At 51.2% G+C, this 69,240-nt stretch overlaps 4 protein-coding genes across 6 annotated transcripts in view; 1 reads left to right on the top strand and 3 right to left on the bottom strand.

Annotated features, from left to right (window-relative positions):
* Positions 1-5,494, bottom strand: part of RNPS1 (RNA binding protein with serine rich domain 1) — a 7,548-nt gene extending 2,054 nt beyond the window's left edge. Inside the window, 7 exon segments of the mRNA XM_042037333.1 lie at positions 252-393; positions 860-1,013; positions 1,534-1,636; positions 2,797-2,988; positions 3,263-3,418; positions 3,759-3,789; positions 3,792-5,494. Of these exon segments, the coding sequence (XP_041893267.1) occupies positions 252-393; positions 860-1,013; positions 1,534-1,636; positions 2,797-2,988; positions 3,263-3,418; positions 3,759-3,789; positions 3,792-3,870 (857 nt within the window). The 5' untranslated portion in view covers positions 3,871-5,494.
* A 4,305-nt stretch (positions 5,495-9,799) lies between these two features.
* Positions 9,800-21,557, top strand: LOC121668945. Of its 2 annotated transcripts, none has more exons than XM_042037311.1 (4): positions 9,800-9,995; positions 18,735-19,758; positions 19,891-20,063; positions 20,758-21,557. In XM_042037311.1, the coding sequence occupies exons 2-4, from the start codon at positions 19,350-19,352 to the stop codon at positions 21,133-21,135; spliced, it is 960 nt and encodes a 319-aa protein (XP_041893245.1). In that variant the 5' UTR covers positions 9,800-9,995; positions 18,735-19,349; the 3' UTR covers positions 21,136-21,557. The 2 variants fall into 2 exon arrangements, with proteins under 2 accessions (XP_041893245.1, XP_041893247.1); XM_042037313.1 differs by lacking the exon at positions 9,800-9,995 and adding an exon at positions 10,013-10,327.
* A 780-nt stretch (positions 21,558-22,337) lies between these two features.
* On the bottom strand, positions 22,338-39,453 carry LOC121668944. 2 transcript variants are annotated; one of them, XM_042037309.1, is made up of 14 exons: positions 39,359-39,453; positions 36,710-37,847; positions 33,911-34,127; positions 32,191-32,348; positions 31,758-31,859; positions 30,883-31,071; positions 29,932-30,491; positions 28,246-28,519; positions 27,346-27,556; positions 26,824-26,960; positions 25,703-25,816; positions 24,717-24,920; positions 24,089-24,182; positions 22,338-23,115 (listed from the first exon to the last, which is right to left on the bottom strand). In XM_042037309.1, the coding sequence occupies exons 2-14, from the start codon at positions 37,578-37,580 to the stop codon at positions 23,052-23,054; spliced, it is 3,195 nt and encodes a 1,064-aa protein (XP_041893243.1). In that variant the 5' UTR covers positions 37,581-37,847; positions 39,359-39,453; the 3' UTR covers positions 22,338-23,051. The 2 variants fall into 2 exon arrangements, with proteins under 2 accessions (XP_041893243.1, XP_041893244.1); XM_042037310.1 differs by lacking the exon at positions 30,883-31,071.
* Positions 39,454-64,925: 25,472 nt separating this feature from the next.
* LOC121668876 overlaps positions 64,926-69,240 on the bottom strand; it is an 8,155-nt gene continuing 3,840 nt past the window's right edge. Inside the window, exons 4-7 of the mRNA XM_042037143.1 lie at positions 68,505-69,187; positions 66,952-67,039; positions 66,700-66,846; positions 64,926-66,575 (exon numbers count right to left, since the gene is read on the bottom strand). Coding sequence (XP_041893077.1) covers positions 66,379-66,575; positions 66,700-66,846; positions 66,952-67,039; positions 68,505-69,187 — 1,115 coding nt within the window. The 3' untranslated portion in view covers positions 64,926-66,378. The remainder of the gene's footprint in view (positions 66,576-66,699; positions 66,847-66,951; positions 67,040-68,504; positions 69,188-69,240) is intronic.

Genomic DNA, 69,240 nt, shown 5'->3' with positions numbered 1-69,240 from the left:
ATGCAGAAGGGGCTCCAGGGAACAGGCTGGGAAGGACGTGACCTTTCCTGGAGGCTGTGCTCAGGATGCAGACCAGAGCAGGCACCCTGGACCTAAGGAGTTAGGAACGGCAAGCCAGGTTCAACCGATGCCCAAAATGCGCCACTGTCACTTGGCAGGGGAAAGTCAAGTCCAACAGGATTGTCCCCTGCCAGGTCTTTCAGCGATCATCAGTTGCTACCGAGAAAGAAAAGCATTGTCCCAGCTCTCACCTCCTCCTCATGCGAGGGGGGGACCTGCGCCACATGGGCGGCGGTGGCAGCATCCTCCTGGGGGGGCTGAAGCGTCGGGGAGGCGGCCGAGGCCGTGGGGCCAGCACAGCTGTGGCCGTGATTTCCTGACCGTCAATCTGGCCTTTTTAGGGAAACACAAAAACAGGGAGAAGTAAGTCTTCTTCCACAATAACATAAACACATCGTATTACTGCAACTCACAGCTTTGTCGCAGGCAGCACCGTGGACTGATCCCACTTCAGTTATCTCCACACCCTGCTCAGGGGCTATTCTGACAAAGTCCACACAACTACCAGACTTCTTAATCTAACCCCACCAAACTGCAGCTCAGATGTTAAGCTGGAAAAGTTTTCATATAAGCGTAAAATAATTTTATCACTGTTTTGGAAAAAAATATTAGTTTTAATAGTTCTGTGATTTCTTGAATCTGTCCTGAACCTCACAAAAGCCATTTGGGCTGAAAACTGACAGTATTTTAGATCAGTTCACCAAAGACATCCCTATCACCTCTAACTCATTTTCTGGTCAAATCCATCTGCTCTGAAGACTTTTAAAAGCCCCCAGGCTACTTACAGGTCAGTACCTACCTCCATCCATGTGTTTCAGGGCTTTCTCAGCATCATCTGGGTTCTCAAACTCCACATAAGCATAACCTTTGGAAAGGTGTGGGTTTAGCCTGTCAACTGGCATGTCAATCATTTTAATCTTTCCATAAGTGGAAAAAATTTCCATGATGTGATCCTGTAGAGAGAGAGCAAGCCTTAGGGACACAGACCACACTCACTGGCCAGGTCTGGCTGGCAGAGCAGTAAATCCACAGCACATTTTTTCAGCAAAGTAAACTTTTTACCCCTGAAGATGTTTAAACTACATTCTAGCCAAGAAAACTCAAGCCAGACCAGCTCTGCAGATCCTTTATCAAGAACTGCCAGATATCCTTTATGTCTCCAAGGTAATTTCAGCTGTTGTCCCAAATTCTAGTTTTCTTCCTAGTAAAACAGGATATAAGGTCTGGAACACTGACAAAACAGGCAGACCTCTTAAGCACTACATGTGTCTCAGAAGCCTTCATGGTATTTGACGCAGTAAAATCCTACCAAAATTTTCTTCACTGATCAATCTGGACACAAAGAAACAATTTCCAACAGTACCACCTTGACAACTCTCTAGTAACCAAAAAGTCTGGAGAGCTTTGAAGGAGCAACTCACACATTCTCAAAGAACATGATTGCATGACTACAGAGGAACATGACATTACTACCTTGGTCACGTTTCTAGTGAGCCTTCCAACATGCACTTTTGTGGGTCTGGGTGATGGGCTCCGCCTCTTGCGCTCCTTTTCATCTCTCTTGGGTGGTTTGGACCTGATTTGGACAACGGAAAACATCTACAGTTTTCAGGCAACATGCAGGAGAAGACCAAGAAGCCAGTCATTATCACATGATTAAAAATACCATTTTTACTGAAGGGCATCTTTTTCCTGAAGAAGTTACAGTGTTGAGGTGGTGGTGAGGGTGTTCCACTCAGAAACACCTCAGGATTTGCACTTATCTTGTCTGCTTTTGCTTTAGAACTTTTTGAAAATTGAGGACCTTTTTTTGCAACTTTTCAACTTCACTGCAACTAGGGTAACAAATACAGAATTTAGCAAGCACTTTTATGAAGTTGCGGTCATAGTTAAAGCATTTCTCAGTTGTTAACACAAAAACATTCTTTATCTCAACAACTGAAGAGGGAAAGTAAGGCCATAAACATCACAGCATACCGCTACCAGGCACACAAACAGATTCAATTATTTGTGTTTCTGTATTTTCTGTTCACTACAGAGGTCCAAAAATGTTTAAAAAGTCTACTTAAAATTAGCTGCATATCACAATGCCTTTGCAGTTAAAAAAAAAATCTGGAATGAAACTTTAATCTGTAAAAAAATCAGTACATAGAAAATTTGTATTTATGCTTCTTCCTAATCCTCAAGTCCATAAATTGAGTGATACACTAAAAACCCCACCCTGCCTTAAGCAGATTTTTATCAGCCTTCACCACCTTACGCAAAGGGAAAACTGTACAGACATTAAGATAGTTTGATTCCCACACCACCTTTATGGGGGCTTCCTTTGCCCTCCTTCCTATCTTATTTTTTTGTAAATAAGAATATAAATATACATATATATATATAAATATCCTGGTTTTAGCCCTGACTTTTCTGTTAGTCGTGGCTGTAGTTTACAGCTTTACTCTGATCTAGCCCCATACTGCTAAGGAAACACTGACTGAAACTGCCTCTAACAACTCTAATATTGAAAATCTTTAAACTCTTCAAAATTAGGTTTTTAATCTCAGTTCCTACAGGGCGTATGTCTGGATTCTAAGGAAATGGAGCACACCCATTCTAACAAAATTCAGATCTCTAAGCTATGGAGAAAGCAAATGGTCTTCAGAGAACAATCTGTTCTGATCACAATCTTGTATTCTACATGGAATTAACCCGGCATCTGGCAATTCCTAGAAGACAAATAAAACTCACTTGGAGCGGGATCGTCTCCTGTTGTCATGTCTCCGTCGAGAGGGACTGGGAGATCCAGAAGAGCTGCTGGAACTGGAACTGCGTGAGGTGCTGGAGCTCCCAGAGCGGCTCGAGGCAGAAGAGGAACTTGAGCCACTGCTAGAACCAGTGCTGGAACTGGACCCTGAGCTGGAAGTTGAGCTGGAACGGGATCTGTTAAAAGGGGGAGAAGAATAAAAATTAGTGGAATATCCAGAAAAACAATAACTGAGAAACTTCTGACAACTAGAGAGAGTAACTGTGACTGAGGCTCCATAGCTCACCAGACAGCCAAAGAAATTCATATCTGAAATAGAAACCCTCTTAAGTTAGGCTAAAATTGCACAGTGACTAACACAACACAAGCTTTCAACAGGCCCACAACTAGCAGAAATAAAGCTGATTTCTGAAAATGCTGTCATTTGTTACTCTCCATACAAGTACCCACCTGGTACTGCTGCTCCCACTGGAAGCACTGCGTCTTTTGCGTGTCTTGTCCCGACCACGATCCTTTTCACCCGATTCCTTAGTGGCTGCTTTATCCTTGGACCGGTCCTTTGATTTCTCTTCAGACCTGTCCTTACGCTTGGTTGGTGAAGGAGCCCTTCAACAACAAATTGCAGAAGGCATTGCTTAAGTCAGAAAAACACAGACAACAAAAGCCCCACACCCAAATAAAGAACAGAACAGCAACACAAAACACTGAACTTTGAATGTAATTCAGGATCACTGTTACTGTGGAGTTAAAGCATTAGGCAATTGCAGACATTTTAGAAAAAGGGAAATATTTCACATTATAGAGCAGCTTGGAGGAAGACAGCCACAGCACACAAAAATTCACTCAGGAAGAAGAATTTCCAATTCCTCACCCTCACTGGGAGAGCCTAAGCACCCTGTAACATCCCAGTTTTGTTAAGCCTAGAAAATTTGGACAGCATGATCACTTAGTGCTGGAAGCTTTATTATTTTGACTTCAAGGAAACTCTTCTTTTTCAATCCTGGTAACTCCTTTTCCCCTTCAGAGGCATCCAAAGAAGCACTGAATGGGCCCCACATCTCAAATCTCACTTCTATCTCCTCGATTCAGAGAACCAAATTAAACACAATAAACCCCAAAGAACAGCCTAGTTACAGAAGAAACAGGTTCACAAAGAAATTAACAGTTACACATATAACAGCAATCCTGCTCACAACACACTGGACATTCACTGCCTTCTCCAGAGTCCCGAGTCACCCATCCTGTCAGACGTGTTAGCAACAGCTCCCACCGGCACTGGAGGCCTCACCATACAGTCTGCACTGTTGTTTCACATTCACAGAAGTACAAAACACCTTATTTATCCAACCAAAAATATGGCAGACAGAAGGCATCCATTTCCTCTGCAAGATGCACAAGCAGCTCATGCCTCTCAACCCAGACCTGGCTCCAGAGGAGCAAGCACTATCTTTCTCCAAAACCAGTTTGTGCCATGCAGCACACATTTGTCAGAAAGGAAGGGCTGTTGAGAACAAACCCTCACTGAATTATGGCTGCTTCCAGCCTCAACAAGCTGCTCCCAAAGCTCCATCAGTCTTGGTAAGACCAGGTGAAAGGGCTGAGATTGCTGCACTGCTGCCACAGCAGCTCTCACTTCAACTTCTCAGCACAAAGTCTAAACTGGATTCTGACCTTGCCTACCCTCCCTGTTTGCCCTAGATCCGAAAGGAGACTAACTTAACACCTCTCTATTTAGCACTGAAATGCTGGGCATTAGTTGACTTCCAGATGTTTGCCATGTGAGGGCTGCATCCATCACAAAATCTGCAACGTCTATAAACATGCTGCATTTTGATTCCTCCATGGGGATTGTTTAACACCTGCATTACAAACCTGCCTCCAACATTTTAATAACCTCTAAAGGAGTGTGACACTTTCAACTACCAAGGAATGAAACATTCAGGAAACGGAAGCACGAGCAGAAGTGTGTTGGAGCTGCCAGCCTTATCTGCAGTGGCACTGAATATGCACAATAATGCAGGATGTTGGAAACAACTCCATCTCCATGTGCATCACAGGCAAACTCAGTGAACAAGAAAAAACCTCTCCAGCTCACAGCATCCAACCATCTCGTTGCTTCTGTGCTTCTGGCAAGCAATTACTTTATTCTCTGAATTGCAATAAAATTTATGGTTGGGAAAAGATTACTTCTGAACAGTGAAACTTGCTTTCCTGATTTTCAGCTTCACAGTTTGCCCTAATACATCAACTGCAAGAAGCAACACAAATGAATATTCACAAACCAAGCTCCCTGCAGAAACTAAGAAACACCCGTGGCCTTTCTGCATGGAGGACAGGAAACCCACCCCACAGACGTGCCACTGGCTGAGCTTGCTGGGAGAGGAAATGTCTCCTCTAGCACCAGTGGCAGGAAGAAAGCAGTCTATGGACTGTCTCACGGCTGTTGCAAAGGGAGCCAAGACAAGCAAACCTGTGTACATCACTCAGCTTTAGGACATTTCTATCCAGCTCTGTGCCTCTCTAGTGCAAGGTGTGAGGGGGCTGCAGTTCGGGAGTTGAAAGCCACTGCATGAGCCTAGCTGGGCAGTACAGAACAGACAGGTTCCTGGTTTCACAAGGCCAGAAAACTTAAGATTTTCCTTTCATAAAATAACAGAATCACAGACTGGTTTGGGATGGCATGAACCTTAAAGCTCATCACTTTCCGACCCCCCAGCCATGGGCAGGGACACCTTCCACTACACCAGGTTGCCCCAACCTGGCCTTGAACACTTCCAGGGATGGGACTTTTCTGGGCAACCTGTGCCAGGGCCTCACCACCCTCACAGGGAAGAATTTCTTTCTAATCTCTAATGTAAACCTGCCCTCTGTCAGCAGGAAGCCATTCCCCCTTGTCCTGGCACTCCAGGCCCTTGCAAAACATCTCTCTCCATCTTTCTTGTAGGTTCATTTCAGGTACGGGAAGGCTCCAATTAGGTCACCCCAGAGCCCATTTTTCTTCTTCTAAATATCCCATAGCCAGGTTTGGGTTATCTCTGCCTACGCATCAGCTCCTCCTGCACCTGTGGACTGTAAGAGTCATGATGTTATCAGCATACAAACCTATCTGTTAGTGCCCAAGAGTCAGATGTGGTTTTACCCCTTCTGGGAGAAGGGAAGAGGGAACACAGATAAAGACCAGCATGTTTGCTGTTACCCAGGCTGCTGCCGAAGCAGGAAATAGAATCACAGAATCAATTACATTGGAACAAACCTCTGAGACCATCAACTCCAACCTCTGACCCAACACCACCATGTCAACAAGACCAGAGCACTCAGTGCCACATCCAGTCTTTCCATAAACACCTCCAGGGACAGTGACTCCACAACCTCTCTGGGCATGCCCTTCCAAAGCCCAATCGCCCTTTCTGTGAAGAAATTCTTCCTAATGGCCAACCTAAACCTCCCCAGTGCATCTTAAGATGGTATCCTCTTGTTCTATTGCCCATTGCCTGGGAGAAGACCCCAAGCCTCACCTGGCTACAATCTCCTTTCAGGTTTCACTGCTTACTGCTCCTCGGGACAGGTGCTCACCAGGGAGATTAGCCAAATGGCTTTTGAACATTCAGCAAATGATGCTGCATTTAAGCAGCCTCCAAACTAACCAGCTGTTTTACTCCACTAAAACATACGTTCCTTTCCCAGGAATGCCACTGGCCAAGCTCACTTCAGTTGGAAACCTCACCCTAACCTGCGGGAATTTTCACCTGCACAAGTTCAGGCATTCACTGGAAAATGTAGAAAGAATAAACCACAGTCTTCATACAAGGCTGTACAGCAATGCATTTCTAAGCGACATGCTTCTTCCCTACGACCAAAACCTCTCACTCTCTAACAAATAACTGGTTTAGGGGCACCCACCCCAAACCAGAAAGCCTAAGAGCAATCTACACAAACCAAACGTCCATCTCACACACACTTCTGCTTTAGAGACAGAATCTGCACGCTTAGAGCTGCAGCTCTGTGGCAAAGGAAGCAAACTCGCTCGCCCCCGGATTTCCCGTATGGCTACAAGCGAGTCCTTTACTGGCAGTTTGCTTCAGGCCTCCAGCTGCAAACTGGCAGAAGAATTCCTGCTGTGAGAAGGGTCCGGCACCCGGCACTTCTCTGCCCACTACGGCCGCTCGGCCCAGCTCTGGGGCCGGCGAGGCAGCCAGATCCGCACGCCGTGAGTCCCGTACAGCGCCCGTGGGGCACGGGGCCGCCAGATCAGCGCCTCGGGTCCACACAGCGCTCCTCCCGCCGGCCCGGCCGCTGCAGCGCCGAGACTCGGGCCCAGCTCCCCGGCAAGCCCCGGCCCCGCCCCGCCCCGGCCTTCCCTCCCCTCCCCGCCCCCGGCCGCGGGAGAGCGCGGCTCCGAGGCCCCATCCCTTGGCCCTCGCGCCGCCATGGCCTCTCGGCGGCCCCAGCGCGCTCCCCCCAGCGCTCCGCTCGGCGGCGGGGCCGCTCGGGCCGCGGCCGGGCCGGATGGACGCGGATGGCGCGGCTCCCGCCCCGCACTCACATCCTCGGCGCCGCCGCTGCTCCGCGCCCGTCGCGCGAGAGTGATGCGGCGCGGGCGGGAAGGGGCAGCGCCCGGCGCACGGCGATGCCGTCATAGCGGAGGCAGGGCCGGAGGCGGCGGGAGCGGTCTGCGCTGTGCCGCGGTACGCTGTGTGCCGTGGTGCGCCGTGTGCCGTGGTGCGCTGTGCCGCGCCGTGGTGCGCCGTGTGCCGTGTGCCGTGTGCCGCGGTACGCTGTGTGCCGTGGTGCGCCGTGTGCCGTGGTGCGCTGTGCCGCGCCGCGGTGTGCTGTGTGCCGTGCCGCGCCGGGAGGGTGCCCCTTCAGGGCCCGTGGCCACGGCGGCCGGAACACAGCGGCGGGCCGGGCCCGCTCGGTGTGTTAGAGCACTCCGTGCTCCCGGCCCGCGCTGCCTCAGCGCAGTTCATCGGGCACATCTGACCAGTGCAGTGAATCCCATTCGTACTGCGTTTGCTTGTAGAGTTTATGCAGCTACGCTAACTGGTGAAATAAAAGTTCCTACCAAACCCTCTCCTGCATAATAATAGTAATGACAGTAGCAGCTGGAGCTTCAACCCAGCAGGCTACAGCCTCCGCACGTGGATTCTGGGCCCGCCCTGTGTCAGGCGCAGGTTGCAGATTCACAGCTCACAGACTCTGTTTTGAGGTGGTGGCGGATGTAGGGACGGCACTACTGAGAGGGGACTTGCCCTCTCAACTGCAAGAAAATTGGGAAGAGGAGAATGAAAGACTTAAGATGGAGCACCGGACAGTGGCATTTCATGGCACGTGGGAAGGATATCCTCTCTCGCTCTCCCTGCCAAATGTGTTTGCTGGGAACTTAAAAGGAAATTTGCCAATGCAGCCACTGGTCTGACCTTCTGACCACACTGGCTGCCTGACTTTTGACTTCAGAGGAACAAAGTCAGAAGTGTATTTTGACTCCATCCCTAATGCAGGGCCTTAAAAGCAACAGACCTTTCTGAGAAGCAGGTGTGCTGATCAGCTGAAGTGTTTGCCCATAGGCATATCTGTTAAATTTCCACCGATGGAAGCTTCACCTCTTGAATTCAGTGCAAGAATATGTCCCGTCTACCTCCGCCACAGGACACGAGCAAAACCATGGCAGCTGTCTGTAAATTCATTGTGGCAAGAAGAAAAACTGGCTTATTTTCTGTTCTGCTGCAAAACCAAGGGGTATTACATAAAACCTGCCATGGAACAGGTTCAGAAAACAAACAAAGAAAACAAACAGAACCCCAAAGAAAGCAAAAAGGAAGTTGTTCTTCACACAACATCTTGTTAAAAGGGCAGATTTCCCTGACAGGGGATTTTGTACTCTACTAAAAGTTCACATGGGTTCAATGAGAAACTGCATTATGTCTAATGAGGACTATTAGTAGACTGTCACGATGACCTTAAATCATGGAATCATTAAGGTTAGAAAAGCCCTCTAAGATCATTGAATCGAATTCCAATGCCGTTCCCACAGCACTGCCAAGGCCACCAATAAACCATGTCCCCAGGTGCCACATCTACGTATTTTTTTGAACACTTCCAGAGATGGTGATTCTACCACTGCCCTGGGTAGCCTCTTCTAATGCCTGACCACCCATTCTGCAAGGAGTATTTCCCCAATATCCAAACTAAACCACCCCTGGTGCAACTTGAGGCCATTTCCCCTTATCCTGTCCCTTGTTCCTGGGGAGCAGAGCCCGACCCCCACCTGGCTGCACCCACAGTGTTTAACATTTTTTTCTCTCTCAGTTATGGCAAAACCATGAAGGCTAACCGATCCCAAAGTCCTGCACACCATTATTCTCGTAACAGCTCTCATCTCTCCATGGGTGGGCAGGTAAGGTCACTGAACCAGCAGAATAGTACTGTGAAAAAGGTTTCCTGCCAGCTGTTGTTACCTGAAGCAGGTTCCTGCAGAGCTGTGAGCCGCAGGGCCAGCCCCAGGACGGTGGTGGCAGCGTGTGGGGGGCTCTGATCCCCTCCCAGGGGCTGCCAGCACCTGGCAGGACAGAGCCTTAAGCCAAGCCTGAATGAGGAGAGATGAACATCTCATTTGGGGGCACTAGCAGAGCTGAGAATAGCTCAAAGCACTTGTCTGCTTCAGTTTCAGAGCGAATGGCCCGGCCCCGCTGTGGCCTCTGCCCATGCCAGCAGCCCGGCTGGCACAGCGCAGCCACCATGCCCCCGCAGGAATGGAGCTGATGCTTCCAGGGCTGGATGGGATCTCTAGGGACGGCAGCGCTGCCTCCTGTGAGGCTTCTCCATCCTGTGGCACGGGTGTGACCAGCCCCGCCTGGGCGGTGCTCCGGGGCGGGCCGGACGGGTCCGTGCCCGGAGGTGACGGGCTCCTCGCGGCCTGGGAACGCGGCTGCCCCGAAAGGGTTACGAGAAGGGCTCCGCCCTCCCTGTACATCGGTCTCCTCCTGGGTGACCTTCCCGGCAGCCCTTGCTGGCTCTGCCCCAGCCAAACAAAGACGGCAGAAGCTTTTCAATCAGCCGCCTCCCAGAAAGTTGGCTGCGGGAGAGCCGGGCTGCGCTGGCACCTGGCTGGTCCCGGCCGCCGGAGAACGCGGCCGCGAGTTGGTGCCGTCGCCTGAGAGGACCCCGGCAGCCGTCGGGAGTCCCTGTACGTGGGTGCTCTGCCCGTTTGCTTCTGTGCATTGAGCTGGTTTGGGTGCTGAGAGTGGCGTGGGGAAGGATGAGAGGAGCTCCTGGCAGCGGTGCGAGCACAGGGAGGGTGCAGCAGGACAGGGCTCCGGGGCCCGCGGCCGTGCGGGGGCTGGTGCGGCGCTGAGGTTCGCTGTCGGAGCTGGGAGTGGCATGCCCGATCTGAAATGCTGTCCTCCAGCCGCTTCTTGAGCTCAGAAACCTGCCCAGCAATTTTCTAATGAAGTGCAGACTCCTTTAGATACTGCCCACGTGTTGGTGGACGAGCAGGAGAGGAAATAACAGAGCTTTGTGAGTGCTGCTTTTGGCTCTTCTGTGCTTTTCTGTCCCTTCCCTCCTGCACTCCCAGGCTGCTGCTGAGGACAGGCTGTTTACGGCCACCTCCGCAGGCGAACTGCTCGGCTCCGATGCCTCTGGGGTTGGGGTTAATTGTCTGTAAACGCTGCCTGAGGCTGAGGGCGCTTGTGCGTTGTGTTGGCACCGACTTGCAGCTGGCGCTTCATTTGTCCTTCCTGTTCGGGTCTAAATGGTTCCTTGACTTTGGGTTTGTGGTGGCAACTGCTGAGAGCTCTCCTTGAGCCCCCGGAGATCCAGGTGACCCGTGGGTCATTCTGCCCAAGGCAACACTGGCATTCCTTTATCATGGTGAGGTGTGAGCACCCTGTACCAGGCATTGCTTAGCATTGTGGGGATTGCACTGCAGCACTGGCTCAACCCACAGCCATTCTGGTATTTTCCCTGTGCTGGAAGATCTTTGGTCTGCCTCCCTGTTCAGACTGTCACTCCTTCTGCACCTCTGTGAGAGTAGGGGTAGACATGTGTCTGGCTCCAGAGGGTACAGTCTGTGTGACTTCCTTAGAGGAATTGCAGGTTGCGGGATTTGTCCTCTGAGGACTTGGAAACTTTTCATCCAAATGTGTAGAAACAGCCGTAGTTGTCATTGCAGGGAGTTGAGAGCATTTCCAATAGCTGCATTGTTGAGTAGCTATATAGATTTGGAACAGCAAAAATAGGAGATTTTGGGAGTTCCTCTCTAATCTGCAGAAGGGTGTGAATGTAGCAATTTAGCTGAAATACTTATGGGTCTATTGAGTCATCTGCCATAGTTTCTGAACATCTGGCCCTCTCTTGAGGTCTAAGGCTATTCTTGCAGTGCACACTGGTAGCTAGGCCATGAACAGGTTTAGGACTTCAGGACTGTCTGCCCCTGCATGTGTCAGTGCATACATTTGTGTATTTCAGGGCTTTTAGCTTAAAAACTGTGCCTTGATGCCCCTTTTCCTCTGTTTTCCTGCAACTGTATGCCCTGATGCTGTAGGAATATACCTGCTCAATGCTAAACTTAGTCAAATGTCCTGGTTTCACCACAAGGAATAAACACCGTGTTACACTTTGCACTGATTTCTTTGTTTCCTCTTCAGGCATGTGAAAGACTAGAAATTCAAGGTGTAGCCAGTGCAGCTCTCTCTGCTGGAAGGGCTGTATCTGTGGAGAGCAGTGACTCGAAATGCGTAATGCTTTACAGAGAGGCACAGGTAGAGGCAGAGCAGTGAGATACTTGGCATTTATTGTTCTTGTCTAAATACTGAAGTTCGCTTTGATGAATTTGTCCGGTCTGAGGGCAGAGATTGATCTTGGAGCCAGGATGCAAAATCCAGCCTGTTCCTCTCCCACAGGCCTTCCCAGGTGCTCTGTGAAAGCGCCTTGTTCCTTCAAGCTGTGGCTCCACAGTTCTTAATATCATGTTTGGATGCTCCAAATCATTTCTTAATACAAACCTGACCTTTACCAGACACAGCATCACAACCGTGCTGAGTTTGTCAGACCAGGTAATAAAATGTTGAAGGTGACCTCTGGGTTTTGGGCTGTGGAAGAGTCAATCCAGTGCAAAGCCTTTTTGTTCAAGGCTATGAAACAGTGTGATTTTACACAGTGTCTCTCCTCTGTGGTGTGTGGCCTGGGACCCTTTCATCATTAGGGAGGATTTTCAGTATTCCTGATACTGTTCCTTTTCTCCCCTCAAACATGAGGTAACAGTACTAACAACACTAACACAGTGTTGTTACCCTGTGCCCCTGAACATCCCAACACACCCCTCTTTATCTTCCCACCATATCTTTATACCGTATTCCCCAGTGACCTCCAGGCTGTAGTGGCATTGTCTGAGGCAAGAGCAAACTATGTGTATCATCATACTCACAATTTTTTTTGCAACCCCCAAAACTCTTGTGGAGATCTAGCTTTCTTCAATGTTCACATTCTGCAAATCTTAAAGTAGAACCATAAATTTTTGTATTTTCCATGTGAGGATCTGATTTTTAAAGTGTGGCCAGGCAGGGGTAGCTCCTCAGCTGCTCTGAAAGCACAACCTAAATGAATGAAGCAGTTGTCAGAGCAGATGACAGAGCAAACCAAGCTGTGGGCTCTAAACAGCTCACTTCAAATCCTGGGCCAGACACCCAACCCTTTCTCTCTGCTATTCTGATGTCTGAACTACAACTTGATTAAAATCTTCTTCTGAGGTTATCCCTTCAGAGGGGAGCCACCATGGCTCAGGTAGCAGCAGCACCATCTAAATTTATCTTACCCATCACCTTTTAATAAAACCTATAACAGCTGCTCCTTCATCAATTTTGCAAAGAAAGTAAGGTGGGATGCAGCCTCACTACACTCAGTGCTGTTAGATAACGTTATTGCTTCCATAAGGCTTGGCAAATCCCACAGAACAGTGGCACTGAGTAACATTGCAGCCTAGGAGAAATGGCTGTTTTTCCCTGGCACAGATCTTCCTGCTTTGGCAACATTTCAGCCCTGGACACCTAATACCGTTCATCTTCTTCCAAGCTAAGTTCCATTGAACCACCTTGGCCAGCTCATTGCCATTCTTGGGGCTGTCCTGTGCAGGACCAGGAGTTGGACTCGATGATCCTTGTGGGTCCCTTCCAACTTGGGATATTCTGTGATTCTGTGAGCCCTTTCTGATTACCTGTCTCCACAAAGCCAAGACTTCCCAGTCTATCCCTGCAGCAGTAAAACTGTTCTCTGCATGAATAGCCAAGAACTATCCATATCCCTTCCAAGCTGTGCCAGGCAGGCTCTGGAGCAGGATCTGGAGGGCAGGAAGCCCAGTGGAGGATTGTCCTGCCCATGGACACATGGCTGTGTTCAGAGCACAGTTCTCTACAGGGTGAGGATTTGGGCATTCCTGGCAGACTCACTCCTTCCACAATACCATTGCTCTACTGATATACTACTTGCTGTCTGAATCCATATCTGAATCCCATGTAAACCAGCACTGTCCTCCCTGTGCTTCAGGGCGATGATTTTAGTAATTTTTTCCCCTCCAAGCTGATGCAGAGTAAAAAAAAGGACTTGTCTTGCCAGTTTTTGCAGCAGCTGTTCAGAACACTGTGGGAAAACAACAATACCAAACAAGATGGATGAATGTCCCTCCCCAGCTGCTTGCAGCTTCTCCGGCTTCCCAGGGTGTGCTGGGGGTCTGAGAAGGAGGTCTGCAAATCAGATGCAAAGGAAAGTGTGGGCAAGAGAACCTTGTTGAGCTGTTATTAGTCACAAGGCCCAGATCTGACAGATTTGGCTTGTGTCTTTTTACAAGGTCCATGAGGATCAGTCCCCTTTTGGCAACGCTGAATCCATTGTGAATGAGGTAAACTGTTTCCCATGCCCTGGTACGCTGGCCTTGCACAAAGAGAGTTGAAAGGAAAGAGACATAGCCACATCCAGCTTTGTTCATCATATCTTAGATGGACCTTCTCAGGGCAGGAGTAATTCTGCACTCTCTGCAGCCCAGCAAACCCTTGAGCTCAACGTGCTTTGGGATGTTAACAACATAAAGTGTCTGTTTTCAATTGCTGAAATCAGACGAAATTAGCTGTATCTTCTTGCTCTGTATCTTCATGCTCCCTGTGGGTCACAGCTTTTGCTTCTCTCACTCCTTCCTCTACTTCAATCACATCTGTTCTCAGCATCAGCAATTTGTCTCTCTGGTGAAACCTGTTGCTCCACCTCTGTACCTGCTGCCCCATGGCTGTGCTGCTCCTGAAATGGTGGATGGGAGCTTGTTGCTCTGGTTAAGCCCATCTGTACATAAATACCTCCATCTTTCCAAGACTGTTCCATCTTGTGGGCCAGGCTGGCCATGGGCGTGCTGTGGTGCAGCTAAAACAGCCTTTGAGAAAACACAACCCCAGGGTAGCACAGTTACCTGTGCCATGTCTGTTGGAGGATTAGCTCTTCCTTGCTTTACCCCAGCATGAATTCTGGAAGCAGCTTTGCTTGTACCCCTCAAGGGTGAAACTGCCTGTGTCCAAGAGAAGCTGTGAGACGAAAGGGAGAAGTCAATCTTCCCAGACATGAGCCAACTCCGTGGTCACACAACTAATGTTTCAGTCTTGGGGAATTTGGCATTCAGAGCCAGGTAATCAGGGCTTCAGAAGAACTGTGGAGAGACAGGTGGCAGTGGCTGGGGATGGATGGGCAGGCAGGTGGGGGAGCTCTACCCCGAGGACTTGCAGGTTGGATACTGGGGAATTCCTCTCTCTCAGGTTCACCTCCTGGAGTGGGGGCTTGCAGGAGCACAGGAACAAGTTGTGCAGAGGAAAAGCCTGCTGGGCCTAAGGCTAGTGGTTACATCACGTGACTTGTAGGAAATTTGGATTCATGCTCTTCCTCTTTTTTAGACCTTAAATCCACTCTGCTCTGAAAGGAAGTCTGGGACATGCTGCCTTCTTTCTCTTACTCTCTTGAGGCTGTTTCATTTTTGTGTGTAATACCATCTGGGCCAGAGAGTATGGGAACTAAGGAAACAATCCCGGTGATGAGAAGGCTGCTCCAGGCTCTGGGCTGTGTTTCTGTGGATGTAGCTGCATGCAGAATCATGGAATAGAGCATTACCAGCAGCAATACCTGGGTAAAGGAGCTTTCCCAGCTACAACTAAGTTCATAAAGACTTCAGGCATTGCAAGTGTTCGGCAGCAGCTGAAGAAAGGGTGGCTAATCTGAAATTTGGACAGACACCTAAATTGGCAGGCTGGAGCAAAATTCCTTTTGCAGGCACGGTGGTATAACAAGGCATGCATCTGCTCAGACAAAAGCATATGTCCAGCTGGCTGTGTAAGGTCTCGGAAGCCAACCCACCAAAGGGCAAAACTTGTAGCCTGTGGTGCTGCATGACAGCCCTCTCTGATTGGAACTGTAAGCTGGGTATTCCAGTCACTGCGTCTTCCCCCTGGGATACCCATCCCACTGTAAAACACAAGGGGTGCGTGTGGGGGGAAGACACTTTGAGACCATGAGGAGCCATTGCAGCTTGCAGGGGAATAACGTATGGCTGCAGAATGTGGTTTTGCCAAAGGACTTGCAGCTGTGGCTGGGACACAGTGTGACAGCCAGGGAGGTGGAGGCAAGCAGGATTTCGGAACAGGGGACTTTTGTTGCCCACCCTCAGCTCATGGCACCTGGTCTTCATATGGAAATGCCAAACCAAGCCAACTTTTTGGTGCTGCTCTATTTTAGAAATAGCAAAGGCTGAGTCAGTCCAGATGAGACTGTTTCAGGGACTTGCTGGAGGAGACGAAACGTCTCTGTGTTCCTGATATCCACAGAAATGGAGAGCGTTAGAGGAAGAGGGTGAGCTCACACAATTGCTGTGAATTTTCTTCCATGGATGTGCTCCCTTTCCCTATCCTCCTGCAAAACCACCACTGGAATTAACTTTTCCTGAGTGGTGTAAGAAACCTTCAGAGCAACCATCTCACTCCCAGCCTGGCCCTGGAAAGTGAAAGGAACTCCATCAGTCACAGGTCTAGGAAAATCCCTGAATCTTTCCATCTCATTGAATTGATTTTTGTTTTTCCTTGTGCAAAAATTATTGGAGAGTAAAGAATGCCTTGAAGGCCAGGTGAGTGTAAAGGTCTCATCTCTGTTTGTGAATGTGTGAGTTGGTAAGGTGTGTGCATAGCACAGGTTGCAGCTCCTTGGGGAAAATACCCTCTGGAGAGGGAGAAAGAGTAGAAGGTGATGGACTCAGTGTGGAAATGGGGAGCACATTTAGTACATGAAAACTGTGAGTTTGCAGCAAGACCTGGATAAATGAAGTTATAAGTAGAGATGGAGCCAGGCCAGGCTGTTGCAAAGGCTGACTGTGGGATCTTATGACTTGGCCTTCCAGTACTTGAAGGGAGCTTCCAAGGAAGATGAAGAGATGCTTTTTACAAGGACATGTAGAGATAGGACAAGGGGGAATGGCTTCAAACTGTCAGAGAGTAGGTTTAGATGGGATTTTAGGAAGAAATTCTTCCCTGTGAGGGTGGGGTGGCCCTGGCACAGGTTTCCCAGAAAAGGTGTGGCTGCCCCTGGATCCCTGGAAGTGCCCAAGGCCAGGTTGGACAGGGCTTGGAGCAGCTTGGGATAGTGGAAGGTGTCCCTGCCCAGGGCAGGGGGTGGCATGGGATGAGCTTTAAGGTGCCTTCCCACCCAAACCATTCTGGATTCCTCAAATCAGGAGAAACAGTGAGGTGCTGGAGTGAGTCCAGAGAAGGGCAGTGAAGCTGGGGAAGGGTCTAGAGGATAAATCTTATGAGGAATGGTTGAGGGAGCTGGGGTTGTTTAGCCTGGAGAAAAGGAGGCTCAAGGGTAACCTTATCACTCTCTACAACTACCTGAAAGGCTTCTTCTCCCAGTGAGCTAGTGATGGGACAAAGACATAGCCTCAGGCTGAGCTGGGGGAGGAGTCAGGTTGGACATCAGGAAGAATTTCTTCACAGGAAGGGTTGTCAGGCATTGGAGTGGGCTGCCCAGGGAGGTGATGGAGTCACCATCCCTGGAGGTGTTCAAGAAAAGACTGGATGTGGCACTTAGTGCCATGGTCTAATTGACAAGGTGGTGATCAGTCAAAGGTTGCACTTGATCTCAGAGGTATTTTCCAACCTAGATGGAAATTCTGTGATTCTGTGATTTGGAGGAAATTGCTGGAATACTGTATTTTATGGAATACACTTATGTTGCTTTCACTGGTAACCCTTTTCCCCTACCTGACAGGGGTAGAGCAGCTGTTGTGCACTTTGTTTTCCCTCAAGGTGTAAGTGAGCAGGGCTGGAGCTGGATTTTGACCTGTACTTCTGCCTGCACTTGTCTCCTGCATCTCCTGCTCACCTGCTGGGTTCTGACCCCCAGCCTTCTTCACAGTATCGTCTCTGAAATGGCTTTCCAGGTCTTGGTCTACCTCTGATTAGTAAATAGATGTTTTTTTAAAGCCCTGCTGCAGAGGCAAGTGCTGTTCTTGAAGGATAAGGAGCCTGGGTGAAGCCTTGAGCATTGATGGTATCTCCGTGCAGCTGCTGTCCGCAGCCATGCTCTGCTGCCCTGAAGCCATCCTGGCCATACTCCTCATCCTGCTGCCCCTCCAACAAATGGGGGGTTCTGGGGGAACACTGTGAGTTGGGAATGCTGAGCTTATCAGGGGTTAGCAGGGCAGGGATGGTCTGTGCCTCCCATGAACTTTCCCCATGCCCAGGAAAGCAGGGCAGGGTGGTGGGACCTCAGTGGAGGGCTGGGGGAGGGCTGAAGCTGGTGAGCATGTGATAAAGGAGGGATTTGGGACCTGGGGATGGTACACAGAGAGCAACATCTTCAGTGGAGAGGGAGCTGGAGGAGATGCAGTGTGAAGTTGGTGCTTCTCCAAGGTGCTCCCCTCATCTTCCCTGTGGCGGCTGGGTGAAGGCTGCAGCTGTGGCTGTTGGCTTTCCTGGCATTCATGTAAATTATATGTTTCTGTCACCAACTGCTCAGATACTCCAGTGTCCTCTAGCCATGTCTGGAGACACTCTGGGAGGAGGGCAGAGTATATTGCCAGGGCTCAAGCTCCTCATAACTGCAGTTTCAAGGTGGTGGTCTCCTTGGAGCATCTTCCCTTGACATGGGGAAGGTTGAAAATTTCTGACCTTTTGTTCTTGCTCTGCAATTGTAGTGTCTGCATCCAAGGATGTCTGTTTTCCAATATCCACTCCCCTAGTTCTTATCTACAAGGTCCCTAATGCACACAGCAGGGCATTGGGGGGCCTTCAGACATAAACAGAGCTGGATCAAAGTACAGCCTACATCTCTGGAGCTAATGTCTCTTTCTTTTGCCATGGAACAAGTAAGATGCAGAGGGGCAAACTCCTCTGTCAAATTAAGTGACTCCATTTCTCCCTGAAGCTGATGTCCAGTAGTCTCTGTGCCTCCTTGGCCAACAAAACACATTATCATCTTTTTTAAGATCCACGTGTGCCTTGGGAAGTGTGATTTGGAAAAGGTTCCTCTATCACATCTGCTTTGCAGCAGCCACTTGAGGTAGTCTCTAACCGGAAAAGTGTTTTGCTGCCTTCTGGGAATTCTTGGAAGACATTTATTTTAGTGAAGTGAAATCCAAAAGTATGTCCTTTAGGGAGCAGCTGCAGCAATGAGTGTCCAAGAAACGCCTGCAGATTAAGGAATTTGGTAGAAAGTGGAAAAAACCCTCCACCATAGTTGTGTAGACGCACACACGTGCATGTATAGACATAGATAGGTATATCCCTGTGTGGTACAGGCGTGTGCCTGGTGTGAGAGGGGAGGCACAGGAGGTGCAGCCCTTACAGTTACAGTTGTGCCTTCTTTACATCGGGTGTATCAGTGGTTGCATTTGCTTCTCCCAAAGGTACAGGACGGTGCTGTCTCCAGACCCAAGGGCAGGCTCTGCAGCACCAGCAGTTCCCACGTGGAGTTTCTACAGTTCTGCTCGCCGTGACCTTCTGGGCCACCAGGGAAACACAAAGGGGTCCTGCCAGCCCCATGCCATAAACCATCACTTGCCAGGACTCGCACAAGGCTTCCTGGGACACTGAGCAGCTGCTCGGGATCCTGACTGCTTCTGATTCCTCACTGTACTGCTGGCAGGGTGGGATTGATGTCCAGTTTGGGACGCTGGGCAGAGCCAAGCCTGTCACCATCCTCTGTGCCCTTGGCAGACTGGGGGACCGAGCTGGACCCCTCTCTCTAAAGGGGCTCTGCGTGAGTGAGGGACAGGCTTGGGGCTGTCCATTATTCACTCCAGTGGGAAGAGCCACCTCCCTCACCCTTTCCATCTGGGAACCGTGTCACTGCTGGGGATGGCACCACATGGACACAGGGCAAGGGCCAGCAGCCTGGCAGCAAGCACCAGCTGAGCCTGAGCACCATCACGGGGCATAGAGCTGCCTGGGGGGTGCCAGCGTCCCCACCACGGCCACGCTCCAGGCATGTAGGTGCCGGGCACAGGAGGGTCCCAGCAGCAATGGGCCGGCTGGATGACCATGCCAAGAGGAGGATCGTGGAGCTGCGCAGGGCTGGCCTGAGCTTCCGCAAGATCAAGAAGGTGCTGGAGCTGGATGACATCCGGGTGACGCCGCAGGCCGTGTACCTCTTCCTCAAGAGGAAGAGCGTGGAGCCGGGATCAGCGGCAGCTGGCTGGGATGGGGACCAGCCCTGGCCCCCGCTGCAGGGGCATGAGGCTGAGCCCCCCAGGCTGCTGGGCACCCAGCACCCTGCAGTGCCCACCGGGGATCCTACGGGCAGCCGGGCGCCCTGCTCCACTGGCGGCCAGGACACCAAGGAGGGCATCCAGATTGTCAGTGTGGCCTCGCTCTACAAGGACGGTGGGCAGCTTGGGGACGCCCTGCCTGTGGGGCTGGCCCCTGGGAATGGTAAGGCCTGGCCCTGCTGGGGTTCATTATGGCCACTCCCTGCCACTGCTGGGCTTGGGAAAGGGCCTCATTCCCCACTGGAGACCCCCCCAAGGGCCTCGTTTTGAGGTGTTTCTCTCTCTGTTCTTGCAGGTGATGACAGCTCCACAGGCACACCCCTGGCTCCGGGGACTGCTCTGGGGGGCCTGGCCACCCCCTCCCAGCCATTGCCCAGCCGAGGACAGCTGGCCACACCCCTCACCCAGAACTCAGCCCTGATGGTGAAAAAGAAGACTGTGGACAGGGCTATCCTCCTGCAGAAGAAGGTAGGATGGCAGGATGGGAGAGTCCATGTGCTCTGGCCAGGAGCTGCTGCGGTGCTGCCATCTGGCCAGCCCTGCACAACCCCCTGCTGCATCTACACCATGTGGTGGGGCAGGCTTCTGGGGGTGAAAGGCTCCCAGAGTGCCCTCCAACCTCTGCTAGCTGCACTTGCCAGCAATGCTAACCCTGGCACTTGGTGGATGTATCTGGGAAGCCCCTCTGGGTGGGGGTGGGGCCATGGGCTGCCAGGTGCTGGCCATGGAGATGCCAATTGCTGCCTGGCTTGGCCTCTAAACCGGCAGCTCACGAACCTCTTTTTAAGGCTTGGTGTCAGTACCAGCTCAGGAGGTTCTTCCAGCCACCCAAGGCTGGAAAGCAAAATCCAGGAGATGTTTCTGTCCCTCCAGAGAGCAAACACAAGCTTGGCATCAGCACGGGCAGCCCCGCTGCCATTCAGCAGCAATCACCCAGGATGGATCAGCACGTGCTAACAGCACATGGTGCACCAGGGGCTGGGTGGGGCTCAGGTGCAGCTCATGGTGAGGTCTAGAGGTCTGCAACAGGGTGATGGCTTTCTCTGAGAGCTTTTCTCTGAGCCTTGTAGCTAAGTGCAGAATAAATCTCTTGTTAAACACCATTGGATGGGCAGCTGATAATGTTTCACATTCCCTTCTCTCCTGCCTCCCACTATTCCAGGGCAAAGATGCCAGCACTCAGACTGCCCTGCCAAACCCTGCGGGTCCAGGAAATCCCAGCCTTGCTTGGGGCGGACCAGTGCCCCCCACTGCTCCCAGCTGCCCTGCCATTGCCAAGAAGCTGGATGCTGTACAGATGGAGGTGCAGAAGCTGAGCCAGGCCCTGCAGGCGGTGCTGGAGCGGCAGTGCCGCCTGGAACGCCAGCAGGAGCACCAGCAGCGGCTGCAGCAGGAGGTGCTGATGACACTGCAGCAGCTCAGCTCCACCGTGAGCCACGGTGCTGTGCCGGCCACCCAGCCCTGTGGCCCCTTCAGCAGCATGGCCGAGCCCTCACCTGCCATGGCCAACTTCAGCCAGTTTAAGATGGAGCTGATCTGAGCTCCCGCAAGGCCTGTGTGCTCCAGCAGTGCTGCGCTCATGGCACGATGGAGCTGGGACGAAGAACCATTTCTCAGAGGCTGCCCAAGGATTGCATGCAGCACCCAGCAGAGAAGGTCCCTGGTGCCTCATGTTCCCAGCCCTGCTGACTGGAAGGGGCTGCCTGGCACAAGAGGCTGAGGCCTTGCTCCTCCTGTGCTGCTCATCCTGGCTGGCACTGGAGCTGGCTGGGCCCATGGACCTCAGCAGAAGGCAGTTGCCTGCAAGGAGAAGATGCAGCTAAGACAGACACAGCAGGGAGGTGGGACTCCAAGGAAACCTGAGGCTTCCTTCTCATGAAGGTCAATGCCATGATGATCCATCCTGCCCTCCCCTCCACAGAACCTTGTTCAGTAAAAATCTGTCTACACCATGGTGCAGAACCAGTGTGGGATCAGTATCTGCGTTGTCTCTACCCCCTCACCCAACCAGTGCGCAGGCTGGATCTGTCTGGGTCGCTATCACCATGCATGGAACCACAGGGTGAGGAAACCCATGAGGTGAGACCAGCACTTCACACATGAAGGATGTTGTTGGAGCCTGGCATCAGCTGCTGCACCGTTAGGGATAGAGCAGACTGTGTAGGAAACAATCTTTTACTGAGCAGATTCCACCCTCCAGCCCACAAACTCAGCAGATCTGGAGTCTGGTACTGCTGCTGCCCACTGTCTGGCAAAATATGGGCAGGACCATACCAGTAAGAGTTGCTTCTGGGCAGGAGCTAAGTGGGTGTTCAGCTCTCCTCTAACCCATTTTCCTGGGCAGGACACCCTCCTGGTTGTGATCCCCAGCAGAAAGGGCTGTCCCTAGAGCAGGCTGCTGGTGGTGCAGAGCTGCTCTTGCAGAGCAGGGCATGATGCTGAGAACCCCCTTGCCTGGACCAGAGGGGCGCAGGGGAGGCTGATGTGCCCTCATGAAGCAGCCAGGATGGGGTCTGTGGCTCAGACCCAGGAAGCCGTGGCAGCTCCAGCGAGAGTGTCCCCGAAGGAACAGCCCCCCCAGAGGTCTGCAGCGATCCCTCGGCCGCCGGGGTGCCTTCCCAGCGGGTGCCTGTCTCAGCAGGCTGCCAGCTCTGTAGTGATTCAGTGGGAGTGATTCCAGCTCTTGCTCTGCGAGGCAAACCCCAGGCCAGACCAGGAGGAGAGAGACGGGAGGCTCAGAGAGCAGTTCTGCATGGGGCAGCTTTATTAGCCCACACCCCACGAAGGGGAGACCAGGGACGAGTTCTCTGATCCCACAGGGGCAGAGAGCTAGATCTTATAGGGGTACAGGGGTGGGTGTGAGAGGGGAAAAGCCAATGGGTTACAAAGGATCTGCATAGGGTCTCCAAGAGGATCAGGGGTCTATGTCCTCTCCCACTGTAACTGCAAGCCTCTTCCAGGGGGATTCTGCTGGGAGGTTGTGCAATCTCCCTATTTCAGCAGGCCTCCCTCCAGGGCAGAGGCTGGGCATACCCTACACCCTCACTGAGCAGTGTAGTCCAGAAGGACCAGAGACTGGCCTTGCCTGCTGGGAGGAAAGGTCTGATGGGGGTGGCCTTGGCTCATCACCCAGCAGTGAATCCCGAGAGGACGCAGAGCATGTCCTTCCTCTGTATTAGCCAAGCAGGCTTCTGCCTGTGCCTACAAGGAGTCCCCAGCCTGTTCTGAGGTCTTGAGTCCAAGATAAAAATTAAGAAGGGTAAAACCCAGTTCGTGTGTTTGTACACAGACACACAGAGCTGTAGACACGTGCACAGATGTAGAGGTAGGTGTGCACCTGGCATTTGGCAGGTCTGTGCAGCAGCCCCAGTGCCTGGGGGAGCTGGACACCCCCTCTGCCCTCCTGAGACACATCCCTGGCCTCAGGGCTGTCAGACCCAGCTGTGTCCGGGATCATTAGAAGTCTGCTGCCATCTGCCCACAGTCATTCATTTCTATGTTGGTGTAATTTTGGGGATGTCTGAAAAGCAACAGATGAAGAAAAACACAAGATCAGTTGCTCTGCTCTTTTGCACAAGGCAGCTAATCTGCACCTCAGCTTTGAAAAGAAGAGGCTGGATGACATGCACTTAGCAGGCACAGTTTCCTAATGTCTCTGTCAACATTTCAGAGAAAACAGGAGCAGAACAGCTGCTATTCCCTGGCACGTGTACATTAACTTAAAACCACCTTGGTTTCTGAAAGAGCTTCCCTAAATCTGACTTAGGCTATTTAAAAAATTATTTTTAAAAAATAATTATATATATATACTTGGTTTTCTATTCCCCAAATGTATTCTAAGAAATTCCCTCATGTCTAACTCTTGCACATCAGCCCCTTAACCAGTGCTGAAAGAAGAACAGTGAAAATTAATAAAAATAAATCACCTGGGCTGGTTAAATAACCCATCCACTGTAACATTTATTTCAGACAGACGTACAGCCTGAGTGTTCAGCTGCTGTTTGCCTCCTGACCACGTTAGGGAACACCAAGTTATTATTTAAAGTGGTGCCATGTTATAACATGGAAGGTGTTTCCCACCAAGGGAATCCTAAGGTGTCTGTCATTTCCCTCCTGCTCCAAGGAGGAGCTCTTCCCTGTGGCCACAGCATCATGTGTTGTGTGCCACACACCTTCAGCTTTCTGCTCTCCCAGCACAGCATGTTGTCAGTACCACTGATGGCCCTTACACTGACATGCCCAGCATCATCCAGGATTTACTGCTGTTATCTCAACCTCCAGCAGAACCTGCAGTCTGCTCTGTCAGAAACAAAGGGGCTTTGCAAAAAGGAAGGGACTTTGCTGCAAAATGAGGAGCAACATATTGAAATGTCTGAAGGCAGTGTATGTGTTCACCTGAGTGAAGGAGAATGTCCCCATGCAGCAGGTAGAGAGGAGGCCCTGGGGAAGGACAGGGTAGGGGATGCACAGCAGATTCAAGGATGGTTTCTCACCTTTTGATGAAATAAAAAGCCAGGCCAACCAACAATAACAGGAGCAGGAGAGATCCCATGACAAACAGGGCAATTTCCCAGCCCTGGAAGGAAGCTGAGGGAACAAAGGCAGAGAAGAGGCATTACAGCCATGACCTTTCCCAGCACAGGGGGCTGCTAGGAGGTCACAGAATCAGAGTCACAGAATGGGTTGGATTGGGCCATGTTGGGTTGGGTTGAGTTGGAAGGAACCTTTAAAGGCCATCTAGTCCAACCCCCTGCCATGGGCAGGGACACCTTCCACTATCCCACGTTGCTCCAAGCCCTGTCCAACCTGGCCTGGAACACTTTCAGGATGGGGCAGCCACAGCTGCTCTGGGCAACAACAGGTTGGGCTGTCCCAGCCTTCCACTCTTTTTCCCTGCTGCCCACCCTGTGACACCCCAGCTCTGGACAGTTCCAGCCTGGGTGCCAGTAGCTGCTCCCAGCAATTGGGCCTCGGGGCTTCCTGGCTGTGTGAGCAGCTCTGAATGCAAGGGGCTCCCCACTGAAGCCCAGTGGCTTGCCCACATCTCCTCTCGTGGAGACGTGGTCTGACCATGGCCCCAGCCCTGTTCACTGTGCTGGTAGCAGAGTCCCTCCTACTTACCACCATTGTGTGATACCAATGGCACATTTTTGGGGGTGACACACTCAGGACTGGTTTTCAGAACTCTCCCATCCACGGAGAAGGGATGGGGGCTGGCCAGGAATCCCTGGAGCCACGTTTTGATGGACTGCTCCTGCTCTGGCTGCTGAGCCCACACCTGGCCCCAGACCTTCACCAGTGAGCCCACACATGTCAGGTTAAGCTCTGCCAAGAAACAACAGTGCATTTTGGGTGGTCAGAAACCCTCTGGTGTCAGGGATCACGTTGCTCCCATGACTTTGTGCCCTCCTGCTCCCATGCTCTTCACCTTTCTCTCCCCACTGCTCTGAAATCATGCTGCCATGCTGCATCACAGGTCACCTGAGCACATGCTCAACCTTTCTTTTCGTGACAAAAGGGACTTGAGGTTGTTATCCCACCCAATAGAATACTTTTTTAGTACACTTTGTACCTCTACCCACTGGTCAGAATTGACTGAAATTGTTCCACGAGTCAAAAGGGCATTTGGGTGAGGGAGACAGAGCACAGCAGCAAAGTCTTCTCTTCCTTACAAAACCAGCCAAAACCCAGGAGACATTTCTTCCCATCCCTCAAAAGCTGTAGTCCCTAAGGCTTCCAGAAGTGACTATTTGGTCTGGATACTTTGAATAAATATAAGAGTTAGGAACCAGAGTACTCTGGTTCCTACCTCTGCACAGGGCTGTTTGCTTAATGGGTTTAGGTTTGTCTGGCAGACACCAGAAGGATCAGCAGAGACTGTCATTCCTCATGGGCCCTCCAGCTTGGCCTCACGAACAGACCAGGTCAGGTTCTCTCCTGCTCCCCTTGCTGAAATCCCAGTGCCTGCCACTGTTCCTCAAGGTCCCCTCACTCCAGTGCCAGCCTGCAGGGTGGGCTGGAGCAGGGCCTGTCCTGATAAGGCAGCTGTGGATGAGCATTACAGGGAGGAGGGCACTTGAACTGGGCACGAGGAGCCAGGTACCAACCTTGCAGGTAGAGGTCGGAGACACTGCAGGAGCACTCCTCCTCCAAAGAGTTCACCAAGACCCTTCCCAAGCTTTCCAGCATCCTCCTGTGGTGCAGGGTCCACATGGAACAGTCTAGGGGAAGAGGAGATGTGGTTTTTCTGGGTGCAGTTCAGGACTGTTAGTAAGCTCCTGGCTGTGTGCCCCTTCCAAAAGACTTGGCTTCATCCCACCCTCCTCTGCCTCCCACTCTCCTTTGCCTTCTCCTGCCAGGTGAGTCTTTACTTCTGGCCTTCTACCACTGTACAGCAGTTTGGCTCCTTTGGCAGCCTCCTAGGGCTGTGGGGAAGGGCATGTCCCACATCACACCACAAGGGCCAGTACAGAGCAGGCTCTCATGCTGGGAGAGGAGCGAGGGGCCCACTCTTGCCCCTATCAGGAGGATGGAAGACGAATCTCCATTTTGCCAGATCTTGGCTCCCCCAAGCCAATCCAAGTGTGGCCTTTGCAGAGGCTGGGGACACCCCTGTGCATTTCCTTGCTGACTCTGGGTCAGGACTGAGACACAGGAATTTGTTGCCACAGATGAGCTGAGATGGGAGGGTTTGCTGGCAGTTTCCCTGACTGTGTCCCTGCCACCGTGAGAGACTGGAGCAGGGGGTTTCTGCCATTGCTGCAAATCTAACCCTGCAGAAAGAAATCCTGATCAGGGCTCAGCCCGGCCTGAGCAGAGACAAATGAAATATGTGGCCACCTTCATATCATAGAATCATCACAGAATGGTTTGGCTTGGAAGGGACTTTAAAGCTCATCTCATCCCACCCACTGGCATGGGCAGGGACACCTTCCACTAGACCAGGTTCATCCAAGCCCTGTCCAACCAACCTGGCCTTGGACACTTCCAGGGACAGGGCAGCCACAGCTGCTCTGGGCACCCTGTCCCAAGCCCATACAAGCCCATGCTGAAGCTGTAGGTGCAGGTGTTCCCTTGGGATGGCAGCACCACATCCACACATGGGGGTGTGTACCAGTTCTCTCTGGCACCTTTCACAGCAGCCCCTCTCCCATGCCATGGAAAGCTGAGGTCAGCCCCTGTCCCAGCCCTCCCACCCCAGCCTGGTGGGACACCCCACTCCACTCACTGGGTGTGAGGAAGCAGAGGTGGAGATCCGTGGCGAAGGCGTGCTGGGGACAGCTGTTCCGCGCTCCGGGAGAGGGCTCCGAGAGGGCAAACTGCAGTCCTGTGCTGGCATTGCCACAGCGGCTCAGGGACATGGGCCTGTCCCCAGAAGAGTCAAGATTCACCAACATGTCACACACCTCTCTTCCCACCTCCAAATCCCACCCTGGGCCCCAGTTCCTGGCGCTGCTGTGGATGATGGAGACTTGGCTGGAGCTGAAGTCAGCTTTCACAGAGCCATCCTAGAGATGGGTCCAGCCTACCCCTCCAGCTGGAGAATACGTGAGCTTGGCCAGAGCAAACTTATTTGCTCTGACTGGCTTCTGCAGGAGTAAGATTGCTGCCTCATTACAGGCAGACTCCCACACCTAAGAGTTTGTCCTCCAGGATAGAGTTTTCCAAGCTACACAATACCTGCCCCTGCATTTCATTAACCTATTGCTCCCTCTTCACACCAGGAACTTTCCTAGAGAAGTAACCTCACCTGTCACCCTTGCAGGGCACAGTGTAAGCTGGCCCAAGGAAGCCCAGGTGTCCTCCAGCTGTGCCAGGCTCACATGTGTAAACCAAGGCATCCACCAAGTTCTCTGGCATTGCCTTCCTGCCAACAGGAATCCCATTGGTGCTGTACAAAGCAATAGTGCTGGAGCCCTCACTAGGAGCAGAGATGTTCTTGAAGGTCAGGTTTGTCCCATCTGGAAATGCCAGGGAAATAGATGAGATGAACATCTAGATTAGGCTGAACTTTGAGCCTGACTGGACAAGCTGGCAACAAGGAGAACTCCAAGAACAGAAACGAGAAACAAAGTAATGGTTGTGACCGAGGCCAAATAAAGCTGCAAGGAAGCTGCTTGCTGTGAACACGTTTCCAAAAAGATCAAGGTTCCTCTGAGATGCAGTCCTCTTCATGCAGCCCAGACAGAAATGAAGGTGAACATGAGTAAGAATGTGCCAAGGTGAATACGATAAAGGAATGTGCTGACAAAGCACCAGCTGAGGACCAGGAGGAGGCAGCACCACTGCAGGGTTCAGTGAGCATCAGTGAGTATGATGTGAGGGAACAACCCACAGCCCTAGTGGGACCTGCTTCTCCTGAAATCCCCTTGTCTTGGTACCAGCAGGAGGAACTCTTGGTCCTCCCACTCTCCTGCATGGAGAGCTTGGCAGAGGCACAGGGGAGGATTTATCACCTTCTCAGCTGGAGTATGACAGAACAGCCCAGGCAGAACAAATAGAGAAAAAGCAGGAACAAAGGACAGGAAAGGCAAGGCAGAATTGTTCTCCATGTTGTGCACCCTCCTCCATCTGTTTCCTCAAAGCTGCTCAAGCCCTTGCCCGTGTGTTTGAAGACAGACCCATACCAGGTCCATTCCATCAGACTTACCGTGCCCATGTTCTCCATCCAGCACAAACACCAACAGCCCTGTGGCTCCAACAGTGCCCTGCAAAGGGATGCTGGCTTGTGCCTTCCCCTCCTTCCCTGAGAAGAAGACCAAGCTGAGACCTCTGAGGCTGGTGCCAGGCTTCCCCTCCAGCTCCACGAAGCGGATGTGGGCAGCGCCGCTGGCCAGGCACAGCTCACTGATGCGGATGACAGGGCCGCCCAGCACCGTGGAGCTGCTGCAGAAGTTCTCCCCCAGAGGTGTCACCATGGTCACCTGTGGGGAGACACAAAAGCTGTTGCCACCACTGACACTCCTGTTTTATTCAGGTGGAGACACAGCTGCTCACAGCATTACCTCTTGTTCACCTGAACACCTGAGGCTCTCTGGTGAGAAAAGAGGGTATAATCAAAATCACAAAATGGTTTGGGTTGGAAGGGATCTTAAAGCCCATCTCGTCCCACGTGGGCAAGGACACCTTCCACTATCCCAGGTTGCTCCAAGCCCCGTCCAACCTGGCCTTGGACACTGCCAGGGCTGGGGCAGCCACAGTTGCTCTGGGCACCCTGTGCCAGGGCCTCACCACTCTCACAAGGAAGAATTTCTTCCTCATACCCGACCTAAATCTGCCCTCCTTCATCTTAAGGCCATCCCCCCTTGTCCTGTCACTCCAAAACCTTGCCCAAAGTCCCTCTCCAGTTTTCTTGGAGCCCTTTAGACACTGGAAGGGACCCTAAGGTCTCCCCAGAACCTTCTCTTCTCCAGGCTGAACAACCTCAACTCTCTCAGCCTGGCTTCATAGGAGAGGGGCTCCATCCCTCAGAGGATGTCTGTGGAGATCTCATCTGGACTTGTTCCAACAGTTCCATGTCTTTATTTTGCTGGGGGCAGTACAGGACATGGTGATTCTGTCTCACACCAACTGCTCCTCACTTACTATCAGCTCAAGGATTGTCCTGACTGTGGGGTCCCATCACCACACATCCCCATCACCTTTGTCCCATCCTCAGGACTAGGAACACCTCTCTTTCTCTACTGTTGGAAGCACTTCCACACTTGTGTCTACAGTCTGTGGCATCACATCCTTGGGCCCATTACCACTACCAATGCATCTCACTCCTCTTCTACATCTGGAACAGTTTTATTGCCTTAGTTTTGGACATCTCTCTGGCATCAGCAGCAGAGCAGCAAAGCCCTCCCTTACCCAGCTTTGTGTAGGACAAGCAGGCACACTCCACTATACTCCTTCAGGCCACTGTCTAAAACTAGATATTTTGAAATAAAAAGAAGCATCTCAGACGAATTAACACAAATCAATCATACCAGTGCTCAAGGCACATCCTTCACACATCAGCCCTGCAGCAAGCTGGGTTTTAGGGACCTGATATGCTATGCCACACACCCTGGCGGTGGCACTAAAGAGAAGGTGACTCCACACCTGGCTCAGGGTAACCTGAGAGTCCAGGATGCTGCCCAAAAGGGAGCTGGTACCCGACCAACAGGCATGTGAACAGGGCAGGGAGGTGAGGGTGGGCTGGTGGGAGCATCAGCAGATGGCAGGAGGTCGATGTGGCACACCAGAAAACACTGTTCTCCTGAATAAAGGACACACTAAAACATGATCACTGTGGAAGGAGAACAGACATTTGCCCTCCTGGTGACTGGAGGGAGAAAGGACATCTTCCCACCTGGAAGCTGCTCTGGAGTTTTGTGCTCAGGCTGTGGCAGCGGCTCAGAGACTCATCCTGGGTGCTGTGAGAGTCGTTCTCGTAGAGGATGCTCTGCCCTGGCAGCAGCACTCTGAGCAGCTGCTCTGCCTTCTCTGGCACTCGGGATGAGTACACCACGGCATCCAGCAGCCCCCGCGCCGTCACGGCCATGCCCTCTGCGTACAGCGCCGTGCTGCTGTGGTAGAGAGCCACAGCATCTGCCCCATTCTGAATGGTGTTGGGGGGCAGTCTGATCATGGGTGCTGGGCTCATGCTGCTGCTCCCCACCAAGAAGTAACCCAAATTATCTGTGTGGTGTCCAGACAGATCCAGCACCCGGTAGGCCCGGCTGTTTTTCCCATTGTAGAGGACCAGCCAGTATCCCTGGAGGTTGAAGCGTGTCTGCCCAGTGTAGAAAAGTTCAATGTACTCTGCATCCTCTCTTCCCCCGGGGTTGTCTGCGTTCACCTCATTGATGAGTAGCTTGGCCACTTGCACAGAAGGCACTGGAGTCCCTTCGGGTATCTCTGATGGGACCCCTGGAAAGCAAAAATGTCCCAAATATGGGCCTAAGCACTGAGCTCCAAGGAAACAACACAATGTTGCATGGTATTTTGCTGGAATGAGACAAAATTTAGCAGAGGACTGAGGATGTTGGTTCACACTTTTATCATCCATGTCCTTCATAGCCCTTAGAAGAGGAGTCCAGGCAACACACTGGTTAACACCAGCTGTAACAACAGAGCTTGCTGTTAGTCCAGCCATTGAGCAATATGGGCTCTAGTAGCAGGACGTGATGGAATTGGAAGAGATTTTTGCCAGGTTGGGGAAAGGGAAGGAAGGATATTTCCCTCTTCTAGGAGAGCCAGATCCACATGTCCACCCTCAAACACACAGTATCCCCCATCCTGCAAAAATGATCACCAGTACCTGGAGGCACATTCATATCCCTGAGGCAGGACCTTCCTGTTGTGATGTTCCTTCCATCAAAGCTCACAACTCTGGGTGTCTCCAGGAAGGTACTGAAGGCCAGCAGAATGCTGCTCAGCTGCTCCTCTGACCTGGCAGTCAGCAGAGCGGTGAACACAAGCCCCAGGTCCTGGCAGGCTGCTTTTGGCTCTGCAGAGGCAAGCAGAGAACTGCCTCAGTTTCCCCAAGCCACCAAAGACCCACTTTCTCCTGGGAGAGACCCAGAGCTCACCAGCTCATCTCTACCAGAACTGTCCTCATGGTCAGACTGACTTGGGGCAGCTCATCCCATCAACACAGCACTGGGAGTTCTGCCTGTGCCAAGGGGCACCCTGGGACCAAGCCTGTGTCCAGCTCTGGGATCATCAGCACAGGAAGGACATGGATCTGCTGGAGCAAGTCCAGAGGAGGCCACGAAGATGACTTAGAATCACAGAACCATGGAATGGTTTGGGTTGGAAAGGACCTTAAAGACCATATAGTTCCAATCCTCGTACCATGGGCAGGATCATATGGATCAGAAAGACAAGTAGACAACAAATTCCCAGTGGAGATGTCAGTCCTACTGCCACCTCTGTGGCTGCCAATGCCCCAGGCCAGAGCAGCTGGTGGTCTGTGTGCTGAGGGAGCTGGGGATGAGATGCTCTGCAGAATGTGGAGGAACAGCACCACGCTCTGCCCAACCCTGGACATCTCTGTCATCAGCACCAAGATCAAATTAGCTGGATCCAAGCTAGGAGGACACAATGTGAGAGGGAACACTGGGCTGAAGATCAGGACCAGGTGGGCATTATCCACTGGAGGTCCCTAGACTGCTCTGCTCCTGCCCAGCTCACCTCTGAAGTAGGCAGCAGAGACTCCAACACTGCTGGATGCATCGAGGGCCTGGACTAGAGTCAGGAGAATCTCTTCCTGCTTCAGGAGCCACTCCTGGCAATCTAGGAAACAAAGAGCCCACTGTTACCTGGCCAGTGCCACCTTGGTCAAGGGATACAGCTCATCTGGGATGGGTGCAGCTCCACTCCTGCTTATCATCCAGAGGACCCCAAAAGCTTCTCTTCACCCAGTCAGTTGGAGGTGGGAGGGGAGACTGAGGAAGCTCAGCTTGGCATGGGCTGCCATGAAATTTTTGCAGGCAACTGTCAGGTGTCCTGGTTTTGCTTCCTTGGGGGTTAGTTCACACAACCCAGCAGGACTCTGGGTGGTCACCCTGGCTTTGTGCACATGCTCTGGCCCTCAGGAGGTCCTGCAATAGCAACCAATGCCCACCTGCTACATGGAGGCAGAAGGAGAGAGCCTGGCTGAAGTGTTTGTTGGGGCAGTCATTGAACGTGCCAGGGGTGGGCCTGCTGAAGATGAAGGATGTGGAGTCCCGGGTGACAGAGCAGCAGCTGCACTGGCTCATAGACACATTTCCTGGCTGATGTCTGCAAGAGACAAACAGGTAGATGACAGAAAACATGACCTGCCAGCTGGAGACATGAGTGCTCTTCACCCACCAGTCACACATGCCTCCACCAGAGAGTGAAACTGTGTTTGAAATCTTCTCCTTTCACAGGGTTTGGACATACATCCCATCCTCACCAGTACCTCCTTGTCTCACAGAAAAAACCCCAACAGTTCAATAAAAACCTGAGAGAGAGAGCATGAGCTTCATACAACCCTTTCTCTTCTAGCATGGGCTGCATTTTTACTGGTCTGAAGACAGGTAAGGTGGTGCAGACACACTTGTGCTCAGCCTGGCACTACGGGGAAGAGCAGTGCATGCTGCTGGAAAAGCTGAAAAGGCAGCACCTGAGAATGAAATGCTTGAGCAAGAGCCCTCAACTCAAAGGCAAAGATGATGGTCAGAGGCTGGACTAGGTGACCTTTAAAAGTCCCACCCAACCCCAACTCTTCTGTGATTCTGTGAAGTCCCACCATGAGGAGCTGCACAGAGCAGAGCTGCTCAGAGCTCCCTGGGGAAGGAGACCACCTCCCCTGGGACCAGGGCCAATCGAGTCTCAGATGTGGGAGCAAGTGGGAGAAAGGAAGGAATAGGAATGTGCTGTGAATGAGTGGTGACCCTGATGTGGCTGTGGGCTACACCTTCTCCTGATGTGGTTGATCACACTTTAGTCTCAAATCGTGTTTTCACAGGCCCATCCAGAAAGGGTGAATCTCCTCCAGCCACTGAGCCAGGACCTTGGTATGGACAGTTACACCCAGAGGTCAGGTCTGATGCTTGGCCATGCAAACGACAGGCAAGAGTGTGCCCAGATGGTTTTTTGCTTACTGCCTGTCTCTAACACTCCTCACGCCATCTTCAGGCCCTTGGCCCCTCGCTGCCTCTGCTCCTTCACCGCTCCACTGCCCTCTGCCCACTGTGTCCTCTTCCTCTCATTACTAGAACATGCCTAAAATGAGAAGGGAACTGTTCTCACATCTCACAAAAGTCTGAGGATTCTAACATTTCCCCTAACCCACAAAGACAAAAACGAACCCAAAACTAAAAAAGAAAGTGAGTGAACCCAGAATGAACAGTAATCCTGCTTCCAGTCCTTGGTCTGGATGAAACAGGGATTTCCTCTTGGGTCAGGCAAGCAATGCTAAAGTCCCTTTATCACCCTCATTTTGACCTGAAATTCCATCCTGAAGCTAAGAAAAACCTTTTCTAATTGAAAGCAGTACTGGAGAATTTATTAAATTGGCCATTACACTTTCATAAACAATAAAATATTAATGTTACAACCAGCAATCATCTGATCAGGAAATTCCTCCTCAAGTGCTTCATTCTGCAGCTGCACCAGGACCCATGTGGAGAGGGGAATATCTACAGCCTTAGGTGAGGCTGGGACTCAATATTGCCACGAGGAGACCCTGGTCTGGAGGTGGCACTTGTTCTCCCAGTCCTATCAGGGTTTGAGGCACAAGGCTGCAGTGAGCCCACCCGGCAGGAGCAACTCTAGTGTCCGACTGTCCTCCCAGCCCTGCCCAGCAAGCCTCTCACCGCTTTCCCAGGAAGGCAGGTCTGCCAGGGGTCAGGGTCTGCAGCAGCTCCGGGTCCGGTTCCTCACTGCTCGTGTACACAAAGGCATCCAGCAGGCCGGTCTCCAGCAGCGTTTTCCCTGGGACAAAACTGCTGCTGTGGCCTCTGTAGAGGGCAATGGCATTTGGGCCAGCTCTGAGGACAGGACGGGTGGTGTTCTCTGGGAACGGAAGGTCCACTGCACACCGAGGGAAGGAACAACGAGGGCATGTAAGCAACATCTGGGCAATACTCACCAACATCTCAATACTCATCATCTGGAGAGCAGCACACAAGGACTCAGAAGGTGGCTGGGATTGTCTGGTTAGTACAAATTTGGCATCTGCTGCCCCATCTTTCTGCTCACAAACACTTCTCATGTTCACTCAGCCTGAATTTCCCCATTCATGGCCAGTTCCACGATGTGGAGGAGGCTGGAGGGGGAAATCTGAGCAGAGTTCATCCTGCTGTTCTGGTTCTGCGAGCAGAGCGCTGATCCACGTGTGAACAGGCATCCTGGGAAGCCAGCACTGATGGGGCCTTGTCTACAGTAACATTAATTTTTAATTCTAAAAGAGATCTGCACACTCGACTAACCTTTCAGGTAGCAGTTAGTACACAACAGTATTTAAGAATTTACATTTTACTCTAGCATTTAACAGTCCGTGGTTTGTAAAAACACAAACTACACACACATACAGCCAAGGCCCAGGACACCAGCACACAGAATTAAGGCGGAGGTTTGGTGGAGTTTTGCAATTTTATGAGCTTCCTAATTTCTTTCCTTCTATTTACTGTTCCCTTCACAAGCTGTTTCTCCAGGAGGAACTGCTGAGGGCATTCAGAAACAGGCTTCTGGTATTTCAGTACTTCTGGCTCTATAAATGGCTCCAGGGAACAAACATTAAAGAAGGAATTGCAGGAAAGGCAGAAGGGTAAGGAGAAGTGGTTACTCTTTGAGAAGTGCCTACAGACACTTGCATACCAAGGGACAGCCCTGTGCCTCAGTCCTGATGTACCCCTGCCTAGGGAAGCTGTGGCTGCCCCATCCCTGGAAGTGTCCAAGGCCAGGTTGGAAGGTGTTCCTATAGCAGAGGGATGGGACAAGATGAGCTTTAAGGTCCCTCCCAACCCAAACCGTTCAGGGATTCAGTCGAAAGTTTCCACACTGTCAAGGGAGGACTTTTACTCCAGAGCTCTCACAGCTTTAAGTTCTCAGTATGAGGCAGACAAGCTGTTCAAAGACAGGACTAGAAGCTGGGGCCTTTTTACGAGTTTCTGTCCCAAATCTGAAGTGATCAAATTAAATCAGCTTCTCACAGAGTGCTCAGCATGGAGTCACTATAAAAATGCCTTTTAAAATTATTAAAATACAATCACACAGTGTCATTGGGTGGAATGAAGAAAAACTTTCCCCAAACTGCTTGAGACATCTTAACAAAGCCTCATCAGAAAAAAACTCAAAGCCTATCCGCAGTCACCTCCTTGACTAGTATGAGTCTTGAGGAGAGTTAAACACAATCCTTACAAATTTCCTTGTTAGTCTGAAAACTGGTTGTGTTTTCACATTGCTTTCCTTGACCCCCTTGGTTGTTTACTGCTCACAGCTCAACTGAGAGGGAAAATTACAGCGCCTTTCCTGGGGAAAAAACAGAGTCAAAGTGGACAATCAGCTCTTTTACATGTGGTGGAATAATATTTGGTGCCGTTTGAATTGTAAGGAGTTCAACTGTTTAAAAAAGTTTTAGTTGTCGAAGTACTTTAATGGGAACCAGCTTTGTACAGGATGACTGTACTCTCAGAAATCATGAGTCAGTGAGTTACACAAGACATCTGCAGAGTCAGCATCCTCAGCACCTTCTTCTGAGGTGCCCAAAATAATGAAATATTTCTTCCTTCTCTAGTGGCCTGGAAGAAATTGAGAGCACTGGGAGGAAGTTCAGAGGGCAGCTACACACAGCTGGCACACGTGTGACCTGTGCTTGCAGCTGGTGCCATGGAAGCAAAGCCCTTGTGGTTTTTCTAGGAGAGTGTGTATATTTGCTGTGGGTGACCACCATGTTCCACACAGAGAAGGGGGACACTTCCAGGAGATGTAACACAACCAGGAGTGGTGGCAGGGTGGCTGCAGGGCTGGGAGCAGAACTGTGTCTTCCCAAGAAGCAAAGAAAACATGGGCTTGGGACCTCCATCAGGTGCCTAACCTGGGGCTCTGCAGGTCTACCACTGCCACACCACCTCCTCTTGTTTGCCCTGAAAGTGCCTCCTTTTGCTGCCCCTCAGCTCTTGCACCAGGAGGAAGGGTAAGCAATCAAGCCCTGTTCTCTTCCTTAGGGCTGCTCACATCTCTGAAACCTCTGCCAGGGCACTCCTCAGCTTTCCCTTTTCTAAGTTATTTCTTCTGGGGAAGCATTTCCACAGCACTTCCCATCCTAGCTGACCTGACTGAATGCCTCCAATACATCCTTTTGAGACTGATGTATTGAACCACACAAGGCACAGTTAAACATCCAAGCAAACCATGAATTTGTACAGAGGCATAAAAGATGTCCTCTGCTCTTTCCTCTTCTCCTAATAATTTCTGATATTCACTTTGCTTTATATAATTACTTTTTCAATAATTTCAATAATTTGCTTTTTTATTTTTCACTGAGTTCTGAGTCACATTTTCACGGCTCTCTCAGAACGCCAAGCAACAATAAACTCAACAGCATCCCCCAGCCCCGAGCCTGGCTGATCGCTCCTCCAGCCCTGAGCTCGTCACCCACACACGGTCCTTACCTGGGGCTCTGCTGTGTGCTGGGCCGATCAGGAGGAGCCCGTCTGGGGAGGTTTGGCCACAGACATCCATAGTGAAATACATGTCTTTGGTCCGACCATCAATCAGTACCAGGACAATGTCCCTCAGCACGGTGGAGTGGGGACCCTGGAGCTCTATGAACTCAAACTCGCCAGAAGGAGCAGCAGGAAGGACCTCACTGATCAGGACAGCAGATGAGTTCAGCTCAGGAGTCAGGATGCAGTGGTTCTCCCTGCCTGGCGTGGGCACCGCCACTTGGAAGATCCACTGAGAATCTGCCCCACGGCACCTCTCTATTGACTCATCCACAGCCCTGAAGGTGGGGTCCTCCAGGAAAGCCTCTCTGCCAGGGGTCAGCACCCTGACCAGAGTGTCTGCTCTGTCTGTCTTCTTAGTCTTATGGACCAGGGCATCTACCAGTCCATAGCTCGTGACGCTCATGCCCTCTTTGTAGTTCCCTTTTCCATAGTAGAGAGCAATGGCATCAGGGCCATTCTGGATGGTGTTCCTAGGGATCACCAGGGCAGGGTTCAGGGAAGAGGAGCCAATGAGAAAGAGCCCTTGGCTGTTGGTGACTTTGCCCTGGAGGTTCAGCACCTTGTACGCTCGGTTCCCATTGCCGTTGTACAAGACCAGGTAGTAGCCATCCAGGCGGGCTGTTTGCCCACTGGTGTGATAGAGCTCCACAAACTCAGCAGTGTCCACTCCTGGGCTGTCAGCATTGACTTCGTTGATCAGGAGGGTGTGCTCGGTTTCCTGGCCCCTGGCAGGTTTTATAAGATTTTGAGCAGCACCCTTGGGAAAGCAGAGGTACACAAGTACCATGAATCCAATGTGCCAGGTATCTCCCATGGTGAAGGCTGGGATTTTTGTTACAGTTCAAGTCTAGAGAGAGAGCCTGTCCTCCTCTCAGCCACAAACAGGGCACAGGAGGAAGCTACCACAGGCTGTGCAGGACAGGAATGTGCAGCCTCTGACCTGGGTGCTCACTGGCAGAGGCACTGGCAGAGGCAGGCACCCTTCTTCATGGAGTTCAGGTTTGCCAAACAAAACATCAATCCCACACAAATCTGAAGGGTATGGCTTGAACAAGAGATTTCCAGCTCAGGTCCTTTAAATCTGGGGGGAGGATGTGGGAAGAAAGAAGAATTGTGTTAGGAAACATAGAAACACACCAGTGACATTTAACAGCCTTAAAGCCCCATAATTTCCCCTCCGTGTTTCTTCAGAGGTTTGTGCAATGGGGCAAATCCAGAAGTCTGCAGTGTTCAGCATCCTGAGACTTGGGCGAACAATGGAAATTTCAGGTGTCAGTGTTAACAGTTATTTCCCTGAGTCCAATTTATTCCATGGAAATTAACACAAAATGGCACAAAGATGATAGTAACCATCTTCTTCATCAAGGTTCCAACAGGGAAAGAGAGTACAGGTGGATTCCTGTCACACACATGGCAGAGCAGGTCCACTGACCCCCACACCAACCAACCCAGCTGCAGCTCCTGCAGATGCAGAGGCTGTAAAATATGCAGTAGGGATGAACCAGCAATTTAAGATGTTTGGGAGAATAGTGAGATTTGTTTTCCCATTTCCAGAGCTTTTCCCCCAAACATCCATATCATCACCTGCTGAGTTTTGGTGACCTTCCTGGAGCCCTTGGCCAGTAGAGATCAAACCTGGGGAGGGTTCCAGCCCATGCAATGGTACCAGCACAGTAAGGACCTGCTGCCTTCCTGTGCTCCAGGGCCACATCCATGTGAGCAGGACAGATCATGAATGCACCCAACCCTCCAGCTGCTTAAAATCAGGGCTGCTGACCACAGCAGCCCCAAGGCGTGGACGCTTGTGATCTTTTCTAGGTGAGTGCCAACTGCAGTGGGACACAGCATCACATCCTTCAGCTGTGGCTGCAAACGCCCAGGCTGGTGAGCGAGCCTGTGGCCCCATTGCCACGGCCACCTGAGCTGATGCCAGGGCTGGTGTTTCCTCACCGACGTGAGGAATCAGCAGTAACTCCAGAGAATGAAGCTGACAGCAATTCCACAAAGAGCAGGCCCTGACGGAGAGGGGCCCCCCGTGCCTTGGAGGGCCCCACAGCCCCGTGCGCGGCCGCTCTCAGACCACAGAGGGTGGGGAAGCCCCCCCACCACCACCACACACCTTCTGCCTCCCCACCACACACCTTCTGCCTCCCCTACGGACCCAGCCCAGCGCTGTTCTCCCTTCCAGGCGCAGTTCATGCCCAAAATCACCATCAACGTCCCCCTCTGGCAGGCTCTTGCTCCTGCCCAGTCTTCAAAGGAAAAGGAACTGGACCAGATTGTCTCCCCAAATCCACACCCACGAGGTGCCAAATTTCCACCACCTCTCGCTATTTCAGGTAAAGGTAGGAGGAACACACAGGTTGTGCTCCTGTCCAGGGGCGGGCGTGGGACAGAAGAAAACCCACCAGGAATGGGAGAAACAGCAGGATAAAAAATACACAAATCCCCCACAGCTGGGCAAGCTGGAAGGGCAGGGGCGGGACTCTCGAGAGGAGGGGGCAGCTGCCGAAGGGGATGAGAGGAATGGGGACAGGGAGGGGACGGGACAAGCCCCCGGGGGTCGCTCGACCCCACCGGCCGCGCACTCACCACCGCTCGCCGCCGCCGACGGGGCCGGTCCGGGAGGGCGGGGCGGGGGAGGAACGGGAGGAGGAGGCGGTGAACGGGGAGCGGCTCACGGGCTCCGTTCCGAAAGCGAGTTCACTCGTCCCCGTGTCCCAGGAGATCCCGCTCTGGCTTTTCCCAGCTCTTTTCCCGAGGGGGGGTGGGTGGATGGACGGACGATTGGATGTGCTCCCAGAAAGCCAACTGCATCCTGGCTGCGTCCCCGGCTGCGTGGGCAGCCTCTGCTCCACTCCGGTGAATTCCCACTTGCAGAGCTGCCTCTGGAGTCCCAACAGCAGAAGGATGTGGAGCTGCTGGAGCCAGTCCAGAGGAAGCCACGGAGATGCCCAAGGGCTGGTGCCCTTCTGCTCTGGAGCCAGGCTGGGAGAGCTGGGGGTGCTCACGTGGAGAGAAGGAGGAGGAGAACTTAGAAGAGTTCTAAGAAGAGCTCAGAGCCCCTTCCAGTGACTAAAGGGGCTCCAGGAGCGCTGGAGAGAGAGTGTGGACAAGAGCGTGGAGGGACAGGACAAGAGGGAATGGCTTTAAACTGAAAAAGGCAAGATTCAGATGGTGTATTAGGAAAAAATTCTTCCCTGTGAGGGTGGGGAGGCCCTGGCACAGGGTGCCCAGAGAAGCTGTGACTGCCCCTGGATTCCTGGAAGTGTCCAAGGCCAGGTTGGATGGGGCTTGGAGCACCCTGGGCTAGTGGAAGGTGTCCCTGCTCATGGCAGGCTTTTAGAGCAAGATGGTCTTTAAGGTCCCTTCTCACCTAAACCAGTCTGTGATTCTCTGATCTTATGGATGGATGGACAAAGGGATGCTCACTGGTTTCACATCCATTCCCTCATCCCACTGGACTCCCCAGCCAGAACTAGCACAGCTTCCTGGATGACATCGTGTCTGTCCTTGCTCCAGCCTCAGAGGCTGAGCCAGGAGCTGAAGGGCTGCACAGTGGTGCCAGGAGGCTGTGCCCAGCCTGCCCCAGTGACACTGGCAGAGCTTTCCCATGGGACTGTTCCCTACAGCCTCCAAGAGCCGCTGTGCTGTTCCTGCTGCGCAGGATCCAGTGCCCAGCCTGTCTGGGAGCAGAGGGAAGAGCAAACACCATTGCACAGCTCCCAGCATGTCTGGCCAGGGGAGCTTGAAGCCCCTCCAAGCTGCACTGGGATCCTGTTCCCTGGGAGATGGGGAGGGGGCAGGCCTGGCCTTCCTCTTCCTCCCCATCAACTCTCAGGTCGTCCTCCCTGGATCTGCTCGTGGGGCTGCCCAGCGCTGCTCCCTGCATCCCCATATGGGGAGATGTGTGTGACTGTTGCCTCACTGTGCCACACACAGGGACTGGAGGGAGGAGGAGATCCTGTGGGCACCGTTTGGGGCTGGACTTGGTGCCAAACACTCGCTTGATGCAGCAGCTGCTCCTGCTGCTATCCCAGATCCAACTCCTGCTCATGACTCAGCAGCCTGGTGTCTTCCTCTTCTATTTGCTTCAGAGCAAGTGAGAAACTCTTCCAGAGGGACCATGTTTGTCCCCAGTCTTGCCAGCTGGGCTGAGTGGACTTCTGCCCTCACAGCCTCAGTGTCCTCATGGGATCCACAGTTATTCCCCTACAGTGCTCCTTGGAGTGTAAAACAACGCCAGGGCATCTGTGCCTAGGGAGGGAGGAGCACGATGAGCTTTCCTAGTGACCCAGGTACAGTCTCAGGCAGTGTGGAGTCTGATGAGTGGTGCTGGGGCAGTTCCCACCCTGGACTTGAGCAAAACAAACTCCCTGAGCACGGCAGAGCTGAGTGCTGGCCCTGAGTGCTCTGTGGAGCTTCTCCATGACAGCGTAGTGAAGTCAATAATCCCCCTGGCGAGGGTTTATTTAGTTGAACTATCACAGTTTTGAGCCATGGTACTTATGCAATCGTGAGGCTTTGGAATTACAAAGGGTGGAGGAAAGGAAACACCCTTACCCAGAAGGGCCCTGACTCATCCCTTGCTGGATCCACATGGCGAAGTCAGGATTCAGTGACTCCCTGTCATGCCTGTAATGGGTCCCAGACCTGCTCTGGTCCCTGTGTGCTCCACTTCCTTCAGCCACTGTTGCTCTGTGCCAACAGACTCACTTCGTGGTGGGGAGCTCCTGGATCCCCAGGAAGCTGCTACCTCTCATCTGGTCCTTCTCCACCCATGGCCCAGCAGCCAGTGGAGAGGCAAAGCCAGATGAGCTTTGGGGAGAGACCAAACACCCTGTCAGGAGGTGAAGGGAGCCTCTGTGGAGCTGCCACCGTGTGGGGCTGCTGCTCATGCAATGAGCAGGGATTGGTGGGGGAGAGCTGGGTCCCCAGAGAGAAGAGCAGAGGTGATGGGCAGCACCTCCTGTCCATGGCCACTGTGCTCAAGCAAGTGGGCGGATGCCAAAATTCCCTTTGTGTCCAGTGTGGCTGGGAGGTGGGTCTGCAGTGCAGGGCAGCTCTGGGCCATGGAGGCACTAGGAGGAAAGCTACAGGTCTCACTGCTTTGTAGGGTCCACATCTGCTGGGTGGGCTGTGCACAGTCATGGCTGTGCTCCCCAACCTCCAGGGCAGGCAGGACTCAGAGGGTCAAGCACGTACAGCCCTGTGAAACCTTTAACCCCTTCACTGGGACATCATCTCACTGCTGGAATGTGTATCCTACCTGTGTTCTGGACGAGCTCTGCTGGTCAGGCTGTTAAAAACAGGAAACCCCAGGAAAATGCTGTACGAGGGCACATTTTTCTCATGGCAGAAATAGCCCCTCGGCAGAGGAAGCTGCTTTGTTCAGGTGCTGGGGTGGAGGGTCTTATTGTGGGGAGATCAGAGATGGCTGATCCTGAGTGCACAGGGGACAAGCAGGAGCATCTGTTGGTGCTGCAGAGGCTGGGGGGCACTGGTGGGACCTGTGCAGGACCAGCCGCAGCAGAACCATCTCCAGCAAAGCCCCTGGGGGTACGTGGCCAAGGCTGTGTCCAGCATGGTGCGCTGTGCCCTCCCCCCGCTCTTACCCCGGCCCAGAGCGGGCATGTGGGGTGTCGCTGCTGGGCTCGGGAGGCGGCAGCGCTGAGCTCAGACCCAGCACAAGGCGCGACAAGGGCTGCGGTGACAGCAGCCACCGTGAGCCTGCCTGGGGCACTCCCCGCTGCCCAGCAGCACCGAGGGGTGTGGAGGGCTCCCTGCGGCCACGTCGCATGCGGACGGTCAGCTGTGGCCGTGAGTGGCCCATCCTGCTGGAGGGGTGGCCCGGGCAGAGCTGCCGGCGGCACAAGGCACAGGACAGGGCGCGGGGAGCTCAGGCCAGCGAGGGGCGCAGGCACAGAGCTCGGGTTTCTTGCCTTTGCTCCAAACGTTCTGCACAAGGAATGAGCCGAGTCCGCGGCAGGCGCGGGCGCACAGGACACACGTTCCTGCCACCCTGGCAGTGGCACTCGGCCCTGCAGGGCGGGGCTGCTCTGAAGCCCCTCAGCCATCGCTGCTGCGGTGCCCGTGGGCTCCCGGGCTGTGCCCTGCCGGCTCCTGCAGCCGCCACCAGCAAATGTCCGGCGGCGGGGACAGCGGTGCCCGGACTCTGCTCTGCTGTCACGACAGAGCCGCCTCTGCGCTCCCGCCCTGCAGGTACGGGACGATTTCATCCTGTGGCCACCCTGCACTGCCCGACGCCCCTGAGCCAGCGAGCGCTGCCGCTGAGGCTGCTCCGCAAAGCGAGTCCGACGCGTGCTGCCCTCCCACGCCCGGAGACGCTCTCGCTGCCCACAACAAAGCGCTCTGGGGGTGCTGACCTGTCCCTTGCAGGCTCTTACAGCTGGGCCAGGGGGACGTACCAGTGAGGGGGCTGAGGTGTGAGGTCCCAGGGGGGTTTTACAGCACCCGCCAGGAGATGCTCCCACCCCTGGGATCAGCTGTCAGGGCCCGGGGTGCCCTCGGGGCAGAGGTGGGTGAGCTGCTGCCTTCCCTTGTCCCCTTCCCCTTCTGCGAGGGCCTGCCCGGTGCTGCGAGCAGCACGGCATCCTGCCCGGAGCAGCAGCACCCACCGCGGGCTGACTCTGCCGCCGGCGCTGGGATGAGAGAAGGCAACGAACGAAAACGTGGGACTGATCATGTCCCATGGAACACAGGTAATGCTCCTAAGCTGATCAGCCCGGTTCTGTCCCTCCAGCCGGATCTGCTGCCCCGAGTGGAAGTGTGGCCCATACCTTCCCTTCCTGTTGAACCCCCCCCTCCTGTTCCAAGAGCTCTTGAGAGTGAGCTGTTATTGTCTGCCTGAAGGCTATTTTCAGTATCTTTATGCTGCTCACCTGCATCCATTCTAGATGGAATCCTGAGGAAATCCTTACTATTTATCCACTTCAACCGTCTTCCTTCCCCAGCTATGAATTGAGAGCTCTGCTGGGAGCTGTTTTCTTCTCTCCACAGACTACACTTACCAGTGCTGTGCTTCCCACAGGCTCTTCCTGGCACCTGTACCATGGAAAGGACAGTGGATGCTCGTTTGTGCACCCTTCTGCCAGCCCAGCAGCAGGGATTTTTAGCTGGCTGTGTGTCTCAGCCCAGCTATGGGGAGTTCTCACCTCCCACCCACCTAGGTGCTAGGGATAGGACTCCCATAGAACTCACACCTCAGCCCAGAAACCAAGGAGATTCAGGGGCCAAAGCAGAGACTAAAGCCTCCACATTCATCCTGGAGGACCATCACTGTACCAGCTTTCAGGAAGGCTCTGCTCTCTCCTCTGCCAGGTCATGGCACAGAGGCAGAAAGGCTAATGACATCAGATGTGAAATACCTTGAGTGGCTGGAGTGTGTCCAGAGAAGAGAATGGGGAAGGGTCTGGAGCACAAGTCTGATATGAATATAGGAACAGTTCAAGGAGCTGGAGGGGGCTCAGCCTGGAGAAGAGGAGCTCAGTGGGGACCTTCTCAACTCTCCACAACTCCCTGACAGGAGGGGGCAGCCAGGGGGAGGTTGGGCTCTGCTTCCAGGGAACAGGGACAGGAGGAGAGGAAACAGCCCCAAGTTGCATCAGGGAAGGTTTGGATTGGATACTGGGAAAATTTCTGCACAGAAGGGGTTGTAAAGCACAGGCTGCCCAGGACAGTGGAGTCCCCATCCCTGGACGGAATGAAAAAACAAGTAGATGTGGCACTTGGGGTTCAGCAGGGCAATGGGGTGGATCAGCAGCCCAGAACACTTCTACCATCTGCATTGGCTCTTCTCCCCAGCTCAGCCTCTGCCACTGCCTCCCAGGGTCACAGCCAACTGCTCTGACTTCCAGGTGCTGCCATGTAGGAGGGGTCTTTGGAGAGCCACTGAATGGGTATAAAAGCTCGTGTGGGTATAGAAGGTCGTGCAGCACTGCTCAACCCCAGCACACTCTGATATATGTTGAACCCACCTGCCTGCATTGCCCACCCCACAGGGTTCCCACCTCAGCCCTAGGTTTGGGTGGTTCCATGGGTATGATCTGTTTGCCAGCTTCAGACTCCCTTGGTGCTGTCAAGCAGAGTCTCTGTGAGAGCTGCAGAGCTGGCAGAGGATTTGTTTGGCCCAAGGCTTTCTGGAGCCACTCGGAACAGCATTCCAGAAGTGCTCTGTGTCATCATTGTTGTCCTCTGCCTTCAAGTGACATTGGCACTGAGTTGATACTTTCCTTCCTACCAGGAAGCCCTGTCAGGGCTTGCTCCTGCTCCTCCTGCCAGAATCACTGCCTACATCCCACTCTTGCAGTCTTCAGACAGGTCTCATTCCCTTTTCCTTTCTGTTCCCTGACAGCTCCATCTTCCACAGTGTGTGGAAGCAGCTTGCAGCAGTAGTGCCCTGCATCCCTCCTGGAGGAGGCCTGGAGTGAACCACGGGGTTTGGTGGGGTAGGGTGGGAATGGGATTGGGGTATCTTTAGGGGCTCCCGTCCACCTGGGTGAGGGGACCACTTGGTGTTGCAGTTCTGTTGCAGCCAAGGCAAAAAGCTTTGCCTGTGCCAAGGCAAAAAGCTTTGCCTGTGCCAAGGCCAGGCCAGGTACATTTGCTGTTTCCTGGGGATAAACATCTCAGGTTTTTAGCACAACTGCAGTCCCCATCCAAGCAGGCACTCACTGACTGGAGGCAGATGGCTCCACAGCAAGCCCTTCCCTGCTCCTCTCGGCAGCCATTGCTTTCCACCAGCCCATGGCCTTGGCTGAGAGAAGAGGCACTGAGAGAGATAATGCTCCCAAGCTGATCAGCCCGGTTCTGTCCCTCCAGCAGGATCTGCTGCCCCGAGTGGAAGTGTGGCCCCATGGCACTGAGAGAAGAGGCAATGCCAAAGGAGAGGAGGCAGCATCTCAGGCAACACCAAAGCTCTGGCCTGTCCAGCCTCTTTGGCCACATTGGTGCAGTGGTTGCCTGTCCCAGGCCATCCAGAGCTGTCCCACTGCCTGGGACTGATTTAGCTCAGGGCTGCCTGGCTTGGCCTTTCTGGCTAAGAGGACACAGGGTTTGTGTGAACACTGATGGAATCAGGGGCTGGACATGGTTCCCACTCTCAGGGTCCACCCCAAATCTGTCACCTTTGGCTCCATTCATGTCTGTGAACAGAGAGCAGCTTCAGGCAGGAACAGACTGGGCAGGAAGAGGCATATGTTGTGACTCCAACCCATCAGGAGATATGGTGCAAGGCAAAACACAGCCTGAGGTTCAGGATGTCAGCCCAGCCCTTGTGCTTTGCAGTTCCTTGATCCATGGACATGATGGATGGACAGAACTGTCAGCAGACGGGTGTCACAGGCTGTGGCCACCTCACCCCTTCACCAATGGAGTGACATAAAACGGGCAGTGTATGCTGGGGGGACACTTACCAGCCACAGCTCTAAGCAGTGTCAGTCTCAGGCTGAACAGCTGCTTCAGGCTGGCAAGAAAAGAACCAAACCAAGCCAAACCAAACCAAACTGGTCAGTCAGTCAGTGGGGGATAACAGCTGCAACCTGAAGAAAGGAGAAACTACAGTGGTGTCACCCTTGGAGAGAAGGACACTGTCACCAGTGACCTCGGTGCTCACGGGCTGAGGATGCAGCAGTTCAGCCCACCCAAGGCCTGGGGAGCCCAGAACAGCTTTGTGAAAAACCAGACACAGAGCTCTGTGCACGCTTATGGCTCCAGCCCAAATGCTCATCTTGGCACTGGTGCAAAGTCCAAAGGCTTCAGTCCCCCAAGCTGAGCCTTGCAGCAGTGAGCTGTGACAGCACAGTGAGCTGTGTTCATGCTGTGAATGAGCAGCAGCCCCAGCAGAGCAGTTGTCAAAGGCCTTTCCAGCACGCAGGTGCCCACTCCTGAGGGGCATCCCAGCTATGAACGGCTGAGCCTGTCCAGTGGGTGCTTGAACAGACTCCAAAGGGGGCTGACACATGCACAGAACCCTTGGCACCAGGAAGCAGGAGGAGTTCTTGCTTTCTGCTGCATGTGGTCCTGAGAGAAAAGGACACCTTCCTCTTTGCTCAGCAGCTGCTGGGAGATAGACTCTGAATCGACTTCCCTCGTCTACTCTGGGCCAAGGCAAATGGGAAGGTGCCTGAGCATCTGCCTGGCACTGGACACCAGCTGAGAATGGAGTGGCAGGGCTGGGCCCTGGCTCCCTGTTGAGACTCAGGACATGGCTTTGCTGGCAGCAGCACTCTGGGGAAGCAGGTCCCATTGATCCACCTTCCTCCTGATGTGGTGGACAGGGTGATTCACCAGGGCCCCATGTCCAAAAGGCAGGAGCATCCCTCCTCCCTGCTCCCCATTTTTGTCTTAACTTCAGCTGCCAAGGAGAGGGCTCCAATTATACATCAGCAGATGCTTTGGATGCCTGAGGGAGGTTATTTCAGCTGCCAACATAACCTGATGCTTGGAGACTGGGTCAGGTCTAAATTGCCATGGCAGAGCATGGGTGTGACCTCCCTGGCAGAGGCAAAGCAAGGTTAAACCATGTCTGTACAGGGAGGTAGCAGAGTATATAATAACATACACACACAGTATCCTAACATAGTGCATGCAGCTAATGAATGTACTTACACGTGTGATATACAGGGGATACCTAGCCACAAGTGTGCTTCTTCAGCTGCTCTTGCTTCTTTGAAACCAGCACAAACGCTAAACCTGTGCTGCAGAAGGTGGGAGAGGATGCTCTAGATAAACACATACACACACACACACACGTGCACATACATTCCCCGATGCACTGTGCATCATGCTGGGCACACAGCACTACTACAAGGTGTGAAACAAGCTCCCCCAAGCTGTGGATTACAGGACCACTCTCAGACTGTATGAGCGTTCACCACTGAAACAAAAAAGAAATTAAATCCCAAGGAGATGCTTTTTATTGGCTGAAGAACATAAAAAACATTCTTGCTTTTTCCATAAGCCCTATATCCCCCTTACTCTTCTCCTTTTCCTCCTCCTTGCTTGGCAGTAGGAACCCACACTGAGTTTCCCTAAGTGCCATTTCTCCCTTTCCTCTCACTTAGGTCACAGTAACCTTTGGAGCTGGGTGAGCTCTCTGTGACACAGCTGTTCAGCTCTGGTCCATCAGCTGGCTCACTTAGGGTCCCCGAGCCTGCTGTGAAGTGCCTCAGCAACAGAAATAAAACCTTTCCCTCTCACGTCAGGTGTAGCCCCCAGCACACTGACTGAGGACAGCTCAGATAACGAGAACAAGCAGCAGTGCCTGCAGGCCTTGGGATGCTGGACAGACTCTGGGCTCCACCGAGGGCTCTGCTGCCACCCAGGGACCACACACTGGGAACGGGCTCTCCATTTCCATGGAGATTTCCAGACAAGCCACTGTCCCATCCCTCAGACACGCAGACACCGGGTGAATGACAGAAGCTGCTCTGCCAATCACTCATGAGACATCCCCTTCACACAGGGAGAAAATGGCACCACCTCTTCCTCAGCTCTTCTCTTCCCACATGGTCACAGCTCCTGCCCCACACTAACAGGGAAAATATCCCAGAACCCCTCGTGTTCCTTCACATCCCTATCTCCACAGCTTCCCCCATCCTCAGCCCTCTCCTGCCCCACAGCACACCTCCCACGGGGGGCCACCAACACCAGCAGGAGCTGCCAGCAGTTGTCCTCTCACCCCAACCCATTAAGGACATGGCTGAGCTTAGCAGAGACAGTTCAGAGGCGCGGGGAAAGAGAGGCAACGAGAGCAACAGCCGAGACAAGAAGCCCACGGACAACGATCTTTACTGGCAGCGCTCGCGGTACCTCCTGGAAGCAGACTGACACTGGCATCCTCTCTCACCCAGGTCTGTGCCTACTGTCTCCTGAATCACTTGCTCTGGAAGCAGAACAGAGAGAGCTGTACACCTGTAAGCTCTGTGCAGGTGCCAGCAAGCCCTGAGAAGGCTGCTTGGCAGTAGCTGCTGGTGGGGTAAGCACCGTGGGCAGTAGGAGGGGCACTCCCGAGTGCTCCAGAACCCCTGTGCTGCAGCCTGCTTCCCTTCCTCAGCTGAAAGTGCTTGCTAAAACTGTTTAAATGTGGTGCCTTCTTTTGGGTGGCATGTATGGGAAGCCAGCAGAATGATCTCCTGAAGATCGCAACTGCTGCACAGTGCCAGAGACCACCACTTGTGCATTGTCTGAGAGCTCAGGAGGGACCTCTCAACCAGGACTCACACCTGGCCCCACACAACCAGTACAAGGCAGTCACTGGTTTCCAGCACAGCAGCCTTGTATGCACATAGAAATAATGGTCCCCTGTTATCTCATGGACATCCTGCTGGTCTCCCTCTCCTCCAGGCTGGCCAACAGGGCTCCTCTTAGACTGCATGAAGACAGTGCATCCTCTTCCAGTACCTTTCCGAGGAAGCACATCACTGGCAGCCTTTCCCACACAGGTTCAGACAGCTCAGAAGAGCACAAACCCAAATGGCCATCCCAAAAATCCCTCCCCATCTGGACAGTTGGCTTTATCCCATTGCTGTTCAGCCCCTTCTGTGCCAGAAGGGCAGCTGGAAGCCTGGCCTTGTGCTCTCTGTGTCGCTGGGCCCGTTGTGAACTGCTGTACGTACTGATTATGTTAAATATGTGTACATTTAGCACCATAAGGAGGTACATAAATAAGCTGTGGTATATAAATAAGTTGTGGTTTCCAAACTTAAATCTGCAGGATGAGGACGTTAATAAAGCAGCTTTACCTGGGTGAGATATAATAGAGAAAACTAAAATTAGGAAGGTTTCCTTCCCTTCAGCACACACAATACTACATGGCTCTAGAGCTGGTCAAATCAATTTTGGCAACAGATTTGTGGTAAAACAAAGCTCAGATTTAATTATTTGAGGGTTTTCGTCAAAAATGCTTGCTATCCTTGTGGGCAGAAGCAATAAAAGCTTCCAAAAGCTTCCATCAGGAGTCATTGCCAACAATGTTTTGTGGAGGGCAGTTTTGGAACGCAGTTTCTGGGCCCACTGCCTTCACATGGAGGAAGGGCAGTTTGTAAGGGGAGAATGTTAAATTTGATTTTGAAGTCAATGACATATTTGCAAATCAGGCTGAGCAGGAAAAGTTAAGGGAAGGGGTCCAGCACCCGTAGAGTAGGCTGGCCTGGAAGAGTGACAGAAGGAAAGGGAAGGCAAGACTAAGAGTATCTGCTGCCTCAGGAGTCCCTGGTGATTGTGGGTCAGGATGAGGACTGCCACCCCTTCACTCTTTGCATGTGACCCCACCCACAGCCGGAGATCACCCTCGGGCACACGGCAGGTGCTGCCACGCGTGCCAGCCACAGAGCCACGTGTCTCCGGGGTTAGCTGCCGGGCCACTGGGACCATCCTACTGACCCCATTTCAGGGCTCTGCAGACACAGCGTTCAGGAGAACCATCCCTGAACACTGAGCCTCATGAAACCAATCCCCAAAGACAGCTCTTGGCTTGATTTCCCTGTAGGTTTGCTTCCTTCAAAAACAAGTGGCCCACAGGCAAGTGCCCAGTTGCCTGACAGATAATACCAGTGCTCAGAGCTGGAGTCTGGGTGCTAAGAAGGACCCCAAATATTTGGTTGGGTATGCAGATATTCATGTGTAAGATGGCAAAGCCAGGAGCAGTTCTCATCACTCGTGGCTGAATTGGCAGAAGCAAATGCTTGCATGGGAGATTTCAGCAGCCATAATATTCCAGTTTGGCTCGACTCACCAATCTCTTCCACAATATTCTCAGTGCTTCCAGGAGGAGCGTCTTTTTCCTGTTCAGAAACAACACAAGAAAGGAAAAACCCACCTCGGGTGGGTGCCCCTTGACCTGCCACGTGGGTCTGAGAGAGGAAGAAGAAAAGAAAAACATTTGAGGTGCCCAAACATGTTCAGAGAAGGGAACAGAGCTCGGGAAGGGGCTGGAGCACAAGTCTGATAAGGAGCAGCTGAGGAAACCAATGCCCTGGGGGGACTCAGCCCAGAGCAAAGGAGGCTCAGGGGGGACCTTGTGGCTCTGCACAAGTCCCTGACAGGAGGGGGCAGCCGGGGGGGTCGGGCTCTGCTCCCAGGGAACAGGGACAGGACAAGGGGAAACAGCCTCAAGTTGTGCCAGGAGAGGTTTAGGTTTGATATTGGGGAAATTTCTTAACAGAAAGGATGGTCAGGCACTGGCACAGCTGCCCAGGGCAGTGCTGGGGTCACCATCTCTGGGGGGTTTAGAAAACCTGTGTGTGTGTGGCACTTGGGGACATGGGTTACAGCAGGACATGCTGAGTTAATTAATGGTTGACTTGATGATCTTAAAGGCCTTTTCTAACCTTAATGACTCCACGTTCTGGGAATCTATGATTCTATGAAGCAGTGGGGCTTTCCTGGTCATATCTGTGATTAACACCAACACCATGGGGACAGAACTGTCACCCTCCTGCTCTCAGCACCATCATGGCTCTCTTCAGACACCCCACCCAGCAGCGTGGTGTCCAACCCACCCAGCCCAAGGCCTTCAGTTGTGCTGCTGTGAAACCACCTCAAGAGCTAAGTTATTCTCCTCGTGGTGTTTCTTTCCTTAAAACAGAGAACTTCCCTTAAAAGATAACTGTACAAATTGGCACTGCTTGCTCCAGAGTTTGGGAAGAGGAGCAGGAACAGCACAGTTCATTCTTCTGATAAACACCGCTAATGTGACCAACATGCACACAGAGAAGGACAGTGCTGCCCCCAAACCTGTAAACAAAGTTATGATGAGTGATATGTTTAGAATAAGCAAATATTAGAGATTTCTGTATAAAAAAAAGGAGTAAACTCTAACAACACACAACTTACTGGCACTCAAACCCAGCTAAACACACACTGGCCTCCTGCAGCTGCATCAGAGCTGCCTGCAGACATGTCCAAGTCTTCAGGAGATGGATCTCACCCTCCTGCACCAAAAGAACAGATCCAGGAACCCTCTCACTTGGACCTGTAATGCCTGATGAGGCTTTCCTAATTCGAGCTGAATGATGAATGCAAGTACCTCAAAGTGCAGATGTCATTTTCTAATCAATTCAACTCAGCAGCCACAGTGTATCTGGAAAAAAGGTGAATTTGGAAAGGAAATGGGTAAAATGATCCTACAAATTTCCTTAGGGGTTCAGAGTTTATCAATGGAAAGACTGACTACAATGATCTCACAGGTGCTGGAGTATTTGATGCTTCGTTATTTGGGATAGCAAAGGAAATCACAACACAGAGTCGATGAAGCAGCACCAAAATTTAAATCTTAAGAAAAAAATTAAATTTAGAGAGAGAAAAATTAAGAACGTTTCAAAAATCACAATAAAGAACCCTTTTTATGGTCATAAGGGGGAAGTAACAAAACTCTGACTTGATTTAATTCAGATGAAAATGATCACTTCTAGTCCAGTGCTGTGTCAAATCCCTGCTGGCACTACCTTTTGTGCCCTCTGCTGTTGGCAGCTGCTTGCTGAGCCCTTTCTCACATCAGCTGGGTGCTTGCTGTTCTTTCCCTGCCCACCACAGGATCCAGCTCAGAAAATCTCATGTCTTTGGTAGGAAGAATCTGAATGCAGTGCACAAATCTCATTTTAATGCATCACAAGCTCCCTACCAGAGCCATGTCCAAAGCTCCCTACTTTCCACGTTGTCTCACATGTCCTGTACTCATCCTGCCTGTACCTAACCTGGTAAATGAGGATGAGTGAGGGAGGAGAGCTGAGCTGGAGTGAGATCCAAGCCGTGGGAGTCAGTTTGCAGGTCTGAGGGCTGACATTTGCTTTGCTCCTTCTCAGTGACTGCAGGTAGCACTGACAGTGCAGCACCCTGCAGTCTGTGCACAGAGCTACACACCTGAGCAACACACCAGGAACTGGACACGAGTGACTGCTGAGCTCTCATGCTGCTATTGAACATTAAAGTTGTTTCTGATTGTTTTCCAAGCCTGCAGATTATACTGAATGGGCTGAGTTCAGACTGCAGGTCACAGGAGGGGTTCTCCCCCTCTACTCTGCCCTCGTCAGATCCCACCTGCAGAGCTGCCTTCAGCTCTGGGGTCCTCAACACAGGAAGGATGTGCCCCAGTTCAAACAGGTCCAGAGGAGACCAGGGGGATGCTCCAAGGGTTGGAACCCCTCTACTCTGGAGCCTGTCTGGGAGAGCTGAGGGTGTTCAGCCTGGGGAAGAGAAGGTTCCAGGAAGACCTTAGAGCCCCTTCAGCGCCTAAAAGAGGAATATAAAAGAGAGGCAGGGTGACTTTTTACATGGGCAAACAGTGATAGGACAAGGGGAATGTTTTTAAATTAAGCTGGGAAAGATTTCGATTGGGTATTAGGAGGAAATTCCTCCCTGTGAGGGCGGTGAGGCTCCGGCACAGGTTGCCCAGAGAAGCCGTGGTTGCCTCATCTCTGGAAATGCACAGATTGGATGGGGCTTGGAGCAACCACGTTGCACGTGGCAGGAGCCTACAGGGTCATGGAACAGGATGAGCTTTAAGGTCCCTTCCAACCCAAACCCTTCTGTGATTCTGTGATTCTACGCCCTGGCACTGGTGCTGCAAACAGCTGATCACATTTTGGGTCACAGACAAGGCTTTCCTGTGAGCGGGTACCCTTCGGGGTCACTCCTTCTGTGCCTGTGAAATGACCCTTTTTGAACTCACAGGAGCTCCTGGGGCTCACTAGGTTTCCTTGTACGTGAGCTGGTGCAAGGATTCGTGTTTCTTACTGGAATGGCCAGTCCGAGCAGCTGAACAGGACCTGACCCTTGAGCTGTGAGAACTCCTGTTCAGCATGCAGACCTCTCTGAAGGCAATACTTGCTGGGGACCTGCCCTTTGGGCTCTTTGTTGAGCACTGCCTTCCCTCCAGAGGAGTATTTGAACTTCATCACCCATCCGAGGGCTTTAAATCAATCAAACAGACCATCTGAGCCACCCCAGGGAAAGGCTGCCTCATCTGGGCTTCACTCTCATCCTCCAGCATCCAAAGCCTGATGTTCCTCCAGCGGGTTAGGCCTGACTGGTGAGAGGGAACAAACAAAGGAATGGAAAAATACAGAACAGATGGGAAAATCATATCCAGTGAGCTCCCAGACTGCACTTTCAGGAGCCTTCCTTCTGGCAAAGGTGTGTTGTGACATTAACTCGACCTCTCTGCTTAAAAGACTGCCAAGGGCTCCTGCTTTCAGCTGGGGTATCTGAACTGGTCATACTGGCACAGTCCCGCATTCCTGCAGGGGCCTGACTGTAACTCAGCACTGCCTGTGTCAGGCACTGCACAGCCTGCAGCAGCCTGCCTTTGGGAGCAGGATCCCAGCCACGGCTCCTGCTCGGAGCCGGCTGCCCTGTGAATGGCCCCTTGGAGAGGGCAGGCAGCAGCAGCAGCAGCATGAGGGCATTGCTTGGACAGAGGCAGCCTTTAAACAACAGACAGGTTTTCCAAGATTTTTCCAAACAAGAGCTGCGGGTTTCCTGGGAACACCATTCAGTGGAGATGCCCACAGCTTGAGGCCAGAAGCTGAACAGGAGCAGCCAGGAAGGGAGCCAGGGAGATGCTCCAAGGGCTGGAACCCCTCTGCTCTGGAGACAGTCTGGGAGAGCTGTGGGTGTTCAGCCTGGAGAAAAGAAGGCTCCTGGGAGATTTTAGAGCCTCTTCCAATGCCTTAAAGGGGCTCCAAGAGAGCTGCAGAGGGACTTTGGACAAGGGCCTGGAGTGACAGGACAAGGGGGAATGGCTTTAAGCTAAAAAGGGTGGATAGAGATTGGGTATTAGGAAGAAATTCTTATTTGTGAGGATGGTGAGGCCCTGGCACAGGTTGCCCAGAGAAACTGTGGCTGCCCCATCTCCAGAAGTGTTCAAGACCAGGTTGGATGGGGCTTGGAGCAACCAAGTGTTAGTGGTGATTTGCTCCATCCTTCCTCAGACTTACTCCAAGAGATCGACACAGTGCACCTGAGCAGTGCTGGTGTCTCCACCAGCAGCTGAGCCAAGACAGAACTGTCCTGGGGGCACCAGGCCCAGCACTGCTGGGCAGGCCAGGGAGGGGATTGCCCCACTCTGCTTTGCACTGGGGTGGCCTCACCTCCAGTCCTGTGTGTGGTATAAAAAAGACATTAAACCATTGGAGAGCATCCAGAGGAGGTCACAGGGATGGGGAAGGGTCTGGAGGGGCCGTATGAGGAGCAGCTGAGGGCACTTGGTGTGTTCAGCCTGGAGAAGAGGAGAACTGAGGGGAGACCTCCTTGAGCTCTTCAACATCCTCCCGAGAGGCAGTGCAGGGGCAGCTCGGGGTTTGGATATCTAATTTCTAGGTGCCTAAGTTTGCACACAAGAGTTCTCCTCCCATGTTTGTCTTGTGTTAGACAAATTAAAGGTTTAAGCTCATCTCTTAAAAGCTCTTGCAGGTTGCTCACTGTTGAAGAGTGTCACCCCTGAGCTGCACACCTGCACTCCCAACTCTTCCAGTGGCAATGCCATGGCTTGTTGGAGTGGTGCAGGCTAGGGGCAAGCTAATGGAAGGGAGGTGGTGTATGGTTAATTAATCGAGGTCATTCTAGGCATTTTACTTTTGCTCCTACCCTCAGTGCTCCAAACCACACCTCTCTGCCAGGGCACCTACGTTAAATGTCTGCAGTTAGATAGTGTGAATATGCCTGAGGTCACTTCTGCTCACCGTAAGAGGTTAGCAGGGATACAGCTCCAGATCTGGTAATACTTGGAGCAGAGTACAGAGAACACAGTGATCAAAAATTCCTCACAGCTGAACAGATTCCTATTTGCCAAGGGCTGGGATGTTGTCACTGTGGAGCAGAGCTTGGAGGACAAACTGGTGTGCTGACATAGAACTCGCAGGGCACACTGGTGGGCATGGCCAGCTGTGAGGATGAAATCGGGCTGATTTTGCTTACAGGAAGAGGTTGCTTGCTTGTTTATGGTCATTTTCTCCTGCTGCTCTTAACTTGACTAGCCTTTTGGAGGTCTCTAAAGCACACTACAAACAAAGTCCTGTTTAACAACCAGGGTCAAAGACAGGAGCACTGAAATGATCCCCAGATTTGAGGTGGCAGAAATGACACAGATGCTATGACCTTTCTAACCCCAGCTGGGAAAGAATAAACAGGCAGTGCCATGACTGATGGCACCATAAGCAGGTGTCAAAACTTTAGGTGACAGCTCAGCACTAGCTCAGTTGCAGGGGATATGTACCAACACTGCCTGATTCAAAGAGCCAGGAAAGGAAACAAGAGCTGGCAAGACTCTTCCAATGAACTCTTGTTTATTATTTTCCCCTAAAATAACATCAACTCTTTCCACTCTTTTTCCCAAAGAACCAACCATCTTCTTGAGTAGATATGTTCTCTTTCTCTTCCTTCACTTTGACTCACCCAGCTCTTTGAGCACGTGCCACATGATTAAAAACACCTTATCACAAAGCCCCACAGTGATACCAAATGTGCAACATATGCAATACAGTCAGCTGAGGAATAACTTGGAGGTTGAAACTTATTTGCACAATGTCCTTGAACAAATAAAATCCAGGGGCAGAGCTCTTGGAGCCTTTGGAGAGCAAAGGTCCACAGAGGGCTGTAAATATCCCTCCTTTGCCTTTTTAGTATTTCTACTGATTTGTGACTTTACACCCTTCCTTTTATCTCACTTAACCTGAATCTTACATTCACTCTGGAATAGGAAGTCAACTCAAGAAGCCTAAAAATGGAAATGTGTATAGGATGACAATATTGACTCACTTATTCTCTGAATATTCTTTTATCAACTCCAGAAAGCAAGTCCACAAAAACCTCCCACATGCTGCCTAACAAAGCATAAATGATCAAGTGCACATTCTCCTCTTGCTCCTCTCCAGTCCGTATCAGTTCTTCTCTCTGAACGTGTGAGGTGGATTCCCACACACACCACTGAGTGCTGGCTCACATTACAGACTGCTGGGACAAGCTGGGTCCTTACAGAGCTTCTGGATCACATGAAGACTGTGACACAATTAACTGTTCGGCCAACTGGAAGCTAAATCTTGCAAGTAAAAGAAATCCTAATCTTCTAGACTACAAATATAGCTGTTACTTAACTGTCTCCAGCTGCTGAGGTAGGAAAGGGATTTGAGGAGAAGGAAATTCTGTACTTGTAAATAAATGCTTGTTACTGATGATGGGCTCCAAATCTATTGAGCCTCTGATCATCTTGCTGGAAGGCTCTAGGGTTTTTCACCAGCAAGAAAAAGAGGGCAGAAATGTCTCCTCATGTTAAAAGAGACAATTAGAAGTTCATCCTGCTTGGAATATATCTGATTAAAAGTCAGGGTTGAGGCACAAAAATGAAACTTCATTTTCCAGATACACATCCTGTTATCTGCCTCAATTACTTCTCTGAGGTTAGTGTGTGCTAGAGAGCTAAGAGAGTGGGAAACATCTAGATGCAATACAGAGATGGAGGAACTGAAGAGAAGCAGAGACTTCAAAAGAAACAGTGTTTTGTTTTTCCCGCACAAATACTCAAATTTTCATGTGTTAGAGGACATCCAGTATCCAGACAGAGGCACTAAAAATATGACGGGATGTGGCCCTGGAAAAAGATGCTTTAGCTGACTGTGCATTGCGCAGGGGGGCTTGGCTAGCTGATCTCATCAGCTCATTCCCCTCTGTGGTTTTACAAGAGACTACAGGCATGAAGCTGTGCCAGGGAAGGTTTAGGTTGGATATCAGGGAAAGGTTCTTCCCCCAGAGGGTGCTGGGCACTGCCCAGGCTCCCCAGGGAATGGGCACGGCCCCGAGGCTGCCAGAGCTCCAGGAGCGTTTGGGCAGTGCTGCCAGGGATGCCCAGGGTGGGGTTGTTGGGGGGTCTGTGCAGGGCCAGGGTGGGACTGGATGATCCCTGTGGGTGCCTTCCAGCTCAGGAGATTCCATGCTATACATAGATCAGAGGCACCCTGAAACACTGATGTGGCAGAGAGATGATCTTTCCTGAGAGCAAATGATACCTTTCAGGCAGAGAAGCTGCACAGGTGTAATGACAGATATCCTCTCTCTACAAACCTCTCTGCTTGCAACACAACAGCTGCAACACAGACCTCCCAGAGCAGCGCGATGGCAGGGCCTGAGAGGATTCCAGGAACATCCCAACAGTGCTACCTCGGGTAATGTCATTTCAGGTGTCTACCACTGCAGCATGAGATCCACAGAGATTTAATCCTATCACCGTCTTAGCCATCCAGGTAGTTTTCAGGGCCCGTGATGAAGCAGCAGACTGAATCAGGTGATGGACTGAAGGTGTAGAGGCTCTTGCAGGATAAAGAAAACCACACAAAATCCACCAGGAATGCACTGCAGAAAGTTTGCTACTCTTGTCAGGCCTGGAGAAGTGAGAAGGCCCAGTACTACACAACAGAAGTCAACCTCGTGCAGGTGAATAATCCTTTTTTTCCTCACAACTCTGTCCATTCTGCTGTGCTCACATGAAACGGTACTGACACTGACACATCACCATGAGGATTTCTTTTCAAAGAAGCTGTGGCTGCCCCATCCCTAGAAGTGTTCAAGGCCAAGTTGGATGGGGCTGAGAGCAACCTGGTTTAGTGGAAGGTGTCCCTGCCCATGGCAGGAGTTTGAAACAAGATGGGCTTTAAGGTCCCTTTCAACCCAAACTGTTCTGTGGTTCTGTGATTCTATATTTGGGTTAAGAACAGCACTGGAGACTGCTGACTATGAAGCAATCTTACTCTACTTCCAGCAGAGGCTGACCTCAAAGTCTGCATACACAATTACAGGCCCATCAGAGTTGGGCAAGCCACCACTGATTTACCCAGGGGGTATCTCACAGCCCCTGATGACAGGCACCCCAGGCTCCTTCTGAACTCCAATCCTTGCTGTGACAGGACACAGACCTTTTGGAAAAGATTCCTGACTCCCCTCAGCTGGGGCATTGCACAGACCTCCCTCTCCTGTGGGGCTCAAAGCTGGCACTGTGGGGTTTCTAAATCCATGGCTCCATTAAGGACCTTTTGCCTTGTCCCAATGGGCACATGTGCTCTGCCACCCATAGCACGACCTGCAGACTGGCTGGAAATCTATTTTTCCAGCATGTGGGAGGCCCACGCCTCTCTGCCATCTGCCACCATTCATTTCTTGTTTCTGAAGCAACCTGAAAAATAACTCTGATTAAATTTAATGAAGCAGAAAACCCTCTGAGTACATTTATTTCCCAAATAATCAGCTTACTGCTCTATCACACCTGCTGCGTGTGACAGACACCCATCTTATCCCTCCTGCACTTCTGAATCCATTCATTTGCTCCTGTTTTGGCTCTAATGAGTGGACTGCCCAGTTTCCACAAGAACAGGGAGTAAGTGGGAAATGGGGAGAAGTCTAGAAAGGATTTTTAGGTCATAATGTATAGCAACAAGTAGGAATTCTTAGGAAAATATGGATTCTACCCTACTAGAGGAAGGCAAAGGCTTAGATGAGTGCAATGAATGACAAACAGAACAGCTCCTTCCAGTGGAAAATGGGATAATTGAAGGAGTCTAAATTGATCAACCGTGGCCAAAGTCCACTGAGTAATTCCAGTGTTCTCTGCGAAATCTGTAACTAGTACTGCCTCTTGCCAATGCTAGTTCCAGTAGTCTGCATTTCCACAGACATCGCTCCTGAATGTCCTTGCTCCAGTATGGTGGTGTTTTCTTCATCCATCACTGGTTTTGCATTGCTCCTTCCTGCACAGCAGAGCCAGCAGAGCTGCAGGCTGCTGCAGAACTGGGCAGGAACAGGAAGAGGAGATCCTGGTGTGGCTGGATGAGAAGACTGGCTTTTGCTGAAAGCCTCTGCCAGACAATGATTTCACCTTCCACAGTTCCTAACTTGGCCCGTCCCAACAACTTACATCACTCTCAAAGAGAAATCAAATTCTCAGAAGGAAGAGAATGTTCTCCTTTCCCTGAACAAAAGCATCAATGTCCTTGACCTGGGAGAGAGCCGAAAGCCTTTGGACATTCTGACTTGGCTGTATCTCCCTCATACCTTTCACCCAAGTAACAACACTCAAACACAGCTCCCAAAAACTACCTGAACTCTTGGCCTTTGCCTGAGCAGTCAACACCTACCTTCCCAACGGCTTTGGCACCAACACTATTCCAAGCAAAGCTGAAGTTCCCCTGTTGGAGCTCCTGGAGCAGGTCCACCGGAGGCTGCGGAGAGGAGGAAGGGACTGGAGCATCTCCCTGCCAAGGAAAGGCTGAGGGAGCTGGGGCTGTTCAGCCTGGAGAAGAGACACAGCTGAGAGGGGCCCTCATCCCTGGGTGTCCCTGTCTGCAGGGAGGGCTCCAAGCAGGGCCCAGGCTCTGCTCCGGGGGCCCAGCAATGGCACCAGAGGCAAAGGCAGAAACTGATGCCCAGGACGTTGCACCTGAACATGAGGAAGAGCTTTCCTGTGCACTGGAACGGGTTATCCAGAGAGGAGGTGGAGTCTCCCTCACTGGAGATATTCCAGAACTGTCTGGACACAGCCCTGTGCCCTGTGCTCTGGGATGACCCTGCTGGAGCAGGGAGGTGGCACCAGATGAGCCACTGTGGGCCCTTCCAACCTGAACTGTACCATGATTGTGTGTGTGAAAACAGTGTACTTCCTTTTTCTAAGCAAGTGAATGTTCCCTGAAGCTAGCTAGCATTAAACTGTGTGAAAATAGTGATCACAGCACCTTTTCTCCCCAATCTGTATTCTAGCAACATCTTTAGCCATAGCAGAAAAATAACTAACACTGTTATTTTGCAACATGATCCATTTCCATAATGAAAAATCATTGCTACTTTTTGATCTGTAGCAGATCTAATACAACAGCACCTTCTTCAGTAAATTAAATTGGCTGCTAAATAAATTTGACTTACTAAGTAAACTTGAATTACTCTTCCTGCCCATGTGCTCTTAACAACAGCCACACATTTTGTGTATCTGTCCCTCTGCCTTCAACTGACGGCACTAATTCCCTCAGATAGCTCAGGCAGCTCTGGAAGACTTAAGAAGTTACAGTGTCCTGGCTCACTGCAAAGGCTGTTCACATCTGTCTTTTGATTCTTGGGCAGGGCACCATTACTGACAGCAAGGTCTCCTCTATGCTGAAGGCTTCATGCTGGAGCTCCCACCTGGACCCAGGATGTGCTCCGTGACACAGTGAGGCACTGGCACTAAGGGATCCATGTCTCAGGAATGAAGATAGAAACAGCTGCTGTATGGGGGGGAAAGTGGGAGAAACAGCTGCTGGCATAAAGTGACACAGCCTCATGCAGCTGCCATGAAAACTGTCATCTCAAGGGCAAAACCTGATGTATTGCAATGAGGCTAATGATAAAAAGATAAAGACCTGCACTGTTTCAGACCTTAAAAAAGGGCCTTGGCCAAGGCAAAGAGAATTTTGCAGGTTGCCAATAGTGCCTTTCACGTTTACAGAGTACACTGTGCATGATTATTGTGCACAGAAGAAAAATTCCAGAAGTATTCCATGGCTTAATACCATGCAGTGGCCTCTAGAGAAACGTCTGCAGAGCTCCTGTACCCTACTGGGCCAGACCCTTAGCTGGGAAAATGGGCAAAACACTGCTGTATGAGGGGAAAGTGGGAGATTTTTAACAGCTGAAGAGCTGCACAATAATTTCTTGAAGTAAGAGGTGATGCCTATTTCTAGGGGAAGGAGTAACTTACATAATAGATAAACACACATGCATAGATGCTAATGCCAACATTTGCATCTTTCACGTGTAACACACACCATGCGAGTCACAGAGCTCCCTCTGAAGACTGCGTAATGTTGAAATAAGCAGTGCAAAAATAGGAATGCATTCCCTTCAAAAGAGCAAGACTTCCTCCCACTTCTTCTGCCTCCAAGTTCATGGACTATGCATTTCATCAGGATTCACTGCATCAGCCAGGATTCACCAACTCAGCCAGGAGCTCTACCTCGGGTTGAGTCTGACAGTCTTTCTAAGTCTCCTACCTGTACTTTTGTGTAGCCTAACAGATGCTGAGTGTCCTGCCTCCCTTCCTGAGTGTTCCTTAGTTTCTGACACAACATCAGCACTTCTGTGATGTGGTGACTTCTGATCATTGTGGCCATCCCTTTTTCTGGCTTGTGTGTCAAAGAAGACATGGTTTAGCTTCTCCAGACACTTTTCCAGCTCTTCCTGGGTATGCTCCAGTTGTTTGCTGACATTACTGGGGGAAAAAGAAGAGGACGGCGGGGACAGCTTGCTTTCTCTCTCCTTCCTGGCCTCTTCCACATGTGGGTTTTGTTTCATTAGAACAAGCACCATGAAAATCAAGATCAGGCAAAGATACACAACCCAGACTTCTTCCTTTTTGGAGGTGAGATATCAGGAGCTGGTCATGCCTATTGATGTACTCACAAGGAAGAAGCCAAATGGACCAAACACCACCAGTGGTCAGAACTCCCCAGCTGCCACCACGCACAGGAGGACTGGTGCCAGGAACCAAACCACTGGGGATGTCACGGCTGGATTTTCTAAAGCAGTTCTAAAGATGACAGCAGCAAAACCAGTGAGCAGAAAAATTTTAGGCAGCAGAAAGATACAAGATCATCTGTCACAGCTCTGGATGATCTTAAAATAGCAGCATGTCTCCTCTTTTTTTTGTTATGGAGCTGCAGGTTAAATGATCCTTACTCTTTAACCTTCCTTCTGTTAGAATGTTCCAGTTGATGTCTTTCCTGAAGTGGTAAGTTCTTCCTCTAATTCAAAGAAATGGTAAGTTAGGATTTCCCTCCCCAAATTAAGATAATGTGTTATCCTTTAGGAGTGATTAGATGCTAAGTCTACAGTCCCAGCATCTAAAAGAATCCAAGTGAGACAAGGCAATATGAGTCACCTGAAACACAGGATCAGTAGGACCAATTTGTTGGCTTCTTTCTGTCTTTGCTGGTCTTGGGAGTCCCCCTAGAAGTGGCTGCTAGGACTCTGGAAGTAATTCCAGCTGAACTCTGTAGGGATCCCTTGGAGATTCTTTATGGGCTGTTCCTCGGTCACTCTGCCCCCTGATTACTCAGAGATGGGCAGCCCAAGGACCAATAAATGCATTTCTACTGATCAAGCTCAGGAGAAGGGGTTGGAAAAATGTCTGATTAGTGCCCAGTGTCCAGGGTAACAGCCAAAATGCCAGCAGGGACAAGCAGCCACCAGGACAGGGCCAGCCTGTGAGGGGGCAGGTGGGCCATCCCCTGAAGGCCTGAAGGGTCTGTCTGGAATGGGACTGCATTTCCTAACCTTTGCTTGGGGGATCTGTTTACAGAGGAGGGTGCCAAACCTAAAAGGAGCAGAGATCACACCCAGATTTCTGCTGCCTCTGTGTGCAAACATTCTTGGCCTCACCCTGCCACAGAAATAACCCTAAAATTCTTCACTTTGTTCCCAAAAGTGAGACATTTCCCCTGCTTTGCTACAGTGAATGGTCTGAGACAAGTTACAGTGTTCCTGTATGATGAGGCTGACAGCTGCTCTGAAAGCCTCACAGAGTCAGACCTAAAGACAGCCAGAATTTACCCGTGAGATTTTGCAGCCATGGTGAAACCTACAGTGAGAGCCAGGAAGATAAATCAATGAAAGAAGATGTTCTGGACACAAGGAGAAGATGTTCCTGTTATGGAACATTAAGTGTGTACAAGGATGGACGTTATGTCCGTCTCAACAAAGCGACACCTGTATCCCCTTATTCTCTTCGGAAGCTGATCCTCAGCTTTCAGTTTTCCAAGACTGATGCTATGAAGCAAATTTTGCTCTAGAAGCACTGTGGTATTTCCCATTCCCTTTTGCCTTGTCTTTAGTTCATTCCTAAAGTCACAGCTGTGCTGGATATTCCTGTAAGCAGTTTGCTGCCTACAAGCCTGGGCCTGGCACTGCTGCCCTACATTTAGGTGGGCAGTCAGCAAAGAGATACAGTACCCCCAATCCAGTCACCCTGGTGGCACTCAACTCAAATGCCAGGCACAAAGCTCAGGAGAGGATGCAGAAACAGGCAGGTCAGAATTAAGCTCAATTTTGTATCAAAACTGAGATGCATCTCCTTAAAGCAAGAACAGTGGAACAGAGATGTCCAGGCAGATCAGAATACCTCCCTTCTCCCTCACTGCTGTACATCATTAATGCCTTGGGGCATAGACCAAACCTTCAGGCACAGGTATTACAGTCACTAGTAGAGCAAAGCCCTGATCCAAACCTGACACTGCTGTAGTAAGAGACATCACTGAAACCCTGAACAGCACTGAAACCCTAAAGAAAGAAATGCTAAAAGGGGAAAACACACAGCTTTAAAAAACACATCATTAAGACTGCACTGTGGCCCCTCTAAAGGGGAAAGGACGGATGGAGTAGCCATGGCATGTCCAACTTCTAATACCATTGCTTGTTTCCTTTGAAACAAATGTAATACAGCAAAGCTGAAAAGTGAAGTACAGACTGCTGTAGTTTCAGACACAAAGATACAATCACTAATGAAATAACTTGGGCACATCTGTCAAAAACTCAGGAGGCATCACCTTGGCTATAAAAACAGGGAGTAGATGGAAAAAGGCAAAATGCTTTGTCCACGGTTGACTCGTGGAACCGACCTCCTGTGACACGCAGGGACACAAGGTATCACACTGGTAACATTTGCCTCTCCACACACACATATGTGAGCCCTCCAATACTGAAGGACAGAAAAAGGAACTGGCTTTGCAGGTCAGCACTCTTCAGACCTCTGAAAAACAAGAGGAGTTGTTCTCATAGTAGAATGGATTTTTCTCTGACCCCTTTGAAGATAACTGCTGGATGGGGTTACACCAAGCGCCCACCCCACTGGTATCTTTATTCTAATTGTGAATGCCTAATGAACAGCATAAACATGAGGCAATTATGTAAGAATGCTTTCCAGAATACTTCTGCAGCCCTCCACAGCAAGGATTTTATAACATTTTAGCAGCTCTAGCTTTACCTGAGACATGACAAGGAAAAAAAACCTATTTACGAGAAATCTCCTGCATAATCAGCCAGGGAAGCAAACAGCTGTGGCTCCAAGGTCACGTAGAAGATGCTCTTGAATCTCAGTAAACGGCATGAAAACACGAAAAGTGTGACAAGGACACAGCTTTTCTATGTTTAATGCAAAATCCTGGAAATAAAAAAAAATACTGTTTAAGGTTGTTCTATACAGTCAAAGTAACAGCTGTGCTCTGTGGCAAATAAAATTGTGTTGACCTTGATTTCGAGTTTTCACCTATTGACTTCCAGAAGACAAAGTCATTTCTCCATGTTTCTCCTCATCATGTATGTTACCCAGATTCAGTTTCTCCTTATGCCCAGACAGGAATTCTTTAAAATATTATTAAAAAAAAAAGAAAAAAAGGTCTCACAGATGCAACTGCCTGAATCAGAGCTTAGTAATAAAATTAATTTTTTAGAGCCAAGATCAGGTTTTTAGTCTTTCACAGCCAACATTTTTTCACCATCTCTCAGCTGCTCTCAGCACTCCCTGGAATCTGCCTGCACTCCCATTCTCACTTTTCACAAAGGCTGACTGGGCTATAAAAGGGAGGAATGCACTGCTCCCTAGGAACACCTGATAACATGTGGCCTTTTGCAGCACTTCTCTTCCTTCAGCGTTTTTTAGGCTTGGTGGGGAAGATTTTCTGCATGAACTTAAGAGATGGGTTCAGTGACTCAAGCAGTATTGACTGGAGACACACATTCAAAAAGCCAAAATTTAATACAAATCAAATGGAAGAGCTGTGACAGTTCATTTTACTACCACCCAAGGCTGGCATGCAGCTAATTTCCCCTCTGAGGCACTGGTGGTTGTAACTGGGCTACTTACAAAGTAAACTTCATTTAAGAGTTGATTGTACATCCTTCCTAGCTGTGCACAACCTGGCTTCAGCAACAAAAATTTTCCCTGTTTTCCTGGAAACAACTGTCCTTACATCCCTAGGCTGGATTAAATCATGATGTGCAGTTTTATTCTAGGGCTGTACTTGTCAGTGAAAGAGATGAATGAGCAAAAACGGTTCTCACTCACGTTCCCCCAAAGGCCCTGAGCTCGTGCTCCTCCATGTCAGGGATGGCAAACACTGCTGGTGTTTGCTGGATGCCAGCAGCTGCATTCACACAGACTCATGGAGTGGAAGCATCCAACTATCCACTGCTGGATCTTGATTCCAAACCATTCCCTGCTGGATGCATTGCCACCTCAGCTGCTAGAAAAGCTCTGCTCTATTTAAAAGCAACAGGAGAATGGGATGATCTCATGGTATAAAAGACAGAGTCTACAGTTAATGTCAATTCTACAGGAAGAAAAGCAGATCCTTCTACACTGGCGACCCTTTCAAAGGTGCCTCTCTCCAGTGTGAGCACAGAGGAGCACCATGTAGGCTGAGTTTTGGGATCACATGCATAGCAGGCAGATCAGGTTTAAACTTCTACATAAGGCACCCTGGAAGAGGATCCAGAGATTCATGCATGGCATTTCCTACTGCACAGCATCTTTCTACCATTCTTCAGTTTATAGGAGATCTGGCACGGTTTCAGTCTAAGTGACTTTTCTAGAAGAAATTAAAGCGAAATTCTTCTTGGGGAGTTGTGAAATTGAATAAGCCTGTGTTAAGTGTCCTGTGGGACTCTGAAGGGGATTCTGCTGAACCTTGGCTTTTCCTGCAGGCTCCCGAGCACTTCCGGATAAACTGGCCATTCTTCTTGCAGATGCTTCCCTTCAACTCCATGATCCTGGCAGATTTTGCAGCTTAAAGAGGGGAGAAAAAAGCTGTAAGAGACGTTCAGTCATCTCACATAGTGAGGCCCCAGTCTGCAAAGCACAGGGCAGGACTGAATCCCTTTCTTCTCCTCACCATGCAAAGTTCTCCTACCTGTTTCCATAAGCTTCAGCTCCCTGCACAGCTCCTCCTGCATCTTCTTTCTGTAGTCTCCAAACATGGCTCTCATGAGCTGACGCTTCTTCACCAGTGGAGCCTTGTCACTGCGCAGTGTCCTGATTGCCCTGAGAGCCTCCTCAGCTGCAGCAAAGGAGAAACAACACACAGGTTAAGGCTCCCTGCTGGCTCTGCCCCTGCATTCCTGCCAATGCTTCCCCCAGGAGAGAGCTCTTCTTCAATGCTTACCTTGCTTTGGAGTGGGTTTCTGTGTCTTCAAGCCAAGTTCCAGCTGGTTCACACACCAGTCCACCTCTTTCCGCAGCTGCTCATCTGACTGCAATCAACACGAGGCACAGTGAGCAAGAGGAAATAAGTCACCCAAAAATTACAGCAGCAGCTGCTACACAGGATGAAAGGGAACTCCATAAAGTCAGCACTATTTCAAATATCATGTTCTGGTGATCATTTTATAGACTTCATGATGTTTTCCCTCTGGTGTTTTTCATCAGAAACTAAGAGCACTGTGCAAACGTTTAGTTGCAACTCACTGTCTCTATTAGATGGATTTAATATGGGGCTGCCATTCAGAGGGTGCTGTTTTCTGGAAAGCTCTTCAGCTTTCAAATAAACTTACAGATGGGAGAAATAAACATTAGCAATAAAAAAACCCTATCCCCAAACCTGCACAAAATCAAAAAAAGCAAACAATGGACAAAATCAGAAGCTGAGTCTTTCTTCTCAGCTCCTCTGTGCTTGCTCAACCAGAAATGTATGAGGAGAAGGGAGATGAAGCCCACTGAGATGGAGGAAGCCAAGTCCCATTGTGCAAAGCCAGCTGGCTAACTCAGCAGTGGGAGAGGGGAACAGGGCTGCACCCTGGGACTGAAGCAATTCTTAACTGCTATGTACATGTAAATACAGACACCCTCACGCTGTCTCCTTTCACCTACAACAGTGTCCTTCCAAAGGACTGCAAGGGCTTTACCTGACCTTCAACTCTTCCCATGTCTCTGGTGCTCAGCAGCATTTATTGGTAGGACTGGAGGTGAAGGAGACCTTTGGATGGAATGTTCCAGAGGCAGGGGAACACTCAGTGCAATTTCCTTGTAGAATATTAAGGAAAAGAAGGTTTTGTGCCATCTTGTATTACAGCATTGATCAGCTGGCACTGTTTGTTAATAGTATCTACATCAGTGCTGGAAAGTAAAATAAAATGAAGACCTGGACCTCAGCAGAACAGAAAACCTCAGGGTGTGCCTTAATGTTGTGTTTATACATAACTTGCAACTTCAGTTGATTTCTGGGTCATGCCCTAGAGAGGAACCTTCTCAGAAGCACCCTTGAGCCTTACCACAGGCCCTTGGCTACACCAGGTGGCAGCTCTGCGCCTCGGCTTTGCTCCTTGCACTACAAAAGCAATTCATCCTGCAGCAAAGCACATCAGAGCTACAAGGCCTGGCTCAGCACCCACAGGCACCAGCTTGGCACCTCCTACCTCCACTTCCTATTTTTATTTTCTTAAGAAAACATGGCATCAGGCTCCCCAGGATTAGCTGTCACAAGCCTAAACATGAAATGTTTCTGCACAAATCTGAAGGACCATTAACTTCCTTTGCACTGGTCAGGTTCCTCAGCTGTGTAGCAGAGAAAGCAAACAGCTGCTGGAACATGTAAGCAGCAACCGTGGTCTTCCAGCTTCCATCTCAGGACAGTTTGCTAATTGTTCATCTGTGCAAAGAGATAAAGTGTCTCTAGCTCAAGGGTTTATAAACTACGAGATCCCATCAGTATTTAACTACCTGAGAGGTCTTCTCATCCTGATGGGAAGTATCCGTATTTTGACAGCTGTTAGCTTCTGCCTTTGCCTTCCTGCCGGTCTCAGTTTCTTCTGTTTTCTTTTTACTGACAGGTGGTTTTTGTTTCTTCTTTTTCTTCTTCTGGGCAGCTCCACCTCCTGTTGATTTCTCTGTCACTGCCTCATCTGGAGGGGCTGTCTCTGTCTGGGGGATCTTTGATGTGACATGGCTTCTATCCTCTTTGGGTACATTCCCTGACACTTGAGTCACCTCAGGCTTCTGCAAGGCTGCAGCCTGTGGCAGAGCTGCTGATTCAGCAGGCAGTGGAGGATCTGCTGTGTGCTCTGTATGTTGGCTTGCTGGAAGTAACTGAAGCTGAGGACAGTCTTCATCTGGGATGGCAAAGTTGAAAGCAAACTTGGGTTCTTGTCCAGAAGCAGCAAACCTCAAGGCTGCACTGCAGTTCTCCTGCTTGGTGGCTCTGACATTGTTCTGTACCTGCTCAGCACCACTGTCACCAGGGTCAGCTTCTGGGTTAGTCTCAGAAAGTGGGAAATCAAATCGGAAGCTGCTGCCAGATGATGTGAACAACTCTGGCCTTGCCTCAGGGGTTGGGTCAAACTGTTTCACACCATCTGCAGCCTGCCCCTTGCTTGGCTGTACTTCCACAACATCAGGTTTCATGCCTAGAAAAGAGAAAGAATATTGCTTCAATGCTGGTGTTCTCAATACACCAGTT

The sequence above is a fragment of the Corvus kubaryi genome, unplaced genomic scaffold, assembly GCF_017639235.1.
Source record: "Corvus kubaryi isolate FWS band 111438036 unplaced genomic scaffold, C.kubaryi_AGA036_p1.0 37387, whole genome shotgun sequence".
Lineage (NCBI taxonomy): Eukaryota > Metazoa > Chordata > Aves > Passeriformes > Corvidae > Corvus > Corvus kubaryi.
This window is presented reverse-complemented; position numbering and strand designations above follow the sequence as displayed.

What these genes read in the sequence shown, in the direction of transcription:
- LOC121668945 (XM_042037311.1), top strand. Translation starts at nt 19,350, where the DNA reads ATGGGCCGGCTGGATGACCATGCCAAGAGGAGGATCGTGGAGCTGCGC. An exon ending in GGGGCTGGCCCCTGGGAATG is followed by an intron (nt 19,759 to 19,890) that starts GTAAGGCCTGGC and finishes CTGTTCTTGCAG; the next exon opens with GTGATGACAGCTCCACAGGC. An exon ending in CTATCCTCCTGCAGAAGAAG is followed by an intron (nt 20,064 to 20,757) that starts GTAGGATGGCAG and finishes CCACTATTCCAG; the next exon opens with GGCAAAGATGCCAGCACTCA.
- LOC121668944 (XM_042037309.1), bottom strand. Translation starts at nt 37,580, where the DNA reads ATGGGAGATACCTGGCACATTGGATTCATGGTACTTGTGTACCTCTGC. An exon ending in CCTGCCTTCCTGGGAAAGCG is followed by an intron (nt 32,349 to 33,910) that starts GTGAGAGGCTTG and finishes TGTCTCTTGCAG; the next exon opens with ACATCAGCCAGGAAATGTGT. An exon ending in GGATATGAATGTGCCTCCAG is followed by an intron (nt 30,492 to 30,882) that starts GTACTGGTGATC and finishes TTTGCTTTCCAG; the next exon opens with GGGTCCCATCAGAGATACCC.